Source organism: Symphodus melops (genome assembly GCF_947650265.1).
Source record: "Symphodus melops genome assembly, chromosome: 5".
Lineage (NCBI taxonomy): Eukaryota > Metazoa > Chordata > Actinopteri > Labriformes > Labridae > Symphodus > Symphodus melops.
In genome coordinates this window covers 8,579,827-8,651,915 of record NC_136695.1, presented here as the reverse complement: position 1 = coordinate 8,651,915, position 72,089 = coordinate 8,579,827, and the positions used below count along the sequence as shown (strand labels likewise).

Sequence of the window (72,089 nt, the reverse complement as noted above, 5' to 3'; positions counted from 1 at the left end):
TGAACAGCAATACCCAAAACACTCTTGTTTTACACCAAAGTCTTGAACACCCATAATGCTTTGCGGCATCAAAACCCCACGATGGGCTCTACAATCGCTACAATACTGAGCCGCAACAGGTCTCGCAACTACGGTAAGCAGCCGCCGACTCAATTTTCCCCCGTAGAAGAAGTAGTGCGCGATGCATGCTGGGATATATAAAACGGCGTTTCATTTCCATTTGTGTGTTTGTGTAAAGACCCTGAAATGGCTCCTATTAAGAGACACGCTTACAACGCAGAGTTTAAACTCAAGGCGATCAGTCACGCAGTAGAACACGGGAATAGAGCAGCAGCGAGAGAGTTTAACATTAACGAATCAATGGTGCGGAAGTGGAGGAAGCAAGAGGATGAGCTGCGCCAAGTAAAGAAGACTAAACAGAGTTTCCGCGCAGCACCGTCCAATGGATGCATAACGTAACCCAAGCCTCTACTGTAGCGCCTTATAATGCGGTGCGCCTTATATATGGAAAAAGTTTTAAAATATGCCATTCATTGAAGGTGCGCCCTATAATACGGTGCGCCTTATAGTGCGGAAAATACGGTAAACTGATCAGCAGATGTTAAATGAACAAAAACATGAGCAACAGAGACTAAAAATAAAGAATTTAGTGAAATAAAAGATCAATTTGATGCTTTAAAGGGAAGCTAGAGCTAACAAATGGTGCAGCCAATTTCTTTATGCTACGCTATTCACAAACAAGTAATGCTAACATTGATAATGTGAACATTTCACACAAACTGATTGTTTTAATACAGTGAAAGGGCATTTTAGTTATGGCCTGGAGCCAACTGAGACCTATACTTAATTCTAAATAGATTAAATGAATGTGTAATTACCTCTTGGAAGGATGAAGTGGACCTCTCACTCACGTCTCGGTCTGCAGAAGGTTGAGTCAGGATCTGAACACTTGGTGTCTGCAACAAAACAATACAGTGTCAGACATATTCTGTTCCATAAACACTGATTAATGAACAAATGATCATACTTTTTTCAGTTAAACATAATTCACAGGAGGATCGAAGCTAATTATGCTAAACTCTACAGAAACTGCTAACACTGTACAGCATCTGCTACCCAACATTGTGAGGACATGCAAGACACATATCGTCTGACCCATTGACTGTGAAGTGTGTGAGGATGCCACCTGAAACACACTCAAGTCTTTCACAGCCTAAAACAATATGAGGACATGACGACTGAACACATTCCGAGTCCATGTTCCTGACTTCTAATTTCTTCTGTTGTTGTCAAAGAAAGCTCTAAACCCCACACTGATGTGAAAGGATCTACTTCCCCTGAAATCCAATCATGTACCGTATTTTCCGCACTATAAGGCGCACCTAAAAGTCTTCAATTTTATCAAAAGCTGGCCATGCGCCTTATAATCCGGTGCGCTTTATACATGGATTAATATTGTGGCGAGCTGCACAGAAGAATGACTCAAAGACGAGCTTTTAGACTCAGTCAACACACACACACTGCCTCAAGCAGGTGCATTTATTTATAAAGAACATAAAACAACACGAACATTGCCAACAGCAGAAGGTCATGAACAGCAATACCCAAAACACTCTTGTTTTACACCAAAGTCTTGAACACCCATAATGCTTTGCGGCATCAAAACCCCACGATTGGCTCTACAATCGCTACAATACTGAGCCGCAACAGGTCTCGCAACTACGGTAAGCAGCCGCCGACTCAATTTTCCCCCGTAGAAGAAGTAGTGCGCGATGCATGCTGGGATATATAAAACGGCGTTTCATTTCCATTTGTGTGTTTGTGTAAAGACCCTGAAATGGCTCCTATTAAGAGACACGCTTACAACGCAGAGTTTAAACTCAAGGCGATCAGTCACGCAGTAGAACACGGGAATAGAGCAGCAGCGAGAGAGTTTAACATTAACGAATCAATGGTGCGGAAGTGGAGGAAGCAAGAGGATGAGCTGCGCCAAGTAAAGAAGACTAAACAGAGTTTCCGCGCAGCACCGTCCAATGGATGCATAACGTAACCCAAGCCTCTACTGTAGCGCCTTATAATGCGGTGCGCCTTATATATGGAAAAAGTTTTAAAATATGCCATTCATTGAAGGTGCGCCCTATAATACGGTGCGCCTTATAGTGCGGAAAATACGGTAAACTGATCAGCAGATGTTAAATGAACAAAAACATGAGCAACAGAGACTAAAAATAAAGAATTTAGTGAAATAAAAGATCAATTTGATGCTTTAAAGGGAAGCTAGAGCTAACAAATGGTGCAGCCAATTTCTTTATGCTACGCTATTCACAAACAAGTAATGCTAACATTGATAATGTGAACATTTCACACAAACTGATTGTTTTAATACAGTGAAAGGGCATTTTAGTTATGGCCTGGAGCCAACTGAGACCTATACTTAATTCTAAATAGATTAAATGAATGCGTAATTACCTCTTGGAAGGATGAAGTGGACCTCTCACTCACGTCTCGGTCTGCAGAAGGTTGAGTCAGGATCTGAACACTTGGTGTCTGCAACAAAACAATACAGTGTCAGACATATTCTGTTCCATAAACACTGATTAATGAACAAATGATCATACTTTTTTCAGTTAAACATAATTCACAGGAGGATCGAAGCTAATTATGCTAAACTCTACAGAAACTGCTAACACTGTACAGCATCTGCTACCCAACATTGTGAGGACATGCAAGACACATATCGTCTGACCCATTGACTGTGAAGTGTGTGAGGATGCCACCTGAAACACACTCAAGTCTTTCACAGCCTAAAACAATATGAGGACACGACGACTGAACACATTCCGAGTCCATGTTCCTGACTTCTAATTTCTTCTGTTGTTGTCAAAGAAAGCTCTAAACCCCACACTGATGTGAAAGGATCTACTTCCCCTGAAATCCAATCATGTACCGTATTTTCCGCACTATAAGGCGCACCTAAAAGTCTTCAATTTTATCAAAAGCTGGCCATGCGCCTTATAATCCGGTGCGCTTTATACATGGATTAATATTGTGGCGAGCTGCACAGAAGAATGACTCAAAGACGAGCTTTTAGACTCAGTCAACACACACACACTGCCTCAAGCAGGTGCATTTATTTACAAAGAACATAAAACAACACGAACATTGCCAACAGCAGAAGGTCATGAACAGCAATACCCAAAACACTCTTGTTTTACACCAAAGTCTTGAACACCCATAATGCTTTGCGGCATCAAAACCCCACGATGGGCTCTACAATCGCTACAATACTGAGCCGCAACAGGTCTCGCAACTACGGTAAGCAGCCGCCGACTCAATTTTCCCCCGTAGAAGAAGTAGTGCGCGATGCATGCTGGGATATATAAAACGGCGTTTCATTTCCATTTGTGTGTTTGTGTAAAGACCCTGAAATGGCTCCTATTAAGAGACACGCTTACAACGCAGAGTTTAAACTCAAGGCGATCAGTCACGCAGTAGAACACGGGAATAGAGCAGCAGCGAGAGAGTTTAACATTAACGAATCAATGGTGCGGAAGTGGAGGAAGCAAGAGGATGAGCTGCGCCAAGTAAAGAAGACTAAACAGAGTTTCCGCGCAGCACCGTCCAATGGATGCATAACGTAACCCAAGCCTCTACTGTAGCGCCTTATAATGCGGTGCGCCTTATATATGGAAAAAGTTTTAAAATATGCCATTCATTGAAGGTGCGCCCTATAATACGGTGCGCCTTATAGTGCGGAAAATACGGTAAACTGATCAGCAGATGTTAAATGAACAAAAACATGAGCAACAGAGACTAAAAATAAAGAATTTAGTGAAATAAAAGATCAATTTGATGCTTTAAAGGGAAGCTAGAGCTAACAAATGGTGCAGCCAATTTCTTTATGCTACGCTATTCACAAACAAGTAATGCTAACATTGATAATGTGAACATTTCACACAAACTGATTGTTTTAATACAGTGAAAGGGCATTTTAGTTATGGCCTGGAGCCAACTGAGACCTATACTTAATTCTAAATAGATTAAATGAATGTGTAATTACCTCTTGGAAGGATGAAGTGGACCTCTCACTCACGTCTCGGTCTGCAGAAGGTTGAGTCAGGATCTGAACACTTGGTGTCTGCAACAAAACAATACAGTGTCAGACATATTCTGTTCCATAAACACTGATTAATGAACAAATGATCATACTTTTTTCAGTTAAACATAATTCACAGGAGGATCGAAGCTAATTATGCTAAACTCTACAGAAACTGCTAACACTGTACAGCATCTGCTACCCAACATTGTGAGGACATGCAAGACACATATCGTCTGACCCATTGACTGTGAAGTGTGTGAGGATGCCACCTGAAACACACTCAAGTCTTTCACAGCCTAAAACAATATGAGGACATGACGACTGAACACATTCCGAGTCCATGTTCCTGACTTCTAATTTCTTCTGTTGTTGTCAAAGAAAGCTCTAAACCCCACACTGATGTGAAAGGATCTACTTCCCCTGAAATCCAATCATGTACCGTATTTTCCGCACTATAAGGCGCACCTAAAAGTCTTCAATTTTATCAAAAGCTGGCCATGCGCCTTATAATCCGGTGCGCTTTATACATGGATTAATATTGTGGCGAGCTGCACAGAAGAATGACTCAAAGACGAGCTTTTAGACTCAGTCAACACACACACACTGCCTCAAGCAGGTGCATTTATTTATAAAGAACATAAAACAACACGAACATTGCCAACAGCAGAAGGTCATGAACAGCAATACCCAAAACACTCTTGTTTTACACCAAAGTCTTGAACACCCATAATGCTTTGCGGCATCAAAACCCCACGATTGGCTCTACAATCGCTACAATACTGAGCCGCAACAGGTCTCGCAACTACGGTAAGCAGCCGCCGACTCAATTTTCCCCCGTAGAAGAAGTAGTGCGCGATGCATGCTGGGATATATAAAACGGCGTTTCATTTCCATTTGTGTGTTTGTGTAAAGACCCTGAAATGGCTCCTATTAAGAGACACGCTTACAACGCAGAGTTTAAACTCAAGGCGATCAGTCACGCAGTAGAACACGGGAATAGAGCAGCAGCGAGAGAGTTTAACATTAACGAATCAATGGTGCGGAAGTGGAGGAAGCAAGAGGATGAGCTGCGCCAAGTAAAGAAGACTAAACAGAGTTTCCGCGCAGCACCGTCCAATGGATGCATAACGTAACCCAAGCCTCTACTGTAGCGCCTTATAATGCGGTGCGCCTTATATATGGAAAAAGTTTTAAAATATGCCATTCATTGAAGGTGCGCCCTATAATACGGTGCGCCTTATAGTGCGGAAAATACGGTAAACTGATCAGCAGATGTTAAATGAACAAAAACATGAGCAACAGAGACTAAAAATAAAGAATTTAGTGAAATAAAAGATCAATTTGATGCTTTAAAGGGAAGCTAGAGCTAACAAATGGTGCAGCCAATTTCTTTATGCTACGCTATTCACAAACAAGTAATGCTAACATTGATAATGTGAACATTTCACACAAACTGATTGTTTTAATACAGTGAAAGGGCATTTTAGTTATGGCCTGGAGCCAACTGAGACCTATACTTAATTCTAAATAGATTAAATGAATGCGTAATTACCTCTTGGAAGGATGAAGTGGACCTCTCACTCACGTCTCGGTCTGCAGAAGGTTGAGTCAGGATCTGAACACTTGGTGTCTGCAACAAAACAATACAGTGTCAGACATATTCTGTTCCATAAACACTGATTAATGAACAAATGATCATACTTTTTTCAGTTAAACATAATTCACAGGAGGATCGAAGCTAATTATGCTAAACTCTACAGAAACTGCTAACACTGTACAGCATCTGCTACCCAACATTGTGAGGACATGCAAGACACATATCGTCTGACCCATTGACTGTGAAGTGTGTGAGGATGCCACCTGAAACACACTCAAGTCTTTCACAGCCTAAAACAATATGAGGACACGACGACTGAACACATTCCGAGTCCATGTTCCTGACTTCTAATTTCTTCTGTTGTTGTCAAAGAAAGCTCTAAACCCCACACTGATGTGAAAGGATCTACTTCCCCTGAAATCCAATCATGTACCGTATTTTCCGCACTATAAGGCGCACCTAAAAGTCTTCAATTTTATCAAAAGCTGGCCATGCGCCTTATAATCCGGTGCGCTTTATACATGGATTAATATTGTGGCGAGCTGCACAGAAGAATGACTCAAAGACGAGCTTTTAGACTCAGTCAACACACACACACTGCCTCAAGCAGGTGCATTTATTTACAAAGAACATAAAACAACACGAACATTGCCAACAGCAGAAGGTCATGAACAGCAATACCCAAAACACTCTTGTTTTACACCAAAGTCTTGAACACCCATAATGCTTTGCGGCATCAAAACCCCACGATGGGCTCTACAATCGCTACAATACTGAGCCGCAACAGGTCTCGCAACTACGGTAAGCAGCCGCCGACTCAATTTTCCCCCGTAGAAGAAGTAGTGCGCGATGCATGCTGGGATATATAAAACGGCGTTTCATTTCCATTTGTGTGTTTGTGTAAAGACCCTGAAATGGCTCCTATTAAGAGACACGCTTACAACGCAGAGTTTAAACTCAAGGCGATCAGTCACGCAGTAGAACACGGGAATAGAGCAGCAGCGAGAGAGTTTAACATTAACGAATCAATGGTGCGGAAGTGGAGGAAGCAAGAGGATGAGCTGCGCCAAGTAAAGAAGACTAAACAGAGTTTCCGCGCAGCACCGTCCAATGGATGCATAACGTAACCCAAGCCTCTACTGTAGCGCCTTATAATGCGGTGCGCCTTATATATGGAAAAAGTTTTAAAATATGCCATTCATTGAAGGTGCGCCCTATAATACGGTGCGCCTTATAGTGCGGAAAATACGGTAAACTGATCAGCAGATGTTAAATGAACAAAAACATGAGCAACAGAGACTAAAAATAAAGAATTTAGTGAAATAAAAGATCAATTTGATGCTTTAAAGGGAAGCTAGAGCTAACAAATGGTGCAGCCAATTTCTTTATGCTACGCTATTCACAAACAAGTAATGCTAACATTGATAATGTGAACATTTCACACAAACTGATTGTTTTAATACAGTGAAAGGGCATTTTAGTTATGGCCTGGAGCCAACTGAGACCTATACTTAATTCTAAATAGATTAAATGAATGTGTAATTACCTCTTGGAAGGATGAAGTGGACCTCTCACTCACGTCTCGGTCTGCAGAAGGTTGAGTCAGGATCTGAACACTTGGTGTCTGCAACAAAACAATACAGTGTCAGACATATTCTGTTCCATAAACACTGATTAATGAACAAATGATCATACTTTTTTCAGTTAAACATAATTCACAGGAGGATCGAAGCTAATTATGCTAAACTCTACAGAAACTGCTAACACTGTACAGCATCTGCTACCCAACATTGTGAGGACATGCAAGACACATATCGTCTGACCCATTGACTGTGAAGTGTGTGAGGATGCCACCTGAAACACACTCAAGTCTTTCACAGCCTAAAACAATATGAGGACACGACGACTGAACACATTCCGAGTCCATGTTCCTGACTTCTAATTTCTTCTGTTGTTGTCAAAGAAAGCTCTAAACCCCACACTGATGTGAAAGGATCTACTTCCCCTGAAATCCAATCATGTACCGTATTTTCCGCACTATAAGGCGCACCTAAAAGTCTTCAATTTTATCAAAAGCTGGCCATGCGCCTTATAATCCGGTGCGCTTTATACATGGATTAATATTGTGGCGAGCTGCACAGAAGAATGACTCAAAGACGAGCTTTTAGACTCAGTCAACACACACACACTGCCTCAAGCAGGTGCATTTATTTATAAAGAACATAAAACAACACGAACATTGCCAACAGCAGAAGGTCATGAACAGCAATACCCAAAACACTCTTGTTTTACACCAAAGTCTTGAACACCCATAATGCTTTGCGGCATCAAAACCCCACGATTGGCTCTACAATCGCTACAATACTGAGCCGCAACAGGTCTCGCAACTACGGTAAGCAGCCGCCGACTCAATTTTCCCCCGTAGAAGAAGTAGTGCGCGATGCATGCTGGGATATATAAAACGGCGTTTCATTTCCATTTGTGTGTTTGTGTAAAGACCCTGAAATGGCTCCTATTAAGAGACACGCTTACAACGCAGAGTTTAAACTCAAGGCGATCAGTCACGCAGTAGAACACGGGAATAGAGCAGCAGCGAGAGAGTTTAACATTAACGAATCAATGGTGCGGAAGTGGAGGAAGCAAGAGGATGAGCTGCGCCAAGTAAAGAAGACTAAACAAGAGTTTCCGCGCAGCACCGTCCAATGGATGCATAACGTAACCCAAGCCTCTACTGTAGCGCCTTATAATGCGGTGCGCCTTATATATGGAAAAAGTTTTAAAATATGCCATTCATTGAAGGTGCGCCCTATAATACGGTGCGCCTTATAGTGCGGAAAATACGGTAAACTGATCAGCAGATGTTAAATGAACAAAAACATGAGCAACAGAGACTAAAAATAAAGAATTTAGTGAAATAAAAGATCAATTTGATGCTTTAAAGGGAAGCTAGAGCTAACAAATGGTGCAGCCAATTTCTTTATGCTACGCTATTCACAAACAAGTAATGCTAACATTGATAATGTGAACATTTCACACAAACTGATTGTTTTAATACAGTGAAAGGGCATTTTAGTTATGGCCTGGAGCCAACTGAGACCTATACTTAATTCTAAATAGATTAAATGAATGCGTAATTACCTCTTGGAAGGATGAAGTGGACCTCTCACTCACGTCTCGGTCTGCAGAAGGTTGAGTCAGGATCTGAACACTTGGTGTCTGCAACAAAACAATACAGTGTCAGACATATTCTGTTCCATAAACACTGATTAATGAACAAATGATCATACTTTTTTCAGTTAAACATAATTCACAGGAGGATCGAAGCTAATTATGCTAAACTCTACAGAAACTGCTAACACTGTACAGCATCTGCTACCCAACATTGTGAGGACATGCAAGACACATATCGTCTGACCCATTGACTGTGAAGTGTGTGAGGATGCCACCTGAAACACACTCAAGTCTTTCACAGCCTAAAACAATATGAGGACACGACGACTGAACACATTCCGAGTCCATGTTCCTGACTTCTAATTTCTTCTGTTGTTGTCAAAGAAAGCTCTAAACCCCACACTGATGTGAAAGGATCTACTTCCCCTGAAATCCAATCATGTACCGTATTTTCCGCACTATAAGGCGCACCTAAAAGTCTTCAATTTTATCAAAAGCTGGCCATGCGCCTTATAATCCGGTGCGCTTTATACATGGATTAATATTGTGGCGAGCTGCACAGAAGAATGACTCAAAGACGAGCTTTTAGACTCAGTCAACACACACACACTGCCTCAAGCAGGTGCATTTATTTACAAAGAACATAAAACAACACGAACATTGCCAACAGCAGAAGGTCATGAACAGCAATACCCAAAACACTCTTGTTTTACACCAAAGTCTTGAACACCCATAATGCTTTGCGGCATCAAAACCCCACGATGGGCTCTACAATCGCTACAATACTGAGCCGCAACAGGTCTCGCAACTACGGTAAGCAGCCGCCGACTCAATTTTCCCCCGTAGAAGAAGTAGTGCGCGATGCATGCTGGGATATATAAAACGGCGTTTCATTTCCATTTGTGTGTTTGTGTAAAGACCCTGAAATGGCTCCTATTAAGAGACACGCTTACAACGCAGAGTTTAAACTCAAGGCGATCAGTCACGCAGTAGAACACGGGAATAGAGCAGCAGCGAGAGAGTTTAACATTAACGAATCAATGGTGCGGAAGTGGAGGAAGCAAGAGGATGAGCTGCGCCAAGTAAAGAAGACTAAACAGAGTTTCCGCGCAGCACCGTCCAATGGATGCATAACGTAACCCAAGCCTCTACTGTAGCGCCTTATAATGCGGTGCGCCTTATATATGGAAAAAGTTTTAAAATATGCCATTCATTGAAGGTGCGCCCTATAATACGGTGCGCCTTATAGTGCGGAAAATACGGTAAACTGATCAGCAGATGTTAAATGAACAAAAACATGAGCAACAGAGACTAAAAATAAAGAATTTAGTGAAATAAAAGATCAATTTGATGCTTTAAAGGGAAGCTAGAGCTAACAAATGGTGCAGCCAATTTCTTTATGCTACGCTATTCACAAACAAGTAATGCTAACATTGATAATGTGAACATTTCACACAAACTGATTGTTTTAATACAGTGAAAGGGCATTTTAGTTATGGCCTGGAGCCAACTGAGACCTATACTTAATTCTAAATAGATTAAATGAATGTGTAATTACCTCTTGGAAGGATGAAGTGGACCTCTCACTCACGTCTCGGTCTGCAGAAGGTTGAGTCAGGATCTGAACACTTGGTGTCTGCAACAAAACAATACAGTGTCAGACATATTCTGTTCCATAAACACTGATTAATGAACAAATGATCATACTTTTTTCAGTTAAACATAATTCACAGGAGGATCGAAGCTAATTATGCTAAACTCTACAGAAACTGCTAACACTGTACAGCATCTGCTACCCAACATTGTGAGGACATGCAAGACACATATCGTCTGACCCATTGACTGTGAAGTGTGTGAGGATGCCACCTGAAACACACTCAAGTCTTTCACAGCCTAAAACAATATGAGGACATGACGACTGAACACATTCCGAGTCCATGTTCCTGACTTCTAATTTCTTCTGTTGTTGTCAAAGAAAGCTCTAAACCCCACACTGATGTGAAAGGATCTACTTCCCCTGAAATCCAATCATGTACCGTATTTTCCGCACTATAAGGCGCACCTAAAAGTCTTCAATTTTATCAAAAGCTGGCCATGCGCCTTATAATCCGGTGCGCTTTATACATGGATTAATATTGTGGCGAGCTGCACAGAAGAATGACTCAAAGACGAGCTTTTAGACTCAGTCAACACACACACACTGCCTCAAGCAGGTGCATTTATTTATAAAGAACATAAAACAACACGAACATTGCCAACAGCAGAAGGTCATGAACAGCAATACCCAAAACACTCTTGTTTTACACCAAAGTCTTGAACACCCATAATGCTTTGCGGCATCAAAACCCCACGATGGGCTCTACAATCGCTACAATACTGAGCCGCAACAGGTCTCGCAACTACGGTAAGCAGCCGCCGACTCAATTTTCCCCCGTAGAAGAAGTAGTGCGCGATGCATGCTGGGATATATAAAACGGCGTTTCATTTCCATTTGTGTGTTTGTGTAAAGACCCTGAAATGGCTCCTATTAAGAGACACGCTTACAACGCAGAGTTTAAACTCAAGGCGATCAGTCACGCAGTAGAACACGGGAATAGAGCAGCAGCGAGAGAGTTTAACATTAACGAATCAATGGTGCGGAAGTGGAGGAAGCAAGAGGATGAGCTGCGCCAAGTAAAGAAGACTAAACAAGAGTTTCCGCGCAGCACCATCCAATGGATGCATAACGTAACCCAAGCCTCTACTGTAGCGCCTTATAATGCGGTGCGCCTTATATATGGAAAAAGTTTTAAAATATGCCATTCATTGAAGGTGCGCCCTATAATACGGTGCGCCTTATAGTGCGGAAAATACGGTAAACTGATCAGCAGATGTTAAATGAACAAAAACATGAGCAACAGAGACTAAAAATAAAGAATTTAGTGAAATAAAAGATCAATTTGATGCTTTAAAGGGAAGCTAGAGCTAACAAATGGTGCAGCCAATTTCTTTATGCTACGCTATTCACAAACAAGTAATGCTAACATTGATAATGTGAACATTTCACACAAACTGATTGTTTTAATACAGTGAAAGGGCATTTTAGTTATGGCCTGGAGCCAACTGAGACCTATACTTAATTCTAAATAGATTAAATGAATGTGTAATTACCTCTTGGAAGGATGAAGTGGACCTCTCACTCACGTCTCGGTCTGCAGAAGGTTGAGTCAGGATCTGAACACTTGGTGTCTGCAACAAAACAATACAGTGTCAGACATATTCTGTTCCATAAACACTGATTAATGAACAAATGATCATACTTTTTTCAGTTAAACATAATTCACAGGAGGATCGAAGCTAATTATGCTAAACTCTACATATTTTTGTCAGAGGAATCCTTATAATCACAGTTTCCATGCTTTGATTTCAAACAGGGCCATTAACTGTTTTGTCAATTTTTTATAAAACGGTTTTAACTCTTTTTGAATGGGTGTGTCCGGTGGAATGTGACATTAACAAATATAATGTGCTTTGAGATTGTTTTGTTGTGATTGAGATTACTTCACTCCCTCCTCCCATCCGGAGGTTTGGCGTCAGAGGCAGGAACCTATATCAAGCTATGGTGCGCACTCCGGAGGAGAAAAAACAGAGCACCCGCGGGACCAGGTGAAGGAGAAAAGACTGGCTCATTAACGTGATCAGCGCGAGTCAAAACTGACCAAACTTCCCCAAAGTCCACTGTGCAGGCGATATCCTCCAAACTGTCAAAAGACACCTGAAGAACAGCCGGTAAGCATTGCAATGGATGTTTACATTGCGGGAGTGTCGGCTCGGTGGTGCGTTCAAGTGCCCTGGGATTCCAAAGGCACGGACATGGGACTCATTTGGTTTAAAACCACTGATTGTTTATTGTGAATTCCAAATGAGATTCTTGGAACTGTATTTATCTGCATTTTGATTAATGAAATTATTATTTAAAATCTAATGAAATTTTGATTTGCTAAAATTTAGTAAAAGGAAACGTTTAAAAATTTAGTAGGCCAGTGGAAATTATGATTTTGTGATTTCATGTTCTTATTTTGTGATGGCAAAACCATAAGAGTGCTAAAAAATGTGCATTCTCTTTTTGTTTTGAACTCTCCAGAAACATGAAGGAGTCTCTACATTTAGACATGTTTGTGTTGGATGAGTCTACAGCCTGTTATGTTGAGTCAGATTACAGCTGGGTTAATATGAAACATTTTCTAAACCTACCTTTGTTACGGAGGGAGGGGATGCACAAAATTAGAACTACAGCCATGATTACAGCTCCAACAGTCAGTCCAACAGCCAGTCCTTTATGCCATCCATTGTTGTCTTTGACAGATGAGAATTTCTCTGAAATATAAAAAACAGTGTAATGTCACACTCACTGTGATACTGTTTTATGTGCAGCTCATTGGTCAGACTACAACAAAAACACAACATATGAACCAAAAACAAAACACTGAAAAACAAACTCTCACTGCTGATGTAGACAATAAGATCTCGATCTTCATGAATGCACACAAGGATTCACTTATAGATTTTGGGATTTTTATTCAAATGAATGTTTCAATGCACACACAAATATTTATCATTGTATATAAATATAAAAACAAATCCACATAAATAAGGTTCACAGATGTATTTCGGATTAGCACAATTTGAGATTTAAAAGAAAGGTGCAATCAAACAAATAAAATATATTATTTTTTTCAATAAAAAGTATTTACAGTTTTCATTAAAAACAGATTTGGATCTGGTTACGTTTCATACAAACTGTGTTGTGTGAAGCTCGATTCCCAAACATTCAACAGTGTCTGTAGCCAATCAGATGTTTCTGTTCTATTCAGACAAGATCTGTGAACCTAATTGATGTGAGGTTTTTTTTATTTATATGAAATAATTAATATTGTGCAACATATTTTGTAGACAGTCATTTATATATATACCGTAAATTCCAGACTATTGAGCGCACCTGGATATAAGCCGCACCGGCTAATAATAAGTAAATAAATGTATTTGAACATATATAAGCCGCACTTGATTATAAGCCGCAGGTGTCCACATTGTAACAGAGCTATTTACACAGAAAGACGTGACACAAAAACATTGTTTTAACTTTTAATTAAATACGTAGGCTAACGGTAACATCTGCAAATACGAAGCCTACTGGAAATCCTTTATCGAACATGTCTGTAACATGGCTGATGAAAAAGATTACCTTAATACAGTACTACATTTCACAAGAAAAAGTCCATCCATTCACTGCCTCAGAATGACTTCATTACTCACTTCCTCAGTCTCTTTTTTGTTGTCGCTGTCAGTGTCAACTTTACGTGCAGCAGCTCTATTTCCTTTGACAGCCAGGTCAATCGCCTTTAACTTGAAAGCTGCATCATATGTATTTCTCCATGTGTTTTCCATGATGATGGTGCGTGCATGAAGCGCAAAATGACTGATATTAAGATCCGACGTGACGAGGTGAAATGTTTTTGCGGCAGAAGCTCATTGTCCCCCAACAAAAATCCATAAATAAGCCGCATCCTTGTAAAAGCCGCAGTGTTCAAAATGTGACAAAAAAGTAGCGACTTATAGTCCGGAATTTACGGTATATATAGATATATTCACTACAGCTCACTGGGACTTTGGTGATTTCTCAATGGTCCCAGTTCATTATCTCTCCTGTCACTGGTGATTCATCAAACAGAGTCCCAGTTTAGATTTGAGCGTTGCTCTCAGGTGGACACATTTACCTGATGGCTCAATGGGACTGAATCCCTGTATACACTGCTTTGAGCTGAATCACTCTGACCTGAGTCTGAGCACGCTAAAACAAAGACACATTTAATTATTATGAAGGAGAATCTCACCTTGGATGTACACATAGTTGCTAGAGTTGATCTGATGACAGATGGCGTCCTGTGTGACCACACAGCTGTAGGTGTCGGTCTTGGTCACAGTCGTTTGGAGGATGATGTGGTAGCTGCCATCTTCATTTTTAGTGACTTGTGGTTCTTCAGCATGAAGGATGTTTCCAGAACTGTCCCTCCACTCCACTTTAGGTTCAGGAGAAGCTCCAACGGCTCGGCTCGGCTCTCGACATGCAACTGTGAACAGGGAATAAATAAGAAATTTTTCAGGTTCTTTACAGCATCAGAAATGTAATCATGTGAATCCTCTGGTCATCACATATCTGATTAAAGAGGTTTATAAAAGGAGGAATAGAGAAGCTAAATTCATGTCTCAATGATAAATCAGATTATTTGTCCCAGCAGGCTGACATGTTGAAGGACCCTGTAGACCACCTGACCTGAACCCCCTTCATCAGAGCTGCTAGGTGTGGTGGTTATATTAACGTACAAAAAGCTTTGATTGATTCCTTTAAACTGACGTGTTGTGAGTCTTTACGTCACAAACTGAAGAATAAAGTCCACTGAAGTGAATTAGAAATACTTTAAATATTCCTGAGTGGTATCAGGTCTGTGGGGTCAACCTGAGCGCGTGACAGGCAGAGGGTGACATCATCAGGACTCACCTGGTTCCTCCGTTGTTCTGTCCTTTAATCTTTTAACACGCGGAGGATGCGCGCGACCCCAAATACAAACGTTCAGACTAATTAACTATAAAAAGACGTTTTTTCTTATGACTGTAAACATAACTACAAACACATTATATATATAGTTTGAAAGCTCAGGTTTTCGTTTTTACGGAGGAATTAAAAATGACTGTTAAAGGGTAAAATATTTTAAACAATGACGTCATACTTTACCGTTTTAAACCCTTAGCATCTCAGAAGCTCTCGCGACGAGCCGCCGTTCAAATGTATTTATGGACTGAAAACCAGACATTTTAAACAAACTCAGGCTCATTTCACTAAAAAAACATTCCGCTGATTAAAAACAGCTGCTTTGTGTTAAAGTTGAATAAAAAAATCATTAAAGAATAGTCCATCGTGTCCTCCGGTTAGTTTCACGCTTGCTTGTCACTCTACCGAAACAGCTTATTTCTGTCAACAAACTTTGGACCAATCATGTTCGGTATCTCTGCCATCAGTAAACGCCCAGCAACCAAACAAACCAATCAGCGTCTTTCTTGAACTGGAGCCTCGAGCCTGTCGGACTTTCATCTGAATCAGCCAATTAAACCATTGCATCTATACTCGTGCCTCCTTAACTTTTGATTGACAGCTAGCTTGTGCCAATGAGAAGTCAACGCTATGACAAAGCCCAAGGCAATCAATTTGACTGCCTGAGCATATCAGAGCATGTACGGAAGTTAACCGTTACGTAACGTGAGCAACAGTGGGACATAAACGAATCACAAAAACTTGATTTAAATATTTGTAGAGGTGTAAGTAATTTATAAAAACTGTATAAAATGTATTTAAATTACAAACATTTATTTTTAAAGGCAGAATCAAAGACTTTCACACATTTTAAATCACTTTTTGTTGATTCAAAGGCTGTGTCCCATTCCAGAGGTTGCAGCCTTCGTGGGCTGCATTTTTTTATTTTTACAGTCTATGTTTAAGACCGATTACGTCACACCGGCACGACAACTGCTGTCCCAATTCAGCTTCACAGGGTACGTCTCACTTTCCTTATTTGCAGTCTCCTCGGTCCTCGGTCGAACCGGAAGTAGTTCCAAAGCCGCCATGTTGAGGATCGTCCCAAAGCTCTAATAGCGAACGGAGGAGAGAGGATCGAGGAGAGCGGAGGCTGATCCGAGGAGCGATGACCGAGGAGACACGAGAGCCGACTTCACGGAAGTCTTTTCACTGACAGACCGTCAGTATATCACTCACTGATTGGACGCTGCACAGGATCAGACTTCAGTGAAACAGAGTTTAATACGGGAGAAAAGACGGACATTAAAAAGAGGCTAAACGGAGCGTGGGACATTTAAACAGATGATGAACATCAGTGAGTTTGTAAAGAGTCGCTCTGTGATGAGCTGGGATTAAAAAGAGTCTGATGAAGAGGAGTCCGTTTTATATTCTCACTTATTTATCTTCTGAACGTTTCATCATTTAGATTCTAATCAATCATTTTCAGTATCCTGACACATAAACATCTGTTTATAAAATACAGAGTTCGTTGTCTAAATACAGGCTAGGTTAAGTCAAAACTGTTTAATAATGATCAATAATTATAGACAATTTAAAATGAAAACTTTTAGTCAGTAGAAACTGTCCTTTTGGTTTGAAACAGACTGCAGGTTGTTCTTCAGGTGTTTTTTTATCAGGTAAAGACACTAAACACTGTAACTGTGTTTAATTAGAAATAATACAGTGTGTGTTTTTGATTAGAAATAATACAGTGCGTGTGTTTGATGAGAAATAATACAGTGTGTGTTTGTGTGGACATAAACAGCTGTTCGGCTGATTGACAGCTGAACGTGATCAGCTGATGTCGCGTCATGTGACGCTGTCGAGGAAACGACGTCTCATGTGTGTTAAAGCTGATTTCCTCGGTCCTCTCTCCTCGGCTTCGTTTCCTCCGTGCATCTCTGGTGGGCGGGACTAAGACGCAAGTGGAGGAGACAACTCGGGAGGACACTCGGTGCAAATAAGGGAACTGAGAAAGGCCCACTCTGACCTGAGTCTGAGCACGCTAAAACAAAGACACATTTAATTATTATGAAGGAGAATCTCACCTTGGATGTACACATAGTTGCTAGAGTTGATCTGATGACAGATGGCGTCCTGTGTGACCACACAGCTGTAGGTGTCGGTCTTGGTCACAGTCGTTTGGAGGATGATGTGGTAGCTGCCATCTTCATTTTTAGTGACTTGTGGTTCTTCAGCATGAAGGATGTTTCCAGAACTGTCCCTCCACTCCACTTTAGGTTCAGGAGAAGCTCCTGAACGGCTCGGCTCTCAACATGCAACTGTGAACAGGGAATAAATAAGAAATTATTCAGGTTCTTTACAGCATCAGAAATGTAATCATGTGAATCCTCTGGTCATCACATATCTGATTAAAGAGGTTTATAAAAGGAGGAATAGAGAAGCTAAATTCATGTCTCAATGATAAATCAGATTATTTGTCCCAGCAGGCTGACATGTTGAAGGACCCTGTAGACCACCTGACCTGAACCCCCTTCATCAGAGCTGCTAGGTGTGGTGGTTATATTAACGTACAAAAAGCTTTGATTGATTCCTTTAAACTGACGTATTGTGAGTCTTTACGTCACAAACTGAAGAATAAAGTCCACTGAAGTGAATTAGAAATACTTTAAATATTCCTGAGTGGTATCAGGTCTGTGGGGTCAACCTGAGCGCGTGACAGGCAGAGGGTGACATCATCAGGACTCACCTGGTTCCTCCGTTGTTCTGTCCTTTAATCTTTTAACACGCGGAGGATGCGCGCGACCCCAAATACAAACGTTCAGACTAATTAACTATAAAAAGACGTTTTTTCTTATGACTGTAAACATAACTACAAACACATTATATATATAGTTTCAAAGCTCAGGTTTTCGTTTTTACGGAGGAATTAAAAATGACTGTTAAAGGGTAAAATATTTTAAACAATGACTTTACCGTTTTAAACCCTTAGCATCTCAGAAGCTCTCGCGACGAGCCGCCGTTCAAATGTATTTATAGACTGAAAACCAGACATTTTAAACAAACTCAGGCTCATTTCACTAAAAAAACATTCCGCTGATTAAAAACAGCTGCTTTGTGTTAAAGTTGAATAACAAATTCATTAAAGAATAGTCCTCCGGTTAGTTTCACGCTCGCTTGTCAATCTACCGAAACAGCTTATTTCTGTCAACAAACTTTGGACCAATCATGTTCGGTATCTCTGCCATCAACGCCCAGCAACCAAACAAAGTAGTTCCAAAGCCGCCATGTTGAGGATCGTCCCAAAGCTCTAATAGCGAACGGAGGAGAGAGGATCGAGGAGAGCGGAGGCTGATCCGAGGAGCGATGACCGAGGAGACACGAGAGCCGACTTCACGGAAGTCTTTTCACTGACAGACCGTCAGTATATCACTCACTGATTGGACGCTGCACAGGATCAGACTTCAGTGAAACAGAGTTTAATACGGGAGAAAAGACGGACATTAAAAAGAGGCTAAACGGAGCGTGGGACATTTAAACAGATGATGAACATCAGTGAGTTTGTAAAGAGTCGCTCTGTGATGAGCTGGGATTAAAAAGAGTCTGATGAAGAGGAGTCCGTTTTATATTCTCACTTATTTATCTTCTGAACGTTTCATCATTTAGATTCAAATCAATCATTTTCAGTATCCTGACACATAAACATCTGTTTATAAAATACAGAGTTCGTTGTCTAAATACAGGCTAGGTTAAGTCAAAACTGTTTAATAATGATCAATAATTATAGACAATTCAAAATGAAAACTTTTAGTCAGTAGAAACTGTCCTTTTGGTTTGAAACAGACTGCAGGTTGTTCTTCAGGTGTTTTTTTATCAGGTAAAGACACTAAACACTGTAACTGTGTTTAATTAGAAATAATACAGTGTGTGTTTTTGATTAGAAATAATACAGTGCGTGTTTGATGAGAGATAATACAGTGTGTGTTTGTGTGGACATAAACAGCTGTTCGGCTGATTGACAGCTGAACGTGATCAGCTGATGTCGCGTCATGTGACGCTGTCGAGGAAACGACGTCTCATGTGTGTTAAAGCTGATTTCCTCGGTCCTCTCTCCTCGGCTTCGTTTCCTCCGTGCATCTCTGGTGGGCGGGACTAAGACGCAAGTGGAGGAGACAACTCGGGAGGACACTCGGTGCAAATAAGGGAACTGAGAAAGGCCCACTCTGACCTGAGTCTGAGCACGCTAAAACAAAGACACATTTAATTATGATGAAGGAGAATCTCACCTTGGATGTACACATAGTTGCTAGAGTTGATCTGATGACAGATGGCGTCCTGTGTGACCACACAGCTGTAGGTGTCGGTCTTGGTCACAGTCGTTTGGAGGATGATGTGGTAACTGCCATCTTCATTTTTAGTGACTTGTGGTTCTTCAGCATGAAGGATGTTTCCAGAACTGTCCCTCCACTCCACTTTAGGTTCAGGAGAAGCTCCTGAACGGCTCGGCTCGGCTCTCGACATGCAACTGTGAACAGGGAATAAATAAGAAATTATTCAGGTTCTTTACAGCATCAGAAATGTAATCATGTGAATCCTCTGGTCATCACATATCTGATTAAAGAGGTTTATAAAAGGAGGAATAGAGAAGCTAAATTCATGTCTCAATGATAAATCAGATTATTTGTCCCAGCAGGCTGACATGTTGAAGGACCCTGTAGACCACCTGACCTGAACCCCCTTCATCAGAGCTGCTAGGTGTGGTGGTTATATTAACGTACAAAAAGCTTTGATTGATTCCTTTAAACTGACGTATTGTGAGTCTTTACGTCACAAACTGAAGAATAAAGTCCACTGAAGTGAATTAGAAATACTTTAAATATTCCTGAGTGGTATCAGGTCTGTGGGGTCAACCTGAGCGCGTGACAGGCAGAGGGTGACATCATCAGGACTCACCTGGTTCCTCCGTTGTTCTGTCCTTTAATCTTTTAACACGCGGAGGATGCGCGCGACCCCAAATACAAACGTTCAGACTAATTAACTATAAAAAGACGTTTTTTCTTATGACTGTAAACATAACTACAAACACATTATATATATAGTTTCAAAGCTCAGGTTTTCGTTTTTACGGAGGAATTAAAAATGACTGTTAAAGGGTAAAATATTTTAAACAATGACTTTACCGTTTTAAACCCTTAGCATCTCAGAAGCTCTCGCGACGAGCCGCCGTTCAAATGTATTTATAGACTGAAAACCAGACATTTTAAACAAACTCAGGCTCATTTCACTAAAAAAACATTCCGCTGATTAAAAACAGCTGCTTTGTGTTAAAGTTGAATAACAAATTCATTAAAGAATAGTCCATCGTGTCCTCCGGTTAGTTTCACGCTCGCTTGTCAATCTACCGAAACAGCTTATTTCTGTCAACAAACTTTGGACCAATCATGTTCGGTATCTCTGCCATCAACGCCCAGCAACCAAACAAAGTAGTTCCAAAGCCGCCATGTTGAGGATCGTCCCAAAGCTCTAATAGCGAACGGAGGAGAGAGGATCGAGGAGAGCGGAGGCTGATCCGAGGAGCGATGACCGAGGAGACACGAGAGCCGACTTCACGGAAGTCTTTTCACTGACAGACCGTCAGTATATCACTCACTGATTGGACGCTGCACAGGATCAGACTTCAGTGAAACAGAGTTTAATACGGGAGAAAAGACGGACATTAAAAAGAGGCTAAACGGAGCGTGGGACATTTAAACAGATGATGAACATCAGTGAGTTTGTAAAGAGTCGCTCTGTGATGAGCTGGGATTAAAAAGAGTCTGATGAAGAGGAGTCCGTTTTATATTCTCACTTATTTATCTTCTGAACGTTTCATCATTTAGATTCAAATCAATCATTTTCAGTATCCTGACACATAAACATCTGTTTATAAAATACAGAGTTCGTTGTCTAAATACAGGCTAGGTTAAGTCAAAACTGTTTAATAATGATCAATAATTATAGACAATTCAAAATGAAAACTTTTAGTCAGTAGAAACTGTCCTTTTGGTTTGAAACAGACTGCAGGTTGTTCTTCAGGTGTTTTTTTATCAGGTAAAGACACTAAACACTGTAACTGTGTTTAATTAGAAATAATACAGTGTGTGTTTTTGATTAGAAATAATACAGTGCGTGTTTGATGAGAGATAATACAGTGTGTGTTTGTGTGGACATAAACAGCTGTTCGGCTGATTGACAGCTGAACGTGATCAGCTGATGTCGCGTCATGTGACGCTGTCGAGGAAACGACGTCTCATGTGTGTTAAAGCTGATTTCCTCGGTCCTCTCTCCTCGGCTTCGTTTCCTCCGTGCATCTCTGGTGGGCGGGACTAAGACGCAAGTGGAGGAGACAACTCGGGAGGACACTCGGTGCAAATAAGGGAACTGAGAAAGGCCCACTCTGACCTGAGTCTGAGCACGCTAAAACAAAGACACATTTAATTATGATGAAGGAGAATCTCACCTTGGATGTACACATAGTTGCTAGAGTTGATCTGATGACAGATGGCGTCCTGTGTGACCACACAGCTGTAGGTGTCGGTCTTGGTCACAGTCGTTTGGAGGATGATGTGGTAACTGCCATCTTCATTTTTAGTGACTTGTGGTTCTTCAGCATGAAGGATGTTTCCAGAACTGTCCCTCCACTCCACTTTAGGTTCAGGAGAAGCTCCTGAACGGCTCGGCTCGGCTCTCGACATGCAACTGTGAACAGGGAATAAATAAGAAATTATTCAGGTTCTTTACAGCATCAGAAATGTAATCATGTGAATCCTCTGGTCATCACATATCTGATTAAAGAGGTTTATAAAAGGAGGAATAGAGAAGCTAAATTCATGTCTCAATGATAAATCAGATTATTTGTCCCAGCAGGCTGACATGTTGAAGGACCCTGTAGACCACCTGACCTGAACCCCCTTCATCAGAGCTGCTAGGTGTGGTGGTTATATTAACGTACAAAAAGCTTTGATTGATTCCTTTAAACTGACGTGTTGTGAGTCTTTACGTCACAAACTGAAGAATAAAGTCCACTGAAGTGAATTAGAAATACTTTAAATATTCCTGAGTGGTATCAGGTCTGTGGGGTCAACCTGAGCGCGTGACAGGCAGAGGGTGACATCATCAGGACTCACCTGGTTCCTCCGTTGTTCTGTCCTTTAATCTTTTAACACGCGGAGGATGCGCGCGACCCCAAATACAAACGTTCAGACTAATTAACTATAAAAAGACGTTTTTTCTTATGACTGTAAACATAACTACAAACACATTATATATATAGTTTGAAAGCTCAGGTTTTCGTTTTTACGGAGGAATTAAAAATGACTGTTAAAGGGTAAAATATTTTAAACAATGACGTCATACTTTACCGTTTTAAACCCTTAGCATCTCAGAAGCTCTCGCGACGAGCCGCCGTTCAAATGTATTTATGGACTGAAAACCAGACATTTTAAACAAACTCAGGCTCATTTCACTAAAAAAACATTCCGCTGATTAAAAACAGCTGCTTTGTGTTAAAGTTGAATAAAAAAATCATTAAAGAATAGTCCATCGTGTCCTCCGGTTAGTTTCACGCTTGCTTGTCACTCTACCGAAACAGCTTATTTCTGTCAACAAACTTTGGACCAATCATGTTCGGTATCTCTGCCATCAGTAAACGTCCAGCAACCAAACAAACCAATCAGCGTCTTTCTTGAACTGGAGCCGTGAGCCTGTCGGACTTTCATCTGAATCAGCCAATTAAACCATTGCATCTATACTCGTGCCTCCTTAACTTTTGATTGACAGCTAGCTTGTGCCAATGAGAAGTCAACGCTATGACAAAGCCCAAGGCAATCAATTTGACTGCCTGAGCATATCAGAGCATGTACGGAAGTTAACCGTTACGTAACGTGAGCAACAGTGGAACATAAACAAATCACAAAAACTTGATTTAAATATTTGTAGAGGTGTAAGTAATTTATAAAAACTGTATAAAATGTATTTAAATTACAAACATTTATTTTTAAAGGCAGAATCAAAGACTTTCAAACATTTTAAATCACTTTTTGTTGATTCAAAGGCTGTGTCCCATTCCAGAGGTTGCAGCCTTCGTGGGCTGCATTTTTTTATTTTTACAGTCTATGTTTAAGACCGATTACGTCACACCGGCACGACAACTGCTGTCCCAATTCAGCTTCACAGGGTACGTCTCACTTTCCTTATTTGCAGTCTCCTCGGTCCTCGGTCGAACCGGAAGTAGTTCCAAAGCCGCCATGTTGAGGATCGTCCCAAAGCTCTAATAGCGAACGGAGGAGAGAGGATCGAGGAGAGCGGAGGCTGATCGAGGAGAGCGGAGGCTGATCCGAGGAGCGATGACCGAGGAGACACGAGAGCCGACTTCACGGAAGTCTTTTCACTGACAGACCGTCAGTATATCACTCACTGATTGGACGCTGCACAGGATCAGACTTCAGTGAAACAGAGTTTAATACGGGAGAAAAGACGGACATTAAAAAGAGGCTAAACGGAGCGTGGGACATTTAAACAGATGATGAACATCAGTGAGTTTGTAAAGAGTCGCTCTGTGATGAGCTGGGATTAAAAAGAGTCTGATGAAGAGGAGTCCGTTTTATATTCTCACTTATTTATCTTCTGAACGTTTCATCATTTAGATTCTAATCAATCATTTTCAGTATCCTGACACATAAACATCTGTTTATAAAATACAGAGTTCGTTGTCTAAATACAGGCTAGGTTAAGTCAAAACTGTTTAATAATGATCAATAATTATAGACAATTCAAAATGAAAACTTTTAGTCAGTAGAAACTGTCCTTTTGGTTTGAAACAGACTGCAGGTTGTTCTTCAGGTGTTTTTTTATCAGGTAAAGACACTAAACACTGTAACTGTGTTTAATTAGAAATAATACAGTGTGTGTTTTTGATTAGAAATAATACAGTGCGTGTGTTTGATGAGAAATAATACAGTGTGTGTTTGTGTGGACATAAACAGCTGTTCGGCTGATTGACAGCTGAACGTGATCAGCTGATGTCGCGTCATGTGACGCTGTCGAGGAAACGACGTCTCATGTGTGTTAAAGCTGATTTCCTCGGTCCTCTCTCCTCGGCTTCGTTTCCTCCGTGCATCTCTGGTGGGCGGGACTAAGACGCAAGTGGAGGAGACAACTCGGGAGGACACTCGGTGCAAATAAGGGAACTGAGAAAGGCCCACTCTGACCTGAGTCTGAGCACACTAAAACAAAGACACATTTAATTATTATGAAGGAGAATCTCACCTTGGATGTACACATAGTTGCTAGAGTTGATCTGATGACAGATGGCGTCCTGTGTGACCACACAGCTGTAGGTGTCGGTCTTGGTCACAGTCGTTTGGAGGATGATGTGGTAACTGCCATCTTCATTTTTAGTGACTTGTGGTTCTTCAGCATGAAGGATGTTTCCAGAACTGTCCCTCCACTCCACTTTAGGTTCAGGAGAAGCTCCTGAACGGCTCGGCTCTCGACATGCAACTGTGAACAGGGAATAAATAAGAAATTATTCAGGTTCTTTACAGCATCAGAAATGTAATCATGTGAATCCTCTGGTCATCACATATCTGATTAAAGAGGTTTATAAAAGGAGGAATAGAGAAGCTAAATTCATGTCTCAATGATAAATCAGATTATTTGTCCCAGCAGGCTGACATGTTGAAGGACCCTGTAGACCACCTGACCTGAACCCCCTTCATCAGAGCTGCTAGGTGTGGTGGTTATATTAACGTACAAAAAGCTTTGATTGATTCCTTTAAACTGACGTGTTGTGAGTCTTTACGTCACAAACTGAAGAATAAAGTCCACTGAAGTGAATTAGAAATACTTTAAATATTCCTGAGTGGTATCAGGTCTGTGGGGTCAACCTGAGCGCGTGACAGGCAGAGGGTGACATCATCAGGACTCACCTGGTTCCTCCGTTGTTCTGTCCTTTAATCTTTTAACACACGGAGGATGCGCGCGACCCCAAATACAAACGTTCAGACTAATTAACTATAAAAAGACGTTTTTTCTTATGACTGTAAACATAACTACAAACACATTATATATATAGTTTCAAAGCTCAGGTTTTCGTTTTTACGGAGGAATTAAAAATGACTGTTAAAGGGTAAAATATTTTAAACAATGACGTCATACTTTACCGTTTTAAACCCTTAGCATCTCAGAAGCTCTCGCGACGAGCCGCCGTTCAAATGTATTTATGGACTGAAAACCAGACATTTTAAACAAACTCAGGCTCATTTCACTAAAAAAACATTCCGCTGATTAAAAACAGCTGCTTTGTGTTAAAGTTGAATAAAAAAATCATTAAAGAATAGTCCATCGTGTCCTCCGGTTAGTTTCACGCTTGCTTGTCACTCTACCGAAACAGCTTATTTCTGTCAACAAACTTTGGACCAATCATGTTCGGTATCTCTGCCATCAGTAAACGCCCAGCAACCAAACAAACCAATCAGCGTCTTTCTTGAACTGGAGCCGTGAGCCTGTCGGACTTTCATCTGAATCAGCCAATTAAACCATTGCATCTATACTCGTGCCTCCTTAACTTTTGATTGACAGCTAGCTTGTGCCAATGAGAAGTCAACGCTATGACAAAGCCCAAGGCAATCAATTTGACTGCCTGAGCATATCAGAGCATGTACGGAAGTTAACCGTTACGTAACGTGAGCAACAGTGGAACATAAACAAATCACAAAAACTTGATTTAAATATTTGTAGAGGTGTAAGTAATTTATAAAAACTGTATAAAATGTATTTAAATTACAAACATTTATTTTTAAAGGCAGAATCAAAGACTTTCAAACATTTTAAATCACTTTTTGTTGATTCAAAGGCTGTGTCCCATTCCAGAGGTTGCAGCCTTCGTGGGCTGCATTTTTTTATTTTTACAGTCTATGTTTAAGACCGATTACGTCACACCGGCACGACAACTGCTGTCCCAATTCAGCTTCACAGGGTACGTCTCACTTTCCTTATTTGCAGTCTCCTCGGTCCTCGGTCGAACCGGAAGTAGTTCCAAAGCCGCCATGTTGAGGATCGTCCCAAAGCTCTAATAGCGAACGGAGGAGAGAGGATCGAGGAGAGCGGAGGCTGATCCGAGGAGCGATGACCGAGGAGACACGAGAGCCGACTTCACGGAAGTCTTTTCACTGACAGACCGTCAGTATATCACTCACTGATTGGACGCTGCACAGGATCAGACTTCAGTGAAACAGAGTTTAATACGGGAAAAAAGACGGACATTAAAAAGAGGCTAAACGGAGCGTGGGACATTTAAACAGATGATGAACATCAGTGAGTTTGTAAAGAGTCGCTCTGTGATGAGCTGGGATTAAAAAGAGTCTGATGAAGAGGAGTCCGTTTTATATTCTCACTTATTTATCTTCTGAACATTTCATCATTTAGATTCTAATCAATCATTTTCAGTATCCTGACACATAAACATCTGTTTATAAAATACAGAGTTCGTTGTCTAAATACAGGCTAGGTTAAGTCAAAACTGTTTAATAATGATCAATAATTATAGACAATTCAAAATGAAAACTTTTAGTCAGTAGAAACTGTCCTTTTGGTTTGAAACAGACTGCAGGTTGTTCTTCAGGTGTTTTTTTATCAGGTAAAGACACTAAACACTGTAACTGTGTTTAATTAGAAATAATACAGTGTGTGTTTTTGATTAGAAATAATACAGTGCGTGTGTTTGATGAGAAATAATACAGTGTGTGTTTGTGTGGACATAAACAGCTGTTCGGCTGATTGACAGCTGAACGTGATCAGCTGATGTCGCGTCATGTGACGCTGTCGAGGAAACGACGTCTCATGTGTGTTAAAGCTGATTTCCTCGGTCCTCTCTCCTCGGCTTCGTTTCCTCCGTGCATCTCTGGTGGGCGGGACTAAGACGCAAGTGGAGGAGACAACTCGGGAGGACACTCGGTGCAAATAAGGGAACTGAGAAAGGCCCACTCTGACCTGAGTCTGAGCACGCTAAAACAAAGACACATTTAATTATTATGAAGGAGAATCTCACCTTGGATGTACACATAGTTGCTAGAGTTGATCTGATGACAGATGGCGTCCTGTGTGACCACACAGCTGTAGGTGTCGGTCTTGGTCACAGTCGTTTGGAGGATGATGTGGTAACTGCCATCTTCATTTTTAGTGACTTGTGGTTCTTCAGCATGAAGGATGTTTCCAGAACTGTCCCTCCACTCCACTTTAGGTTCAGGAGAAGCTCCTGAACGGCTCGGCTCTCGACATGCAACTGTGAACAGGGAATAAATAAGAAATTATTCAGGTTCTTTACAGCATCAGAAATGTAATCATGTGAATCCTCTGGTCATCACATATCTGATTAAAGAGGTTTATAAAAGGAGGAATAGAGAAGCTAAATTCATGTCTCAATGATAAATCAGATTATTTGTCCCAGCAGGCTGACATGTTGAAGGACCCTGTAGACCACCTGACCTGAACCCCCTTCATCAGAGCTGCTAGGTGTGGTGGTTATATTAACGTACAAAAAGCTTTGATTGATTCCTTTAAACTGACGTGTTGTGAGTCTTTACGTCACAAACTGAAGAATAAAGTCCACTGAAGTGAATTAGAAATACTTTAAATATTCCTGAGTGGTATCAGGTCTGTGGGGTCAACCTGAGCGCGTGACAGGCAGAGGGTGACATCATCAGGACTCACCTGGTTCCTCCGTTGTTCTGTCCTTTAATCTTTTAACACGCGGAGGATGCGCGCGACCCCAAATACAAACGTTCAGACTAATTAACTATAAAAAGACGTTTTTTCTTATGACTGTAAACATAACTACAAACACATTATATATATAGTTTCAAAGCTCAGGTTTTCGTTTTTACGGAGGAATTAAAAATGACTGTTAAAGGGTAAAATATTTTAAACAATGACTTTACCGTTTTAAACCCTTAGCATCTCAGAAGCTCTCGCGACGAGCCGCCGTTCAAATGTATTTATAGACTGAAAACCAGACATTTTAAACAAACTCAGGCTCATTTCACTAAAAAAACATTCCGCTGATTAAAAACAGCTGCTTTGTGTTAAAGTTGAATAACAAATTCATTAAAGAATAGTCCATCGTGTCCTCCGGTTAGTTTCACGCTCGCTTGTCAATCTACCGAAACAGCTTATTTCTGTCAACAAACTTTGGACCAATCATGTTCGGTATCTCTGCCATCAACGCCCAGCAACCAAACAAAGTAGTTCCAAAGCCGCCATGTTGAGGATCGTCCCAAAGCTCTAATAGCGAACGGAGGAGAGAGGATCGAGGAGAGCGGAGGCTGATCCGAGGAGCGATGACCGAGGAGACACGAGAGCCGACTTCACGGAAGTCTTTTCACTGACAGACCGTCAGTATATCACTCACTGATTGGACGCTGCACAGGATCAGACTTCAGTGAAACAGAGTTTAATACGGGAGAAAAGACGGACATTAAAAAGAGGCTAAACGGAGCGTGGGACATTTAAACAGATGATGAACATCAGTGAGTTTGTAAAGAGTCGCTCTGTGATGAGCTGGGATTAAAAAGAGTCTGATGAAGAGGAGTCCGTTTTATATTCTCACTTATTTATCTTCTGAACGTTTCATCATTTAGATTCTAATCAATCATTTTCAGTATCCTGACACATAAACATCTGTTTATAAAATACAGAGTTCGTTGTCTAAATACAGGCTAGGTTAAGTCAAAACTGTTTAATAATGATCAATAATTATAGACAATTCAAAATGAAAACTTTTAGTCAGTAGAAACTGTCCTTTTGGTTTGAAACAGACTGCAGGTTGTTCTTCAGGTGTTTTTTTATCAGGTAAAGACACTAAACACTGTAACTGTGTTTAATTAGAAATAATACAGTGTGTGTTTTTGATTAGAAATAATACAGTGCGTGTGTTTGATGAGAAATAATACAGTGTGTGTTTGTGTGGACATAAACAGCTGTTCGGCTGATTGACAGCTGAACGTGATCAGCTGATGTCGCGTCATGTGACGCTGTCGAGGAAACAACGTCTCATGTGTGTTAAAGCTGATTTCCTCGGTCCTCTCTCCTCGGCTTCGTTTCCTCCGTGCATCTCTGGTGGGCGGGACTAAGACGCAAGTGGAGGAGACAACTCGGGAGGACACTCGGTGCAAATAAGGGAACTGAGAAAGGCCCACTCTGACCTGAGTCTGAGCACACTAAAACAAAGACACATTTAATTATTATGAAGGAGAATCTCACCTTGGATGTACACATAGTTGCTAGAGTTGATCTGATGACAGATGGCGTCCTGTGTGACCACACAGCTGTAGGTGTCGGTCTTGGTCACAGTCGTTTGGAGGATGATGTGGTAACTGCCATCTTCATTTTTAGTGACTTGTGGTTCTTCAGCATGAAGGATGTTTCCAGAACTGTCCCTCCACTCCACTTTAGGTTCAGGAGAAGCTCCTGAACGGCTCGGCTCTCGACATGCAACTGTGAACAGGGAATAAATAAGAAATTATTCAGGTTCTTTACAGCATCAGAAATGTAATCATGTGAATCCTCTGGTCATCACATATCTGATTAAAGAGGTTTATAAAAGGAGGAATAGAGAAGCTAAATTCATGTCTCAATGATAAATCAGATTATTTGTCCCAGCAGGCTGACATGTTGAAGGACCCTGTAGACCACCTGACCTGAACCCCCTTCATCAGAGCTGCTAGGTGTGGTGGTTATATTAACGTACAAAAAGCTTTGATTGATTCCTTTAAACTGACGTGTTGTGAGTCTTTACGTCACAAACTGAAGAATAAAGTCCACTGAAGTGAATTAGAAATACTTTAAATATTCCTGAGTGGTATCAGGTCTGTGGGGTCAACCTGAGCGCGTGACAGGCAGAGGGTGACATCATCAGGACTCACCTGGTTCCTCCGTTGTTCTGTCCTTTAATCTTTTAACACACGGAGGATGCGCGCGACCCCAAATACAAACGTTCAGACTAATTAACTATAAAAAGACGTTTTTTCTTATGACTGTAAACATAACTACAAACACATTATATATATAGTTTCAAAGCTCAGGTTTTCGTTTTTACGGAGGAATTAAAAATGACTGTTAAAGGGTAAAATATTTTAAACAATGACGTCATACTTTACCGTTTTAAACCCTTAGCATCTCAGAAGCTCTCGCGACGAGCCGCCGTTCAAATGTATTTATGGACTGAAAACCAGACATTTTAAACAAACTCAGGCTCATTTCACTAAAAAAACATTCCGCTGATTAAAAACAGCTGCTTTGTGTTAAAGTTGAATAAAAAAATCATTAAAGAATAGTCCATCGTGTCCTCCGGTTAGTTTCACGCTTGCTTGTCACTCTACCGAAACAGCTTATTTCTGTCAACAAACTTTGGACCAATCATGTTCGGTATCTCTGCCATCAGTAAACGCCCAGCAACCAAACAAACCAATCAGCGTCTTTCTTGAACTGGAGCCGTGAGCCTGTCGGACTTTCATCTGAATCAGCCAATTAAACCATTGCATCTATACTCGTGCCTCCTTAACTTTTGATTGACAGCTAGCTTGTGCCAATGAGAAGTCAACGCTATGACAAAGCCCAAGGCAATCAATTTGACTGCCTGAGCATATCAGAGCATGTACGGAAGTTAACCGTTACGTAACGTGAGCAACAGTGGAACATAAACAAATCACAAAAACTTGATTTAAATATTTGTAGAGGTGTAAGTAATTTATAAAAACTGTATAAAATGTATTTAAATTACAAACATTTATTTTTAAAGGCAGAATCAAAGACTTTCAAACATTTTAAATCACTTTTTGTTGATTCAAAGGCTGTGTCCCATTCCAGAGGTTGCAGCCTTCGTGGGCTGCATTTTTTTATTTTTACAGTCTATGTTTAAGACCGATTACGTCACACCGGCACGACAACTGCTGTCCCAATTCAGCTTCACAGGGTACGTCTCACTTTCCTTATTTGCAGTCTCCTCGGTCCTCGGTCGAACCGGAAGTAGTTCCAAAGCCGCCATGTTGAGGATCGTCCCAAAGCTCTAATAGCGAACGGAGGAGAGAGGATCGAGGAGAGCGGAGGCTGATCCGAGGAGCGATGACCGAGGAGACACGAGAGCCGACTTCACGGAAGTCTTTTCACTGACAGACCGTCAGTATATCACTCACTGATTGGACGCTGCACAGGATCAGACTTCAGTGAAACAGAGTTTAATACGGGAAAAAAGACGGACATTAAAAAGAGGCTAAACGGAGCGTGGGACATTTAAACAGATGATGAACATCAGTGAGTTTGTAAAGAGTCGCTCTGTGATGAGCTGGGATTAAAAAGAGTCTGATGAAGAGGAGTCCGTTTTATATTCTCACTTATTTATCTTCTGAACATTTCATCATTTAGATTCTAATCAATCATTTTCAGTATCCTGACACATAAACATCTGTTTATAAAATACAGAGTTCGTTGTCTAAATACAGGCTAGGTTAAGTCAAAACTGTTTAATAATGATCAATAATTATAGACAATTCAAAATGAAAACTTTTAGTCAGTAGAAACTGTCCTTTTGGTTTGAAACAGACTGCAGGTTGTTCTTCAGGTGTTTTTTTATCAGGTAAAGACACTAAACACTGTAACTGTGTTTAATTAGAAATAATACAGTGTGTGTTTTTGATTAGAAATAATACAGTGCGTGTGTTTGATGAGAAATAATACAGTGTGTGTTTGTGTGGACATAAACAGCTGTTCGGCTGATTGACAGCTGAACGTGATCAGCTGATGTCGCGTCATGTGACGCTGTCGAGGAAACGACGTCTCATGTGTGTTAAAGCTGATTTCCTCGGTCCTCTCTCCTCGGCTTCGTTTCCTCCGTGCATCTCTGGTGGGCGGGACTAAGACGCAAGTGGAGGAGACAACTCGGGAGGACACTCGGTGCAAATAAGGGAACTGAGAAAGGCCCACTCTGACCTGAGTCTGAGCACGCTAAAACAAAGACACATTTAATTATTATGAAGGAGAATCTCACCTTGGATGTACACATAGTTGCTAGAGTTGATCTGATGACAGATGGCGTCCTGTGTGACCACACAGCTGTAGGTGTCGGTCTTGGTCACAGTCGTTTGGAGGATGATGTGGTAACTGCCATCTTCATTTTTAGTGACTTGTGGTTCTTCAGCATGAAGGATGTTTCCAGAACTGTCCCTCCACTCCACTTTAGGTTCAGGAGAAGCTCCTGAACGGCTCGGCTCTCGACATGCAACTGTGAACAGGGAATAAATAAGAAATTATTCAGGTTCTTTACAGCATCAGAAATGTAATCATGTGAATCCTCTGGTCATCACATATCTGATTAAAGAGGTTTATAAAAGGAGGAATAGAGAAGCTAAATTCATGTCTCAATGATAAATCAGATTATTTGTCCCAGCAGGCTGACATGTTGAAGGACCCTGTAGACCACCTGACCTGAACCCCCTTCATCAGAGCTGCTAGGTGTGGTGGTTATATTAACGTACAAAAAGCTTTGATTGATTCCTTTAAACTGACGTGTTGTGAGTCTTTACGTCACAAACTGAAGAATAAAGTCCACTGAAGTGAATTAGAAATACTTTAAATATTCCTGAGTGGTATCAGGTCTGTGGGGTCAACCTGAGCGCGTGACAGGCAGAGGGTGACATCATCAGGACTCACCTGGTTCCTCCGTTGTTCTGTCCTTTAATCTTTTAACACGCGGAGGATGCGCGCGACCCCAAATACAAACGTTCAGACTAATTAACTATAAAAAGACGTTTTTTCTTATGACTGTAAACATAACTACAAACACATTATATATATAGTTTCAAAGCTCAGGTTTTCGTTTTTACGGAGGAATTAAAAATGACTGTTAAAGGGTAAAATATTTTAAACAATGACTTTACCGTTTTAAACCCTTAGCATCTCAGAAGCTCTCGCGACGAGCCGCCGTTCAAATGTATTTATAGACTGAAAACCAGACATTTTAAACAAACTCAGGCTCATTTCACTAAAAAAACATTCCGCTGATTAAAAACAGCTGCTTTGTGTTAAAGTTGAATAACAAATTCATTAAAGAATAGTCCATCGTGTCCTCCGGTTAGTTTCACGCTCGCTTGTCAATCTACCGAAACAGCTTATTTCTGTCAACAAACTTTGGACCAATCATGTTCGGTATCTCTGCCATCAACGCCCAGCAACCAAACAAAGTAGTTCCAAAGCCGCCATGTTGAGGATCGTCCCAAAGCTCTAATAGCGAACGGAGGAGAGAGGATCGAGGAGAGCGGAGGCTGATCCGAGGAGCGATGACCGAGGAGACACGAGAGCCGACTTCACGGAAGTCTTTTCACTGACAGACCGTCAGTATATCACTCACTGATTGGACGCTGCACAGGATCAGACTTCAGTGAAACAGAGTTTAATACGGGAGAAAAGACGGACATTAAAAAGAGGCTAAACGGAGCGTGGGACATTTAAACAGATGATGAACATCAGTGAGTTTGTAAAGAGTCGCTCTGTGATGAGCTGGGATTAAAAAGAGTCTGATGAAGAGGAGTCCGTTTTATATTCTCACTTATTTATCTTCTGAACGTTTCATCATTTAGATTCAAATCAATCATTTTCAGTATCCTGACACATAAACATCTGTTTATAAAATACAGAGTTCGTTGTCTAAATACAGGCTAGGTTAAGTCAAAACTGTTTAATAATGATCAATAATTATAGACAATTCAAAATGAAAACTTTTAGTCAGTAGAAACTGTCCTTTTGGTTTGAAACAGACTGCAGGTTGTTCTTCAGGTGTTTTTTTATCAGGTAAAGACACTAAACACTGTAACTGTGTTTAATTAGAAATAATACAGTGTGTGTTTTTGATTAGAAATAATACAGTGCGTGTGTTTGATGAGAGATAATACAGTGTGTGTTTGTGTGGACATAAACAGCTGTTCGGCTGATTGACAGCTGAACGTGATCAGCTGATGTCGCGTCATGTGACGCTGTCGAGGAAACGACGTCTCATGTGTGTTAAAGCTGATTTCCTCGGTCCTCTCTCCTCGGCTTCGTTTCCTCCGTGCATCTCTGGTGGGCGGGACTAAGACGCAAGTGGAGGAGACAACTCGGGAGGACACTCGGTGCAAATAAGGGAACTGAGAAAGGCCCACTCTGACCTGAGTCTGAGCACGCTAAAACAAAGACACATTTAATTATTATGAAGGAGAATCTCACCTTGGATGTACACATAGTTGCTAGAGTTGATCTGATGACAGATGGCGTCCTGTGTGACCACACAGCTGTAGGTGTCGGTCTTGGTCACAGTCGTTTGGAGGATGATGTGGTAACTGCCATCTTCATTTTTAGTGACTTGTGGTTCTTCAGCATGAAGGATGTTTCCAGAACTGTCCCTCCACTCCACTTTAGGTTCAGGAGAAGCTCCTGAACGGCTCGGCTCTCGACATGCAACTGTGAACAGGGAATAAATAAGAAATTATTCAGGTTCTTTACAGCATCAGAAATGTAATCATGTGAATCCTCTGGTCATCACATATCTGATTAAAGAGGTTTATAAAAGGAGGAATAGAGAAGCTAAATTCATGTCTCAATGATAAATCAGATTATTTGTCCCAGCAGGCTGACATGTTGAAGGACCCTGTAGACCACCTGACCTGAACCCCCTTCATCAGAGCTGCTAGGTGTGGTGGTTATATTAACGTACAAAAAGCTTTGATTGATTCCTTTAAACTGACGTGTTGTGAGTCTTTACGTCACAAACTGAAGAATAAAGTCCACTGAAGTGAATTAGAAATACTTTAAATATTCCTGAGTGGTATCAGGTCTGTGGGGTCAACCTGAGCGCGTGACAGGCAGAGGGTGACATCATCAGGACTCACCTGGTTCCTCCGTTGTTCTGTCCTTTAATCTTTTAACACGCGGAGGATGCGCGCGACCCCAAATACAAACGTTCAGACTAATTAACTATAAAAAGACGTTTTTTCTTATGACTGTAAACATAACTACAAACACATTATATATATAGTTTCAAAGCTCAGGTTTTCGTTTTTACGGAGGAATTAAAAATGACTGTTAAAGGGTAAAATATTTTAAACAATGACTTTACCGTTTTAAACCCTTAGCATCTCAGAAGCTCTCGCGACGAGCCGCCGTTCAAATGTATTTATAGACTGAAAACCAGACATTTTAAACAAACTCAGGCTCATTTCACTAAAAAAACATTCCGCTGATTAAAAACAGCTGCTTTGTGTTAAAGTTGAATAACAAATTCATTAAAGAATAGTCCATCGTGTCCTCCGGTTAGTTTCACGCTCGCTTGTCAATCTACCGAAACAGCTTATTTCTGTCAACAAACTTTGGACCAATCATGTTCGGTATCTCTGCCATCAACGCCCAGCAACCAAACAAAGTAGTTCCAAAGCCGCCATGTTGAGGATCGTCCCAAAGCTCTAATAGCGAACGGAGGAGAGAGGATCGAGGAGAGCGGAGGCTGATCCGAGGAGCGATGACCGAGGAGACACGAGAGCCGACTTCACGGAAGTCTTTTCACTGACAGACCGTCAGTATATCACTCACTGATTGGACGCTGCACAGGATCAGACTTCAGTGAAACAGAGTTTAATACGGGAGAAAAGACGGACATTAAAAAGAGGCTAAACGGAGCGTGGGACATTTAAACAGATGATGAACATCAGTGAGTTTGTAAAGAGTCGCTCTGTGATGAGCTGGGATTAAAAAGAGTCTGATGAAGAGGAGTCCGTTTTATATTCTCACTTATTTATCTTCTGAACGTTTCATCATTTAGATTCAAATCAATCATTTTCAGTATCCTGACACATAAACATCTGTTTATAAAATACAGAGTTCGTTGTCTAAATACAGGCTAGGTTAAGTCAAAACTGTTTAATAATGATCAATAATTATAGACAATTCAAAATGAAAACTTTTAGTCAGTAGAAACTGTCCTTTTGGTTTGAAACAGACTGCAGGTTGTTCTTCAGGTGTTTTTTTATCAGGTAAAGACACTAAACACTGTAACTGTGTTTAATTAGAAATAATACAGTGTGTGTTTTTGATTAGAAATAATACAGTGCGTGTGTTTGATGAGAGATAATACAGTGTGTGTTTGTGTGGACATAAACAGCTGTTCGGCTGATTGACAGCTGAACGTGATCAGCTGATGTCGCGTCATGTGACGCTGTCGAGGAAACGACGTCTCATGTGTGTTAAAGCTGATTTCCTCGGTCCTCTCTTCTCGGCTTCGTTTCCTCCGTGCATCTCTGGTGGGCGGGACTAAGACGCAAGTGGAGGAGACAACTCGGGAGGACACTCGGTGCAAATAAGGGAACTGAGAAAGGCCCACTCTGACCTGAGTCTGAGCACGCTAAAACAAAGACACATTTAATTATTATGAAGGAGAATCTCACCTTGGATGTACACATAGTTGCTAGAGTTGATCTGATGACAGATGGCGTCCTGTGTGACCACACAGCTGTAGGTGTCGGTCTTGGTCACAGTCGTTTGGAGGATGATGTGGTAACTGCCATCTTCATTTTTAGTGACTTGTGGTTCTTCAGCATGAAGGATGTTTCCAGAACTGTCCCTCCACTCCACTTTAGGTTCAGGAGAAGCTCCTGAACGGCTCGGCTCTCGACATGCAACTGTGAACAGGGAATAAATAAGAAATTATTCAGGTTCTTTACAGCATCAGAAATGTAATCATGTGAATCCTCTGGTCATCACATATCTGATTAAAGAGGTTTATAAAAGGAGGAATAGAGAAGCTAAATTCATGTCTCAATGATAAATCAGATTATTTGTCCCAGCAGGCTGACATGTTGAAGGACCCTGTAGACCACCTGACCTGAACCCCCTTCATCAGAGCTGCTAGGTGTGGTGGTTATATTAACGTACAAAAAGCTTTGATTGATTCCTTTAAACTGACGTGTTGTGAGTCTTTACGTCACAAACTGAAGAATAAAGTCCACTGAAGTGAATTAGAAATACTTTAAATATTCCTGAGTGGTATCAGGTCTGTGGGGTCAACCTGAGCGCGTGACAGGCAGAGGGTGACATCATCAGGACTCACCTGGTTCCTCCGTTGTTCTGTCCTTTAATCTTTTAACACACGGAGGATGCGCGCGACCCCAAATACAAACGTTCAGACTAATTAACTATAAAAAGACGTTTTTTCTTATGACTGTAAACATAACTACAAACACATTATATATATAGTTTCAAAGCTCAGGTTTTCGTTTTTACGGAGGAATTAAAAATGACTGTTAAAGGGTAAAATATTTTAAACAATGACGTCATACTTTACCGTTTTAAACCCTTAGCATCTCAGAAGCTCTCGCGACGAGCCGCCGTTCAAATGTATTTATGGACTGAAAACCAGACATTTTAAACAAACTCAGGCTCATTTCACTAAAAAAACATTCCGCTGATTAAAAACAGCTGCTTTGTGTTAAAGTTGAATAAAAAAATCATTAAAGAATAGTCCATCGTGTCCTCCGGTTAGTTTCACGCTTGCTTGTCACTCTACCGAAACAGCTTATTTCTGTCAACAAACTTTGGACCAATCATGTTCGGTATCTCTGCCATCAGTAAACGCCCAGCAACCAAACAAACCAATCAGCGTCTTTCTTGAACTGGAGCCGTGAGCCTGTCGGACTTTCATCTGAATCAGCCAATTAAACCATTGCATCTATACTCGTGCCTCCTTAACTTTTGATTGACAGCTAGCTTGTGCCAATGAGAAGTCAACGCTATGACAAAGCCCAAGGCAATCAATTTGACTGCCTGAGCATATCAGAGCATGTACGGAAGTTAACCGTTACGTAACGTGAGCAACAGTGGAACATAAACAAATCACAAAAACTTGATTTAAATATTTGTAGAGGTGTAAGTAATTTATAAAAACTGTATAAAATGTATTTAAATTACAAACATTTATTTTTAAAGGCAGAATCAAAGACTTTCAAACATTTTAAATCACTTTTTGTTGATTCAAAGGCTGTGTCCCATTCCAGAGGTTGCAGCCTTCGTGGGCTGCATTTTTTTTATTTTTACAGTCTATGTTTAAGACCGATTACGTCACACCGGCACGACAACTGCTGTCCCAATTCAGCTTCACAGGGTACGTCTCACTTTCCTTATTTGCAGTCTCCTCGGTCCTCGGTCGAACCGGAAGTAGTTCCAAAGCCGCCATGTTGAGGATCGTCCCAAAGCTCTAATAGCGAACGGAGGAGAGAGGATCGAGGAGAGCGGAGGCTGATCCGAGGAGCGATGACCGAGGAGACACGAGAGCCGACTTCACGGAAGTCTTTTCACTGACAGACCGTCAGTATATCACTCACTGATTGGACGCTGCACAGGATCAGACTTCAGTGAAACAGAGTTTAATACGGGAGAAAAGACGGACATTAAAAAGAGGCTAAACGGAGCGTGGGACATTTAAACAGATGATGAACATCAGTGAGTTTGTAAAGAGTCGCTCTGTGATGAGCTGGGATTAAAAAGAGTCTGATGAAGAGGAGTCCGTTTTATATTCTCACTTATTTATCTTCTGAACATTTCATCATTTAGATTCTAATCAATCATTTTCAGTATCCTGACACATAAACATCTGTTTATAAAATACAGAGTTCGTTGTCTAAATACAGGCTAGGTTAAGTCAAAACTGTTTAATAATGATCAATAATTATAGACAATTCAAAATGAAAACTTTTAGTCAGTAGAAACTGTCCTTTTGGTTTGAAACAGACTGCAGGTTGTTCTTCAGGTGTTTTTTTATCAGGTAAAGACACTAAACACTGTAACTGTGTTTAATTAGAAATAATACAGTGTGTGTTTTTGATTAGAAATAATACAGTGCGTGTGTTTGATGAGAAATAATACAGTGTGTGTTTGTGTGGACATAAACAGCTGTTCGGCTGATTGACAGCTGAACGTGATCAGCTGATGTCGCGTCATGTGACGCTGTCGAGGAAACGACGTCTCATGTGTGTTAAAGCTGATTTCCTCGGTCCTCTCTCCTCGGCTTCGTTTCCTCCGTGCATCTCTGGTGGGCGGGACTAAGACGCAAGTGGAGGAGACAACTCGGGAGGACACTCGGTGCAAATAAGGGAACTGAGAAAGGCCCACTCTGACCTGAGTCTGAGCACACTAAAACAAAGACACATTTAATTATTATGAAGGAGAATCTCACCTTGGATGTACACATAGTTGCTAGAGTTGATCTGATGACAGATATGGCGTCCTGTGTGACCACACAGCTGTAGGTGTCGGTCTTGGTCAGTCGTTTGGAGGATGATGTGGTAGCTGCCATCTTCATTTTTAGTGACTTGTGGTTCTTCAGCATGAAGGATGTTTCCAGAACTGTCCCTCCACTCCACTTTAGGTTCAGGAGAAGCTCCTGAACGGCTCGGCTCTCGACATGCAACTGTGAACAGGGAATAAATAAGAAATTATTCAGGTTCTTTACAGCATCAGAAATGTAATCATGTGAATCCTCTGGTCATCACATATCTGATTAAAGAGGTTTATAAAAGGAGGAATAGAGAAGATAAATTCATGTCTCAATGATAAATCAGATTATTTGTCCCAGCAGGCTGACATGTTGAAGGACCCTGTAGGCCACCTGACCTGAACCCCCTTCATCAGAGCTGCTAGGTGTGGTGGTTATATTAACGTACAAAAAGCTTTGATTGATTCCTTTAAACTGACGTATTGTGAGTCTTTACGTCACAAACTGAAGAATAAAGTCCACTGAAGTGAATTAGAAATACTTTAAATATTCCTGAGTGGTATCAGGTCTGTGCGGTCAACCTGAGCGCGTGACAGGCAGAGGGTGACATCATCAGGACTCACCTGGTTCCTCCGATGTTCTGTCCTTTAAGATGCACTCTGAAAGAAAAAAGAAAATATATAAAGTTAGAGAATGTGTGTGATGTTATTAACATGACATATAGAGCAGATATGCTTCATGTTCAGACTATGAAAGTAACATTTTATCCAGTTATATTAAATCATCTAAAATCTGAATACAAAGCTTCAGTCTCTGACTTTATAAACCAGCTGAAGCTGCAGCAGGAGAGAGGAGACTTGTTTGTAATAAGAGTCAAAGAGCCGGATGCTGGTGGACAAGTGGTTAGTTTGAACTCCACATGTACACAGGCTTTAGTCCTTGAAGCAGGTGGACCAGATTCAAACCCGACCTGTGGCATCTTTCCTCTCTCTCTGTCTGTCTGTCTGTCTGTCTGTCTGCCTGCCTGTCTGTCTCTCTCTCTCTCTCCCCAATGTTCCCTTAAAAACTCCCTGAATCACGTCACATCTCGTTTGTGCAGAAAATAAATAAAGTTCATCAGTGACTATTAAACCTGTCATCTTACTAACAATGCTTTTAAATATAATAAAAAAAAAAATAAAAAAAAACTCACCAACAACCAGCTCAATGGTGAACTGCTGAGGAGGATGAGATGAGATCAGATGACGAAAAATACAGGTGTAGACTCCACTGTCGGCCACCTTCGTCTTCCTGATCTTTATGGAGGGGTTACCGTTCTTCAGCTCCTCGTTAAAATGTGACACTCGACCTTCAAGCTGACTGTTAAAATCTCTTCCATTGTAAAAGAACACATCCTGACCGCCTTTCTTCCAGTCAAAGACCGTGGTCTGGATGTTCTCCTTGGTGCTGAGGGAACACGGTAACACCGCATAACTGTCTTCTTTCACCGTCACTTGAACTGAAACACAAACATGAGAGTGAATCAGTTCGTTTCCATGAAAACAGTAAAGTCAGTGAATGGAGCATCAACATGTTGTAGTGCTGGGTATACAGTCTTGATATGCGTTTAGTTGAGAGAGCTGTCCTCCACAGTGAGTAGAAGCTGAAAGTAGTCCAGGTTTGATGAGGAGCTGATGTTTCTAAAGACCCTTTTCCATCAAAGATCCCCAGAACTAAAAGGTTCAGGGACTTCTCTTCATAGAACTAAAAGGTTCAGGGACGTGATGGAGAGCATTTTGTCCAGAGTCCTCCTCTCTACCACTGTCACCAGTGAGTCCAGCTCTGTACCCACCACAGAGCCGGCCCTCCTCACCAGTCTGTCCAGGCGTGCTGCGTCCCTCTTCTTGCAGCTTCCTCCCCAGCACACCACGGCGTAGAAGAGGACGCTGGACACCACAGACTGGTAGAACATCTGCAGCAGCTTTTTGCAGATGTTGAAGGACCCCAGCCTTCTCAGGAAGTACAGACGACTCTGTCCCTTCCTGCAGGTAGTGTCCATGTTAGGCGACCAGTCCAGCTTGTCATCCAGTTGCAGCCCCAGATACCCGTAGGTCCTGACCACCTCCACGTCGACCCCCCCGATGGAAACAGGTTCTAGATGTGGTTTGTTCCTTCGGAAGTCCACCACCATCTCTTTGGTCTTGGAGGTGTTTAGTTGCAGATGGTTGGCACTGCACCACGTCACAAAGTCCTCGATCAGGCTCCTGTACTCCTCCTCCTGTCCATTCCTGACACAACCAACTATCGCAGTGTCGTCCGAGTATTTCTGCATGTGGCAGAGCTCAGAGTTATACTGGAAGTCAGAGGTATACAGGGTGAACAGGACAGGGGAGGGAAAGGCGCCATCAAACAAATAAAATATATTATTTTTTTCTATAAAAAGTATTTACAGTTTTCATTAAAAACAGATTTGGATCTGGTTACGTTTCATACAAACTGTCTTGTGTGAAGCTCGATTCTCAAACATTCAGCAGTGAATCGTCTGTAGCCAATCACACGTTTCTGTTCTATTCAGACAAGATCTGTGAACCTAATTGGTGCGAGTTTTTTTTTTATTGATATGAAATAATTAATATTGTGCAACATATTTTGTAGACAGTCATTTATATATATACCGTAAATTCCGGACTATTGAGCGCACCTGGATATAAGCCGCACCGGCTAATAAGTAAATAAATGTATTTGAACATATATAAGCCGCACTTGATTATAAGCCGCAGGTGTCCACATTGTAACAGAGCTATTTACACAGAAAGACGTGACACAAAAACATTGTTTTAACTTTTAATTAAATACGTAGGCTAACGGTAACATCTGCAAATACGAAGCCTACTGGAAATCCTTTATCGAACATGTCTGTAACATGGCTGATGAAAAAGATTACCTTAATACAGTAATACATTTCACAAGAAAAAGTCCATCCATTCACTGCCTCAGAATGACTTCATTACTCACTTCCTCAGTCTCTTTTTTGTTGTCGCTGTCAGTGTCAACTTTACGTGCAGCAGCTCTATTTCCTTTGACAGCCAGGTCAATCGCCTTTAACTTGAAAGCTGCATCATATGTATTTCTCCATGTGTTTTCCATGATGATGGTGTGTGCATGAAGCGCAAAATGACTGATATTAAGATCCGACGTGACGAGGTGAAATGTTTTTGCGGCAGAAGCTCATTGTCCCCCAACAAAAATCCATAAAGAAGCCGCATCCTTGTAAAAGCCGCAGTGTTCAAAATGTGACAAAAAAGTAGCGACTTATAGTCCGGAATTTACGGTATATATAGATATATTCACTACAGCTCACTGGGACTTTGGTGATTTCTCAATGGTCCCAGTTCATTATCTCTCCTGTCACTGGTGATTCATCAAACAGAGTCCCAGTTTAGATTTGAGCGTTGCTCTCAGGTGGACACATTTACCTGATGGCTCAATGGGACTGAATCCCTGTATACACTGCTTTGAGCTGAATCACTCTGACCTGAGTCTGAGCACGCTAAAACAAAGACACATTTAATTATTATGAAGGAGAATCTCACCTTGGATGTACACATAGTTGCTAGAGTTGATCTGATGACAGATGGCGTCCTGTGTGACCACACAGCTGTAGGTGTCGGTCTTGGTCACAGTCGTTTGGAGGATGATGTGGTAGCTGCCATCTTCATTTTTAGTGACTTGTGGTTCTTCAGCATGAAGGATGTTTCCAGAACTGTCCCTCCACTCCACTTTAGGTTCAGGAGAAGCTCCAACGGCTCGGCTCGGCTCTCGACATGCAACTGTGAACAGGGAATAAATAAGAAATTATTCAGGTTCTTTACAGCATCAGAAATATAATCATGTGAATCCTCTGGTCATCACATATCTGATTAAAGAGGTTTATAAAAGGAGGAATAGAGAAGCTAAATTCATGTCTCAATGATAAAACAGATTATTTTTCCCAGCAGGCTGACATGTTGAAGGACCCTGTAGACCACCTGACCTGAACCCCCTTCATCAGAGCTGCTAGGTGTGGTGGTTATATTAACGTACAAAAAGCTTTGATTGATTCCTTTAAACTGACGTGTTGTGAGTCTTTACGTCACAAACTGAAGAATAAAGTCCACTGAAGTGAATTAGAAATACTTTAAATATTCCTGAGTGGTATCACTTCTGTGGGGTCAACCTGAGCGCGTGACAGGCAGAGGGTGACATCATCAGGACTCACCTGGTTCCTCCGTTGTTCTGTCCTTTAATCTTTTAACACGCGGAGGATGCGCGCGACCCCAAATACAAACGTTCAGACTAATTAACTATAAAAAGACGTTTTTTCTTATGACTGTAAACATAACTACAAACACATTATATATATAGTTTGAAAGCTCAGGTTTTCGTTTTTACGGAGGAATTAAAATATTTTAAACAATGACGTCATACTTTACCGTTTTAAACCCTTAGCATCTCAGAAGCTCTCGCGACGAGCCGCCGTTCAAATGTATTTATAGACTGAAAACCAGACATTTTAAACAAACTCAGGCTCATTTCACTAAAAAAACATTCCGCTGATTAAAAACAGCTGCTTTGTGTTAAAGTAGAATAACAGATTCATTAAAGAATAGTCCATCGTGTCCTCCGGTTAGTCAATCTACCGAAACAGCTTATTTCTGTCAACAAACTTTGGACCAATCATGTTCGGTATCTCTGCCATCAGTAAACGCCCAGCAACCAAACAAACCAATCAGCGTCTTTCTTGAACTGGAGCCGCGAGCCTGTCGGACTTTCATCTGAATCAGCCAATTAAACCATTGCATCTATACTCGTGCGCTCCTTAACTTTTGATTGACAGCTAGCTTGTGCCAATGAGAAGTCAACGCTATGACAAAGCCCAAAGCAATCAATTTGACTGCCTGAGCATATCAGAGCATATACGGAAGTTAACCGTTACGTAACGTGAGCAACAGTGGGACATAAACGAATCACAAAAACTTGATTTAAATATTTGTAGAGGTGTAAGTAATTTATAAAAACTGTATAAAATGTATTTAAATTACAAACATTTATTTTCAAAGGCAGAATCAAAGACTTTCACACATTTTAAATCACTTTTTGTTGATTCAAAGGCTGTGTCCCATTCCAGAGGTTGCAGCCTTCGTGGGCTGCATTTTTTTATTTTTACAGTCTATGTTTAAGACCGATTACGTCACACCGGCGCGACAACTGCTGTCCCAATTCAGCGGCTCCTTCGAATGCAGCCTTCCTGTCCCCGATTTTGGAGGCTTCAACGGTTGGATCCTTTGCAGCCTTCCCTTCCCAAGATGCATTGCGCGCAACGGTAAACATCAACAATGGCATCCACGGCAAACCCAACCCAGACCTGCGCATACCTGGGGTACGTCTCACTTTCCTTATTTGCAGTCTCCTCGGTCCTCGGTCCTCGGTCGAACCGGTAGTAGTTCCAAAGCCGCAATGTTGAGGATCGTCCCAAAGCTCTAATAGCGAACGGAGGAGAGAGGAGGCTGATCCGAGGAGCGATGAGGAGACACGAGAGCTGACTTCACGGAAGTCTTTTCACTGACAGACACGCCCCCTTCTCGTATATCACTCACTGATTGGACGCTGCAGCAGATCAGACTTCAGTGAAACTTCTCAACATGAGCAGAGTTTAATACGGGAGAAAAGACGGACATTAAAAAGAGGCTAAACGGAGCGTGGGACATTTAAACAGATGATGAACATCAGTGAGTTTGTAAAGAGTCGCTCTGTGATGAGCTGGGATTAAAAAGAGTCTGATGAAGAGGAGTCCGTTTTATATTCTCACTTATTTATCTTCTGAACGTTTCATCATTTAGATTCTAATCTATCAGGTAAAGACACTAAACACTGTAACTGTGTTTAATTAGAAATAATACAGTGTGTGTTTTTGATTAGAAATAATACAGTGCGTGTTTGTGTGGACATAAACAGCTGTTCGGCTGATTGACAGCTGAACGTGATCAGCTGATGTCGCGTCATGTGACGCTGTCGAGGAAACAACGTCTCGTGTGTTAAAGCTGATTTCCTCGGTCCTCTCTCCTCGGCTTCGTTTCCTCCGTGCATCTCTGGTGGGCGGGACTAAGACGCAAGTGGAGGAGACAACTCGGAGGACACTCGGTGCAAATAAGGGAACTGAGAAAGGCCCCTGGTATGCCCTGCGACCTGTTGATTCCTGCTCACTGATGATGCGGGAGCTGTAACGTTAATACTGTAAGGTTGGCTACGTTAGATAACGTTAAACTATCAACTGACCTAACGATTGTTGAGATAACATTAGTTTATTTTACTTTGCATCTCTTAACATTAGTTTAACTTACTTTGCTTTGTTTTTAGTTCAGTTAACAGACACGCACACAAATGGTCAAGTTAAAAACATTTAGACAGGTTGTGAACTCTGGTTTTCAGTTGAATATTACTCCAGTAGCCAAACGGTTTTTAAACGTTTGGCTCAAACGTTTGTTAGAGTGAAGCATAATTTAACGTTATTTTTGCTTAAACATTTTTCAACGTTTGGCTCAAACGTTTGGTAGTGTTGTATAAATGAAACATGTTTGTCCCTCAACACTTACCGTAGTCCAGGCGGAAGTAGCAATGCATGCTGGGTATTGTAGTTCGGATGACGATATACTATGGAACGTGATGGCGACAGTGAACGGTAATAAAGGGCAACGTGAATCTCCACAAAGTTGTCATTATTAATGCAACAGAGAACATTACAGGTAGAGTGAAGCATAATTTAACGTTATTTTTGATAAACATTTTTCGTTTGATTTCAGGGAGCAAGGAGCATACTGCTCAGTTCATGCAGCTGCGGGGGAAACCGATCACCTTTTCACAGGAGCCAAACACACAGCCAGCTTTGCTTGGAGGTAATTAAGAAAAACAACGGGCAGTATTATCACCATTGTACTTGTACTTAAAGCTGTAATCGGTCCTCATCATAAAGGCCACAATAATAAGGCACCCATTAAATAATGAAAACTGATGACTTTTTAAATCTAAAATAAATAATGTCAGAGGGATGTGTGTGAGTTTTCACCCCTGTGCTAACATGATTTCTCTTTTCTGTTATCTCTGTAATAAGAACTATTTTACAGACAATGGGCCTGGATGGCAGTGTGTCACCTATGCAGGCAAAAAAGAAATGGGACAACCTGGAAAAGAAATACAAAGTATGTAATCTATGCATTGAAATGTAATTTATATTAGTTCTATCCATACAAATTGACAACATTTGTGTTTACTGCTGTTATTGTTGTTGTAGTCAACTGCCATGATTGATTTTCTCTGCCTTAGGATTGCAAGTGTCCAGGGTCAGGTGAGGGCATGAGTGGGAAACCCACTGCCACAACTTGGCCCTGGTTTGTCCTCATGGATGAGGTGTTGGGACAGAAGCATTCCACTTCACCCCCAGTCCTAATCGCCTCCATCCCTGAGGACACTTCAGGGCCCAGCGCGGCAGTGGGAGACCAGGAGGAGGAGAGGTCAGAGAGAGAGAGAGAGAGAAGCCAGACAGGAGGAAAGAGGAAGCGAGAAAGTGACAACCACAAAGAGCTGATGGAGTTGATTAAGGAAAGTATAAAGTATCAAAGACAGAAGAGAAGAGGGCGCAGGAGACGAAGGCTCAGATGGCGCAGATGTTTTCCTAGCTAGATTAATTGAAAAATAATGAAAATACATTTTTTGATTTAAAACACAGTTGTTTGTTTTGTTTCATAGTTGTTAAGTTTGCTATGTTTAATGTACTTTTTATTTAATTCAAATCCTTTAAATGTAATTCAGATATGATCAGTTTCTATTATATTGCTGTTTTTATGCTCTAGCTTCCTACATTGGAGAGCAGAAAATAACCAGACGGGTCTTAATATTTTTAATTATAAATGACTAAAAGGATGTGACTAGATCTACAGAAAGTCCAGTGAGGTATCAAGGAGCCGCTGATCATAGTTTCTCACAGGACAACAAGGTAAGGATATCTTGAAGCATCTGCGTTTTCACTTAATCCAATCCTCAGAGCTTCCGTATAAAATACCACGCTTAGTCTGGCACTACAGGGAAATGGACTTTCTGATTGTGATCTTTCTGATCAAAACCATGATTCTTGTATCCGTATGAAGAGTATTATTGTAACCATGTTTCACAGTATTATACTGTCCAAAATGTAACCTCTATTGTGTCAATTATCAACATGAACTGGTATAGCTACAATGAAAACCACCAGCAGAATATAAATTAAACTTTGATTTATTAATAAATAAAAAAAACAAAAGTAAAATCAATGTAATTTAAAATCTTAATATCAATATTATGTACATTAATCTGTTATTTACATTTATTTTGATTAAAAACAAAATGTATACTACAGGATAAACCTGGCTCTGCCTGTGCTGGACAGCCGGAAACACGGCCTGATTTTAATGCTGCTGGGCCTTCTACCAGGAAATGGAGACACTCTTCTGGCTGGCAAGTGGTGGTCTCCAGAGTGTTTGGGATTCTACACTGTCCACCGCATCGTCCAATGACCGGGTTTGATTGACGGCTGCCATGTCACAAATATTGGTGGTCTGGTGGTACCTCCTCCAGGGCAGACATCTCTGCAGACAGCTGGTCCCGCCAGGGAGCACCACTGACTGCCTTCAAACCGTCCTCCCCCTCATCCTCTGCCCCATCCTCCTCAGCCTCATCCTCTGGGGCCACGATGTCACCTGCCCCGAGGCAGATGTTGTGGAGGATGGCACATGCTGTTATGACCTGAAATAGTAAATGATAAATAAAGGAAAAGATTATAGCACCTGAAAAATAAATCCTCCCGTTTGATTTATTGTTATTAACAATTGTAAAATGTCCTATTAAATGATTACTTACATGTGGTACAAAGGTGTGGTGCACCTCCAGCGCTTGCAGGAAGATGGCACGGAACCTCGTCTTCATCATCCCAAAAGCATGCTCTATAATGGAGCGTGCCCTGGAGTGACAGACGTTGAAGCGCTGGGCTCCCACACCTCGTACAGGCTGTTTGTAGGGAGTGACGAGGGGAAGTGGGTGTTGGAGGCACGGGTACCCCCCGTCTGCCAGGATGAACTGCCCTGGAGGAGGGTAGAGTCCACGCCTATAGAGTGGGCTGTGCATGAGCACTCGTGCATCATGCACAGACCCAGGCCAGCCCACATACGTGTCCTTGAAATGGCCCTGATGGTCACAAACAGCCTGCAGGATGATGGAAGGGAATAGTTTTCTGTTCCCATAGCACTGACCACCGGTGGCTTGATGCGGACATGGTAGCCGTCTATCGCTCCAGCTGCTCCTCTGAAGGCCCTGTGTCTCGCCAGCCCTGCAAACCCACGGGAAACTGCCTCCAGGTCTTGAGGAGTGGTGGGGAAGTGGATGACCTGGTGGCGAATGGCCACCACCTCCTCAGTCATCCTGTGAACGATGCGGTGGACAGTGGAACGAGGAATCCCAAAGGCTCTGGAGACCACCCTGTACGATGTTCCACTTGCCAGCCAGAAGAGGAACACCAGGGTCTCAATTGTAGCACCCCATCCGTGTCTCTGATCCTGGTAGAGAAGGCCCAGCAGCACTTGCAGAGCCTCCCTGCTAAGCCGGAAATCAGGCCGTGTGTCTTCCTGCTGGTTGAAAAACCTGTCCAGCACAGGTATGCTCAGGTTTATCCTGCAGTATGTACGAGGATTAGCCTATTGGGAAAACACAGAGAAGGAAATTCATTATAAACAATAACTTGATTAAATGTGGAAAAGCTGAGATACCTGCTTTTTGTCTTTAGATAGCGCTAGAGATAACACTTGTGAATTAATTGGCACTATACAACTAAAGGTTTATTGATTGATAAGCCATATAAACTACGTTTGTTGTTGTTGTTAACTAACTAAGCTTAAAGTTAAGGATCAAATTAAAGCTAAAGTACAAACATGTTAACCAATCTGAAGGTAAACTCACCTGTCCATGGTGCTGACTCAGCCGGAGATAAAGCACACGTCGGCGCATATAATTCTCCCTCTCTCTTTTTCAGAATCATAAAAAACTGTACTATCAAAACAAATAAATTCATTATATCTCCTGGCTCCATTGTAAATATAAAATAAATATAAAAATTAGGTGTTTGCGGTTGAGTTGTGTTGATAAAATGGTGCAATCAAAAAACGGACACTCAGGGTTGCTAGGAGACCGAACAGTTAGTGACGCAAGTAGGAAGACCAGACCGTCTCATTTCGGAGACCGCGTGGATCAGCCTTCGCGGTCCACGGAGGACGTGCCTTCGTGGACCGCGAAGGCCACGCCCTCCGAAGGCTGCAACCTCTGGAATGGGACACAGCTAAAGTGTGGTGAATTATCTTATTTTGGTAACTTTATAAAAGTTTAAGAGTGCTCTGTGGACACCTGCTGGACATGCTTCATACAGATATTATAGACAAGTTGAGTCAAATATCCTGAACATTTCAACCAAAAATGGAAATAAAGAAAAAAAAGCAAAAGAAAACTTTTTTGTCTGATAAATCATTTATCACACGTCCTGAATCGAGGATTCAAGAAAGGCTAACACACTACATGAACCCTCAGAGTCTTTACTTTCTCCTGATGATATGAACATGTGTCTGCCTCGTAACATCCAATCAGCATAAACAAACTAAAACTGTTACATCGAGAGGCAAAAATATATGGTAATGTAAAGAATGTCAACATGTTAAGATGCACTCTGAAAGAAAAAAGAAAATATATAAAGTTAGAGAATGTGTGTGATGTTATTAGCATGACATATAGAGCAGATATGCTTCATGTTCAGACTATGAAAGTAACATTTTATCCAGTTATATTAAATCATCTAAAATCTGAATACAAAGCTTCAGTCTCTGACTTTATAAACCAGCTGAAGCTGCAGCAGGAGAGAGGAGACTTGTTTGTAATAAGAGTCAAAGAGTCGGATGCTGGTGGACAAGTGGTTAGTTTGAACTCCACATGTACACAGGCTTTAGTCCTTGAAGCAGGTGGACCAGATTCAAACCCGACCTGTGGCATCTTTCCTCTCTCTCTCTCTGTCTGTCTGTCTGTCTGTCTGTCTGTCTGTCTGTCTGTCTGTCTGTCTGTCTGTCTGTCTGTCTGTCTGTCTGTCTCTCTCTCTCTCTCTCTCCCCAATGTTCCCTTAAAAACTCCCTGAATCACGTCACATCTCGTTTGTGCAGAAAATAAATAAAGTTCATCAGTGACTCTTAAACCTGTCATCTTACTAACAATGCTTTTAAATATAATTTAAAAAAAAACTTAAAAAAAACTCACCAACAACCAGCTCAATGGTGAACTGCTGAGGAGGATGAGATGAGATCAGATGACGAAAAATACAGGTGTAGACTCCACTGTCGGCCACCTTCGTCTTCCTGATCTTTATGGAGGCGTTACCGTTCTTCAGCTCCTCGTTAAAATGTGACACTCGACCTTCAAGCTGACTGTTAAAATCTCTTCCATTGTAAAAGAACACATCCTGACCGCCTTTCTTCCAGTCAAAGACCGTGGTCTGGATGTTCTCCTTGGTGCTGAGGGAACACGGTAACACCGCATAACTGTCTTCTTTCACCGTCACTTGAACTGAAACACAAACATGAGAGTGAATCAGTTCGTTTCCATGAAAACAGTAAAGTCAGTGAATGGAGCATCAACATGTTGTAGTGCTGGGTATACAGTCTTGATATGCGTTTAGTTGAGAGAGCTGTCCTCCACAGTGAGTAGAAGCTGAAAGTAGTCCAGGTTTGATGAGGAGCTGATGTTTCTAAAGACCCTTTTCCATCAAAGATCCCCAGAACTAAAAGGTTCAGGGACTTCTCTTCAGGAACTAAAAGGTTCAGGGACTTCTCTTCCAAGAACTAAAAGGTTCAGGGACTTCTCTTCCAAGAACTAAAAGGTTCAGGGACTTCTCTTCCAAGAACTAAAAGGTTCAGGGACTTCTCTTCCAAGAACTAAAAGGTTCAGGGACTTCTCTTCCAAGAACTAAAAGGTTCAGGAACTTCTCTTCATAGAACTAAAAGGTTCAGGGACTTCTCTTCATAGAACTAAAAGGTTCAGGGACGTGATGGAGAGCATTTTGTCCAGAGTCCTCCTCTCTACCACTGTCACCAGTGAGTCCAGCTCTGTACCCACCACAGAGCCGGCCCTCCTCACCAGTCTGTCCAGGCGTGCTGCATCCCCCTTCTTGCAGCTTCCTCCCCAGCACACCACGGCGTAGAAGAGGACGCTGGACACCACAGACTGGTAGAACATCTGCAGCAGCTTTTTGCAGATGTTGAAGGACCCCAGCCTTCTCAGGAAGTACAGACGACTCTGTCCCTTCCTGCAGGTAGTGTCCATGTTAGGCGACCAGTCCAGCTTGTCATCCAGTTGCAGCCCCAGATACCCGTAGGTCCTGACCACCTCCACGTCGAACCCCCCGATGGAAACAGGTTCTAGATGTGGTTTGTTCCTTCGGAAGTCCACCACCATCTCTTTGGTCTTGGAGGTGTTTAGTTGCAGATGGTTGGCACTGCACCACGTCACAAAGTCCTCGATCAGGCTCCTGTACTCCTCCTCCTGTCCATCCCTGACACAACCAACTATCGCAGTGTCGTCCGAGTATTTCTGCATGTGGCAGAGCTCAGAGTTATACTGGAAGTCAGAGGTATACAGGGTGAACAGGACAGGGGAGGGAAAGGCGCCATCAAACAAATAAAATATATTATTTTTTTCTATAAAAAGTATTTACAGTTTTCATTAAAAACAGATTTGGATCTGGTTACGTTTCATACAAACTGTCTTGTGTGAAGCTCGATTCTCAAACATTCAGCAGTGAATCGTCTGTAGCCAATCAGACGTTTCTGTTCTATTCAGACAAGATCTGTGAACCTAATTGATGTGAGTTTTTTTTTTTTTTATTGATATGAAATAATTAATATTGTGCAACATATTTTGTAGACAGTCATTTATATATATACCGTAAATTCCGGACTATTGAGCGCACCTGGATATAAGCCGCACCGGCTAATAATAAGTAAATAAATGTATTTGAACATATATAAGCCGCACTTGATTATAAGCCGCAGGTGTCCACATTGTAACAGAGCTATTTACACAGAAAGACGTGACACAAAAACATTGTTTTAACTTTTAATTAAATACGTAGGCTAACGGTAACATCTGCAAATACGAAGCCTACTGGAAATCCTTTATCGAACATGTCTGTAACATGGCTGATGAAAAAGATGACCTTAATACAGTAATACATTTCACAAGAAAAAGTCCATCCATTCACTGCCTCAGAATGACTTCATTACTCACTTCCTCAGTCTCTTTTTTGTTGTCGCTGTCAGTGTCAACTTTACGTGCAGCAACTCTATTTCCTTTGACAGCCAGGTCAATCGCCTTTAACTTGAAAGCTGCATCATATGTATTTCTCCATGTGTTTTCCATGATGATGGTGCGTGCATGAAGCGCAAAATGACTGATATTAAGATCCGACGTGACGAGGTGAAATGTTTTTGCGGCAGAAGCTCATTGTCCCCCAACAAAAATCCATAAATAAGCCGCATCCTTGTAAAAGCCGCAGTGTTCAAAATGTGACAAAAAAGTAGCGACTTATAGTCCGGAATTTACGGTATATATAGATATATTCACTACAGCTCACTGGGACTTTGGTGATTTCTCAATGGTCCCAGTTCATTATCTCTCCTGTCACTGGTGATTCATCAAACAGAGTCCCAGTTTAGATTTGAGCGTTGCTCTCAGGTGGACACATTTACCTGATGGCTCAATGGGACTGAATCCCTGTATACACTGCTTTGAGCTGAATCACTCTGACCTGAGTCTGAGCACGCTAAAACAAAGACACATTTAATTATTATGAAGGAGAATCTCACCTTGGATGTACACATAGTTGCTAGAGTTGATCTGATGACAGATGGCGTCCTGTGTGACCACACAGCTGTAGGTGTCGGTCTTGGTCAGTCGTTTGGAGGATGATGTGGTAGCTGCCATCTTCATTTTTAGTGACTTGTGGTTCTTCAGCATGAAGGATGTTTCCAGAACTGTCCCTCCACTCCACTTTAGGTTCAGGAGAAGCTCCTGAACGGCTCGGCTCTCGACATGCAACTGTGAACAGGGAATAAATAAGAAATTATTCAGGTTCTTTACAGCATCAGAAATGTAATCATGTGAATCCTCTGGTCATCACATATCTGATTAAAGAGGTTTATAAAAGGAGGAATAGAGAAGATAAATTCATGTCTCAATGATAAATCAGATTATTTGTCCCAGCAGGCTGACATGTTGAAGGACCCTGTAGGCCACCTGACCTGAACCCCCTTCATCAGAGCTGCTAGGTGTGGTGGTTATATTAACGTACAAAAAGCTTTGATTGATTCCTTTAAACTGACGTATTGTGAGTCTTTACGTCACAAACTGAAGAATAAAGTCCACTGAAGTGAATTAGAAATACTTTAAATATTCCTGAGTGGTATCAGGTCTGTGCGGTCAACCTGAGCGCGTGACAGGCAGAGGGTGACATCATCAGGACTCACCTGGTTCCTCCGATGTTCTGTCCTTTAAGATGCACTCTGAAAGAAAAAAGAAAATATATAAAGTTAGAGAATGTGTGTGATGTTATTAACATGACATATAGAGCAGATATGCTTCATGTTCAGACTATGAAAGTAACATTTTATCCAGTTATATTAAATCATCTAAAATCTGAATACAAAGCTTCAGTCTCTGACTTTATAAACCAGCTGAAGCTGCAGCAGGAGAGAGGAGACTTGTTTGTAATAAGAGTCAAAGAGCCGGATGCTGGTGGACAAGTGGTTAGTTTGAACTCCACATGTACACAGGCTTTAGTCCTTGAAGCAGGTGGACCAGATTCAAACCCGACCTGTGGCATCTTTCCTCTCTCTCTGTCTGTCTGTCTGTCTGTCTGCCTGCCTGTCTGTCTCTCTCTCTCTCTCCCCAATGTTCCCTTAAAAACTCCCTGAATCACGTCACATCTCGTTTGTGCAGAAAATAAATAAAGTTCATCAGTGACTATTAAACCTGTCATCTTACTAACAATGCTTTTAAATATAATAAAAAAATTTTTTTTAAAAAAACTCACCAACAACCAGCTCAATGGTGAACTGCTGAGGAGGATGAGATGAGATCAGATGACGAAAAATACAGGTGTAGACTCCACTGTCGGCCACCTTCGTCTTCCTGATCTTTATGGAGGCGTTACCGTTCTTCAGCTCCTCGTTAAAATGTGACACTCGACCTTCAAGCTGACTGTTAAAATCTCTTCCATTGTAAAAGAACACATCCTGACCGCCTTTCTTCCAGTCAAAGACCGTGGTCTGGATGTTCTCCTTGGTGCTGAGGGAACACGGTAACACAGCATAACTGTCTTCTTTCACCGTCACTTGAACTGAAACACAAACATGAGAGTGAATCAGTTCGTTTCCATGAAAACAGTAAAGTCAGTGAATGGAGCATCAACATGTTGTAGTGCTGGGTATACAGTCTTGATATGCGTTTAGTTGAGAGAGCTGTCCTCCACAGTGAGTAGAAGCTGAAAGTAGTCCAGGTTTGATGAGGAGCTGATGTTTCTAAAGACCCTTTTCCATCAAAGATCCCCAGAACTAAAAGGTTCAGGGACTTCTCTTCATAGAACTAAAAGGTTCAGGGACGTGATGGAGAGCATTTTGTCCAGAGTCCTCCTCTCTACCACTGTCACCAGTGAGTCCAGCTCTGTACCCACCACAGAGCCGGCCCTCCTCACCAGTCTGTCCAGGCGTGCTGCGTCCCTCTTCTTGCAGCTTCCTCCCCAGCACACCACGGCGTAGAAGAGGACGCTGGACACCACAGACTGGTAGAACATCTGCAGCAGCTTTTTGCAGATGTTGAAGGACCCCAGCCTTCTCAGGAAGTACAGACGACTCTGTCCCTTCCTGCAGGTAGTGTCCATGTTAGGCGACCAGTCCAGCTTGTCATCCAGTTGCAGCCCCAGATACCCGTAGGTCCTGACCACCTCCACGTCGACCCCCCCGATGGAAACAGGTTCTAGATGTGGTTTGTTCCTTCGGAAGTCCACCACCATCTCTTTGGTCTTGGAGGTGTTTAGTTGCAGATGGTTGGCACTGCACCACGTCACAAAGTCCTCGATCAGGCTCCTGTACTCCTCCTCCTGTCCATCCCTGACACAACCAACTATCGCAGTGTCGTCCGAGTATTTCTGCATGTGGCAGAGCTCAGAGTTATACTGGAAGTCAGAGGTATACAGGGTGAACAGGACAGGGGAGGGAAAGGCGCCATCAAACAAATAAAATATATTATTTTTTTCTATAAAAAGTATTTACAGTTTTCATTAAAAACAGATTTGGATCTGGTTACGTTTCATACAAACTGTCTTGTGTGAAGCTCGATTCTCAAACATTCAGCAGTGAATCGTCTGTAGCCAATCACACGTTTCTGTTCTATTCAGACAAGATCTGTGAACCTAATTGGTGCGAGTTTTTTTTTTAATGATATGAAATAATTAATATTGTGCAACATATTTTGTAGACAGTCATTTATATATATACCGTAAATTCCGGACTATTGAGCGCACCTGGATATAAGCCGCACCGGCTAATAAGTAAATAAATGTATTTGAACATATATAAGCCGCACTTGATTATAAGCCGCAGGTGTCCACATTGTAACAGAGCTATTTACACAGAAAGACGTGACACAAAAACATTGTTTTAACTTTTAATTAAATACGTAGGCTAACGGTAACATCTGCAAATACGAAGCCTACTGGAAATCCTTTATCGAACATGTCTGTAACATGGCTGATGAAAAAGATTACCTTAATACAGTAATACATTTCACAAGAAAAAGTCCATCCATTCACTGCCTCAGAATGACTTCATTACTCACTTCCTCAGTCTCTTTTTTGTTGTCGCTGTCAGTGTCAACTTTACGTGCAGCAGCTCTATTTCCTTTGACAGCCAGGTCAATCGCCTTTAACTTGAAAGCTGCATCATATGTATTTCTCCATGTGTTTTCCATGATGATGGTGTGTGCATGAAGCGCAAAATGACTGATATTAAGATCCGACGTGACGAGGTGAAATGTTTTTGCGGCAGAAGCTCATTGTCCCCCAACAAAAATCCATAAATAAGCCGCATCCTTGTAAAAGCCGCAGTGTTCAAAATGTGACAAAAAAGTAGCGACTTATAGTCCGGAATTTACGGTATATATAGATATATTCACTACAGCTCACTGGGACTTTGGTGATTTCTCAATGGTCCCAGTTCATTATCTCTCCTGTCACTTTTGATTCATCAAACAGAGTCCCAGTTTAGATTTGAGCGTTGCTCTCAGGTGGACACATTTACCTGATGGCTCAATGGGACTGAATCCCTGTATACACTGCTTTGAGCTGAATCACTCTGACCTGAGTCTGAGCACGCTAAAACAAAGACACATTTAATTATTATGAAGGAGAATCTCACCTTGGATGTACACATAGTTGCTAGAGTTGATCTGATGACAGATGGCGTCCTGTGTGACCACACAGCTGTAGGTGTCGGTCTTGGTCACAGTCGTTTGGAGGATGATGTGGTAGCTGCCATCTTCATTTTTAGTGACTTGTGGTTCTTCAGCATGAAGGATGTTTCCAGAACTGTCCCTCCACTCCACTTTAGGTTCAGGAGAAGCTCCAACGGCTCGGCTCGGCTCTCGACATGCAACTGTGAACAGGGAATAAATAAGAAATTATTCAGGTTCTTTACAGCATCAGAAATATAATCATGTGAATCCTCTGGTCATCACATATCTGATTAAAGAGGTTTATAAAAGGAGGAATAGAGAAGCTAAATTCATGTCTCAATGATAAAACAGATTATTTTTCCCAGCAGGCTGACATGTTGAAGGACCCTGTAGACCACCTGACCTGAACCCCCTTCATCAGAGCTGCTAGGTGTGGTGGTTATATTAACGTACAAAAAGCTTTGATTGATTCCTTTAAACTGACGTGTTGTGAGTCTTTACGTCACAAACTGAAGAATAAAGTCCACTGAAGTGAATTAGAAATACTTTAAATATTCCTGAGTGGTATCACTTCTGTGGGGTCAACCTGAGCGCGTGACAGGCAGAGGGTGACATCATCAGGACTCACCTGGTTCCTCCGTTGTTCTGTCCTTTAATCTTTTAACACGCGGAGGATGCGCGCGACCCCAAATACAAACGTTCAGACTAATTAACTATAAAAAGACGTTTTTTCTTATGACTGTAAACATAACTACAAACACATTATATATATAGTTTGAAAGCTCAGGTTTTCGTTTTTACGGAGGAATTAAAATATTTTAAACAATGACGTCATACTTTACCGTTTTAAACCCTTAGCATCTCAGAAGCTCTCGCGACGAGCCGCCGTTCAAATGTATTTATAGACTGAAAACCAGACATTTTAAACAAACTCAGGCTCATTTCACTAAAAAAACATTCCGCTGATTAAAAACAGCTGCTTTGTGTTAAAGTAGAATAACAGATTCATTAAAGAATAGTCCATCGTGTCCTCCGGTTAGTCAATCTACCGAAACAGCTTATTTCTGTCAACAAACTTTGGACCAATCATGTTCGGTATCTCTGCCATCAGTAAACGCCCAGCAACCAAACAAACCAATCAGCGTCTTTCTTGAACTGGAGCCGCGAGCCTGTCGGACTTTCATCTGAATCAGCCAATTAAACCATTGCATCTATACTCGTGCGCTCCTTAACTTTTGATTGACAGCTAGCTTGTGCCAATGAGAAGTCAACGCTATGACAAAGCCCAAAGCAATCAATTTGACTGCCTGAGCATATCAGAGCATATACGGAAGTTAACCGTTACGTAACGTGAGCAACAGTGGGACATAAACGAATCACAAAAACTTGATTTAAATATTTGTAGAGGTGTAAGTAATTTATAAAAACTGTATAAAATGTATTTAAATTACAAACATTTATTTTCAAAGGCAGAATCAAAGACTTTCACACATTTTAAATCACTTTTTGTTGATTCAAAGGCTGTGTCCCATTCCAGAGGTTGCAGCCTTCGTGGGCTGCATTTTTTTATTTTTACAGTCTATGTTTAAGACCGATTACGTCACACCGGCGCGACAACTGCTGTCCCAATTCAGCGGCTCCTTCGAATGCAGCCTTCCTGTCCCCGATTTTGGAGGCTTCAACGGTTGGATCCTTTGCAGCCTTCCCTTCCCAAGATGCATTGCGCGCAACGGTAAACATCAACAATGGCATCCACGGCAAACCCAACCCAGACCTGCGCATACCTGGGGTACGTCTCACTTTCCTTATTTGCAGTCTCCTCGGTCCTCGGTCCTCGGTCGAACCGGTAGTAGTTCCAAAGCCGCAATGTTGAGGATCGTCCCAAAGCTCTAATAGCGAACGGAGGAGAGAGGAGGCTGATCCGAGGAGCGATGAGGAGACACGAGAGCTGACTTCACGGAAGTCTTTTCACTGACAGACACGCCCCCTTCTCGTATATCACTCACTGATTGGACGCTGCAGCAGATCAGACTTCAGTGAAACTTCTCAACATGAGCAGAGTTTAATACGGGAGAAAAGACGGACATTAAAAAGAGGCTAAACGGAGCGTGGGACATTTAGACAGATGATGAACATCAGTGAGTTTGTAAAGAGTCGCTCTGTGATGAGCTGGGATTAAAAAGAGTCTGATGAAGAGGAGTCCGTTTTATATTCTCACTTATTTATCTTCTGAACGTTTCATCATTTAGATTCTAATCTATCAGGTAAAGACACTAAACACTGTAACTGTGTTTAATTAGAAATAATACAGTGTGTGTTTTTGATTAGAAATAATACAGTGCGTGTTTGTGTGGACATAAACAGCTGTTCGGCTGATTGACAGCTGAACGTGATCAGCTGATGTCGCGTCATGTGACGCTGTCGAGGAAACAACGTCTCGTGTGTTAAAGCTGATTTCCTCGGTCCTCTCTCCTCGGCTTCGTTTCCTCCGTGCATCTCTGGTGGGCGGGACTAAGACGCAAGTGGAGGAGACAACTCGGAGGACACTCGGTGCAAATAAGGGAACTGAGAAAGGCCCCTGGTATGCCCTGCGACCTGTTGATTCCTGCTCACTGATGATGCGGGAGCTGTAACGTTAATACTGTAAGGTTGGCTACGTTAGATAACGTTAAACTATCAACTGACCTAACGATTGTTCAAACGTTTGGTAGTGTTGTATAAATGAAACATGTTTGTCCCTCAACACTTACCGTAGTCCAGGCGGAAGTAGCAATGCATGCTGGGTATTGTAGTTCGGATGACGATATACTATGGAACGTGATGGCGACAGTGAACGGTAATAAAGGGCAACGTGAATCTCCACAAAGTTGTCATTATTAATGCAACAGAGAACATTACAGGTAGAGTGAAGCATAATTTAACGTTATTTTTGATAAACATTTTTCGTTTGATTTCAGGGAGCAAGGAGCATACTGCTCAGTTCATGCAGCTGCGGGGGAAACCGATCACCTTTTCACAGGAGCCAAACACACAGCCAGCTTTGCTTGGAGGTAATTAAGAAAAACAACGGGCAGTATTATCACCATTGTACTTGTACTTAAAGCTGTAATCGGTCCTCATCATAAAGGCCACAATAATAAGGCACCCATTAAATAATGAAAACTGATGACTTTTTAAATCTAAAATAAATAATGTCAGAGGGATGTGTGTGAGTTTTCACCCCTGTGCTAACATGATTTCTCTTTTCTGTTATCTCTGTAATAAGAACTATTTTACAGACAATGGGCCTGGATGGCAGTGTGTCACCTATGCAGGCAAAAAAGAAATGGGACAACCTGGAAAAGAAATACAAAGTATGTAATCTATGCATTGAAATGTAATTTATATTAGTTCTATCCATACAAATTGACAACATTTGTGTTTACTGCTGTTATTGTTGTTGTAGTCAACTGCCATGATTGATTTTCTCTGCCTTAGGATTGCAAGTGTCCAGGGTCAGGTGAGGGCATGAGTGGGAAACCCACTGCCACAACTTGGCCCTGGTTTGTCCTCATGGATGAGGTGTTGGGACAGAAGCATTCCACTTCACCCCCAGTCCTAATCGCCTCCATCCCTGAGGACACTTCAGGGCCCAGCGCGGCAGTGGGAGACCAGGAGGAGGAGAGGTCAGAGAGAGAGAGAGAGAGAAGCCAGACAGGAGGAAAGAGGAAGCGAGAAAGTGACAACCACAAAGAGCTGATGGAGTTGATTAAGGAAAGTATAAAGTATCAAAGACAGAAGAGAAGAGGGCGCAGGAGACGAAGGCTCAGATGGCGCAGATGTTTTCCTAGCTAGATTAATTGAAAAATAATGAAAATACATTTTTTGATTTAAAACACAGTTGTTTGTTTTGTTTCATAGTTGTTAAGTTTGCTATGTTTAATGTACTTTTTATTTAATTCAAATCCTTTAAATGTAATTCAGATATGATCAGTTTCTATTATATTGCTGTTTTTATGCTCTAGCTTCCTACATTGGAGAGCAGAAAATAACCAGACGGGTCTTAATATTTTTAATTATAAATGACTAAAAGGATGTGACTAGATCTACAGAAAGTCCAGTGAGGTATCAAGGAGCCGCTGATCATAGTTTCTCACAGGACAACAAGGTAAGGATATCTTGAAGCATCTGCGTTTTCACTTAATCCAATCCTCAGAGCTTCCGTATAAAATACCACGCTTAGTCTGGCACTACAGGGAAATGGACTTTCTGATTGTGATCTTTCTGATCAAAACCATGATTCTTGTATCCGTATGAAGAGTATTATTGTAACCATGTTTCACAGTATTATACTGTCCAAAATGTAACCTCTATTGTGTCAATTATCAACATGAACTGGTATAGCTACAATGAAAACCACCAGCAGAATATAAATTAAACTTTGATTTATTAATTAATAAAAAAAACAAAAGTAAAATCAATGTAATTTAAAATCTTAATATCAATATTATGTACATTAATCTGTTATTTACATTTATTTTGATTAAAAACAAAATGTATACTACAGGATAAACCTGGCTCTGCCTGTGCTGGACAGCCGGAAACACGGCCTGATTTTAATGCTGCTGGGCCTTCTACCAGGAAATGGAGACACTCTTCTGGCTGGCAAGTGGTGGTCTCCAGAGTGTTTGGGATTCTACACTGTCCACCGCATCGTCCAATGACCGGGTTTGATTGACGGCTGCCATGTCACAAATATTGGTGGTCTGGTGGTACCTCCTCCAGGGCAGACATCTCTGCAGACAGCTGGTCCCGCCAGGGAGCACCACTGACTGCCTTCAAACCGTCCTCCCCCTCATCCTCTGCCCCATCCTCCTCAGCCTCATCCTCTGGGGCCACGATGTCACCTGCCCCGAGGCAGATGTTGTGGAGGATGGCACATGCTGTTATGACCTGAAATAGTAAATGATAAATAAAGGAAAAGATTATAGCACCTGAAAAATAAATCCTCCCGTTTGATTTATTGTTATTAACAATTGTAAAATGTCCTATTAAATGATTACTTACATGTGGTACAAAGGTGTGGTGCACCTCCAGCGCTTGCAGGAAGATGGCACGGAACCTCGTCTTCATCATCCCAAAAGCATGCTCTATAATGGAGCGTGCCCTGGAGTGACAGACGTTGAAGCGCTGGGCTCCCACACCTCGTACAGGCTGTTTGTAGGGAGTGACGAGGGGAAGTGGGTGTTGGAGGCACGGGTACCCCCCGTCTGCCAGGATGAACTGCCCTGGAGGAGGGTAGAGTCCACGCCTATAGAGTGGGCTGTGCATGAGCACTCGTGCATCATGCACAGACCCAGGCCAGCCCACATACGTGTCCTTGAAATGGCCCTGATGGTCACAAACAGCCTGCAGGATGATGGAAGGGAATAGTTTTCTGTTCCCATAGCACTGACCACCGGTGGCTTGATGCGGACATGGTAGCCGTCTATCGCTCCAGCTGCTCCTCTGAAGGCCCTGTGTCTCGCCAGCCCTGCAAACCCACGGGAAACTGCCTCCAGGTCTTGAGGAGTGGTGGGGAAGTGGATGACCTGGTGGCGAATGGCCACCACCTCCTCAGTCATCCTGTGAACGATGCGGTGGACAGTGGAACGAGGAATCCCAAAGGCTCTGGAGACCACCCTGTACGATGTTCCACTTGCCAGCCAGAAGAGGAACACCAGGGTCTCAATTGTAGCACCCCATCCGTGTCTCTGATCCTGGTAGAGAAGGCCCAGCAGCACTTGCAGAGCCTCCCTGCTAAGCCGGAAATCAGGCCGTGTGTCTTCCTGCTGGTTGAAAAACCTGTCCAGCACAGGTATGCTCAGGTTTATCCTGCAGTATGTACGAGGATTAGCCTATTGGGAAAACACAGAGAAGGAAATTCATTATAAACAATAACTTGATTAAATGTGGAAAAGCTGAGATACCTGCTTTTTGTCTTTAGATAGCGCTAGAGATAACACTTGTGAATTAATTGGCACTATACAACTAAAGGTTTATTGATTGCTAAGCCATATAAACTACGTTTGTTGTTGTTGTTAACTAACTAAGCTTAAAGTTAAGGATCAAATTAAAGCTAAAGTACAAACATGTTAACCAATCTGAAGGTAAACTCACCTGTCCATGGTGCTGACTCAGCCGGAGATAAAGCACACGTCGGCGCATATAATTCTCCCTCTCTCTTTTTCAGAATCATAAAAAACTGTACTATCAAAACAAATAAATTCATTATATCTCCTGGCTCCATTGTAAATATAAAATAAATATAAAAATTAGGTGTTTGCGGTTGAGTTGTGTTGATAAAATGGTGCAATCAAAAAACGGACACTCAGGGTTGCTAGGAGACCGAACAGTTAGTGACGCAAGTAGGAAGACCAGACCGTCTCATTTCGGAGACCGCGTGGATCAGCCTTCGCGGTCCACGGAGGACGTGCCTTCGTGGACCGCGAAGGCCACGCCCTCCGAAGGCTGCAACCTCTGGAATGGGACACAGCTAAAGTGTGGTGAATTATCTTATTTTGGTAACTTTATAAAAGTTTAAGAGTGCTCTGTGGACACCTGCTGGACATGCTTCATACAGATATTATAGACAAGTTGAGTCAAATATCCTGAACATTTCAACCAAAAATGGAAATAAAGAAAAAAAAGCAAAAGAAAACTTTTTTGTCTGATAAATCATTTATCACACGTCCTGAATCGAGGATTCAAGAAAGGCTAACACACTACATGAACCCTCAGAGTCTTTACTTTCTCCTGATGATATGAACATGTGTCTGCCTCGTAACATCCAATCAGCATAAACAAACTAAAACTGTTACATCGAGAGGCAAAAATATATGGTAATGTAAAGAATGTCAACATGTTAAGATGCACTCTGAAAGAAAAAAGAAAATATATAAAGTTAGAGAATGTGTGTGATGTTATTAGCATGACATATAGAGCAGATATGCTTCATGTTCAGACTATGAAAGTAACATTTTATCCAGTTATATTAAATCATCTAAAATCTGAATACAAAGCTTCAGTCTCTGACTTTATAAACCAGCTGAAGCTGCAGCAGGAGAGAGGAGACTTGTTTGTAATAAGAGTCAAAGAGTCGGATGCTGGTGGACAAGTGGTTAGTTTGAACTCCACATGTACACAGGCTTTAGTCCTTGAAGCAGGTGGACCAGATTCAAACCCGACCTGTGGCATCTTTCCTCTCTCTCTGTCTGTCTGTCTGTCTGTCTGTCTGTCTGTCTGTCTGTCTGTCTGTCTGTCTGTCTGTCTGTCTGTCTCTCTCTCTCTCTCTCTCTCTCCCCAATGTTCCCTTAAAAACTCCCTGAATCACGTCACATCTCGTTTGTGCAGAAAATAAATAAAGTTCATCAGTGACTCTTAAACCTGTCATCTTACTAACAATGCTTTTAAATATAATTAAAAAAAAAACTTTAAAAAAACTCACCAACAACCAGCTCAATGGTGAACTGCTGAGGAGGATGAGATGAGATCAGATGACGAAAAATACAGGTGTAGACTCCACTGTCGGCCACCTTCGTCTTCCTGATCTTTATGGAGGCGTTACCGTTCTTCAGCTCCTCGTTAAAATGTGACACTCGACCTTCAAGCTGACTGTTAAAATCTCTTCCATTGTAAAAGAACACATCCTGACCGCCTTTCTTCCAGTCAAAGACCGTGGTCTGGATGTTCTCCTTGGTGCTGAGGGAACACGGTAACACAGCATAACTGTCTTCTTTCACCGTCACTTGAACTGAAACACAAACATGAGAGTGAATCAGTTCGTTTCCATGAAAACAGTAAAGTCAGTGAATGGAGCATCAACATGTTGTAGTGCTGGGTATACAGTCTTGATATGCGTTTAGTTGAGAGAGCTGTCCTCCACAGTGAGTAGAAGCTGAAAGTAGTCCAGGTTTGATGAGGAGCTGATGTTTCTAAAGACCCTTTTCCATCAAAGATCCCCAGAACTAAAAGGTTCAGGGACTTCTCTTCAGGAACTAAAAGGTTCAGGGACTTCTCTTCCAAGAACTAAAAGGTTCAGGGACTTCTCTTCCAAGAACTAAAAGGTTCAGGGACTTCTCTTCCAAGAACTAAAAGGTTCAGGGACTTCTCTTCCAAGAACTAAAAGGTTCAGGGACTTCTCTTCCAAGAACTAAAAGGTTCAGGGACTTCTCTTCCAAGAACTAAAAGGTTCAGGAACTTCTCTTCATAGAACTAAAAGGTTCAGGGACTTCTCTTCATAGAACTAAAAGGTTCAGGGACGTGATGGAGAGCATTTTGTCCAGAGTCCTCCTCTCTACCACTGTCACCAGTGAGTCCAGCTCTGTACCCACCACAGAGCCGGCCCTCCTCACCAGTCTGTCCAGGCGTGCTGCATCCCCCTTCTTGCAGCTTCCTCCCCAGCACACCACGGCGTAGAAGAGGACGCTGGACACCACAGACTGGTAGAACATCTGCAGCAGCTTTTTGCAGATGTTGAAGGACCCCAGCCTTCTCAGGAAGTACAGACGACTCTGTCCCTTCCTGCAGGTAGTGTCCATGTTAGGCGACCAGTCCAGCTTGTCATCCAGTTGCAGCCCCAGATACCCGTAGGTCCTGACCACCTCCACGTCGAACCCCCCGATGGAAACAGGTTCTAGATGTGGTTTGTTCCTTCGGAAGTCCACCACCATCTCTTTGGTCTTGGAGGTGTTTAGTTGCAGATGGTTGGCACTGCACCACGTCACAAAGTCCTCGATCAGGCTCCTGTACTCCTCCTCCTGTCCATCCCTGACACAACCAACTATCGCAGTGTCGTCCGAGTATTTCTGCATGTGGCAGAGCTCAGAGTTATACTGGAAGTCAGAGGTATACAGGGTGAACAGGACAGGGGAGGGAAAGGCGCCATCAAACAAATAAAATATATTATTTTTTTCTATAAAAAGTATTTACAGTTTTCATTAAAAACAGATTTGGATCTGGTTACGTTTCATACAAACTGTCTTGTGTGAAGCTCGATTCTCAAACATTCAGCAGTGAATCGTCTGTAGCCAATCGGACGTTTCTGTTCTATTCAGACAAGATCTGTGAACCTAATTGATGTGAGTTTTTTTTTTTTTATTGATATGAAATAATTAATATTGTGCAACATATTTTGTAGACAGTCATTTATATATATACCGTAAATTCCGGACTATTGAGCGCACCTGGATATAAGCCGCACCGGCTAATAATAAGTAAATAAATGTATTTGAACATATATAAGCCGCACTTGATTATAAGCCGCAGGTGTCCACATTGTAACAGAGCTATTTACACAGAAAGACGTGACACAAAAACATTGTTTTAACTTTTAATTAAATACGTAGGCTAACGGTAACATCTGCAAATACGAAGCCTACTGGAAATCCTTTATCGAACATGTCTGTAACATGGCTGATGAAAAAGATGACCTTAATACAGTAATACATTTCACAAGAAAAAGTCCATCCATTCACTGCCTCAGAATGACTTCATTACTCACTTCCTCAGTCTCTTTTTTGTTGTCGCTGTCAGTGTCAACTTTACGTGCAGCAACTCTATTTCCTTTGACAGCCAGGTCAATCGCCTTTAACTTGAAAGCTGCATCATATGTATTTCTCCATGTGTTTTCCATGATGATGGTGCGTGCATGAAGCGCAAAATGACTGATATTAAGATCCGACGTGACGAGGTGAAATGTTTTTGCGGCAGAAGCTCATTGTCCCCCAACAAAAATCCATAAATAAGCCGCATCCTTGTAAAAGCCGCAGTGTTCAAAATGTGACAAAAAAGTAGCGACTTATAGTCCGGAATTTACGGTATATATAGATATATTCACTACAGCTCACTGGGACTTTGGTGATTTCTCAATGGTCCCAGTTCATTATCTCTCCTGTCACTGGTGATTCATCAAACAGAGTCCCAGTTTAGATTTGAGCGTTGCTCTCAGGTGGACACATTTACCTGATGGCTCAATGGGACTGAATCCCTGTATACACTGCTTTGAGCTGAATCACTCTGACCTGAGTCTGAGCACGCTAAAACAAAGACACATTTAATTATTATGAAGGAGAATCTCACCTTGGATGTACACATAGTTGCTAGAGTTGATCTGATGACAGATGGCGTCCTGTGTGACCACACAGCTGTAGGTGTCGGTCTTGGTCACAGTCGTTTGGAGGATGATGTGGTAGCTGCCATCTTCATTTTTAGTGACTTGTGGTTCTTCAGCATGAAGGATGTTTCCAGAACTGTCCCTCCACTCCACTTTAGGTTCAGGAGAAGCTCCTGAACGGCTCGGCTCTCGACATGCAACTGTGAACAGGGAATAAATAAGAAATTATTCAGGTTCTTTACAGCGTCAGAAATGTAATCATGTGAATCCTCTGGTCATCACATATCTGATTAAAGAGGTTTATAAAAGGAGGAATAGAGAAGCTAAATTCATGTCTCAATGATAAATCAGATTATTTTTCCCAGCAGGCTGACATGTTGAAGGACCCTGTAGACCACCTGACCTGAACCCCCTTCATCAGAGCTGCTAGGTGTGGTGGTTATATTAACGTACAAAAAGCTTTGATTGATTCCTTTAAACTGACGTGTTGTGAGTCTTTACGTCACAAACTGAAGAATAAAGTCCACTGAAGTGAATTAGAAATACTTTAAATATTCCTGAGTGGTATCAGGTCTGTGGGGTCAACCTGAGCGCGTGACAGGCAGAGGGTGACATCATCAGGACTCACCTGGTTCCTCCGATGTTCTGTCCTTTAAGATGCACTCTGAAAGAAAAAAGAAAATATATAAAGTTAGAGAATGTGTGTGAGGTTATTAACATGACATATAGAGCAGATATGCTTCATGTTCAGACTATGAAAGTAACATTTTATCCAGTTATATTAAATCATCTAAAATCTGAATACAAAGCTTCAGTCTCTGACTTTATAAACCAGCTGAAGCTGCAGCAGGAGAGAGGAGACTTGTTTGTAATAAGAGTCAAAGAGCCGGATGATGGTGGACAAGTGGTTAGTTTGAACTCCACATGTACACAGGCTTTAGTCCTTGAAGCAGGTGGACCAGATTCAAACCCGACCTGTGGCATCTTTCCTCTCTCTCTGTCTGTCTGTCTGTCTGTCTGTCTGTCTGTCTGTCTCTCTCTCTCCCCAATGTTCCCTTAAAAACTCCCTGAATCACGTCACATCTCGTTTGTGCAGAAAATAAATAAAGTTCATCAGTGACTCTTAAACCTGTCATCTTACTAACAATGCTTTTAAATATAATAAAAAAATAAAAATAAAAAAAACTCACCAACAACCAGCTCAATGGTGAACTGCTGAGGAGGATGAGATGAGATCAGATGACGAAAAATACAGGTGTAGACTCCACTGTCGGCCACCTTCGTCTTCCTGATCTTTATGGAGGCGTTACCGTTCTTCAGCTCCTCGTTGAAATGTGACACTCGACCTTCAAGCTGACTGTTAAAATCTCTTCCATTGTAAAAGAACACATCCTGACCGCCTTTCTTCCAGTCAAAGACCGTGGTCTGGATGTTCTCCTTGGTGCTGAGGGAACACGGTAACACAGCATAACTGTCTTCTTTCACTGTCACTTGAACTGAAACACAAACATGAGAGTGAATCAGTTCGTTTCCATGAAAACAGTAAAGTCAGTGAATGGAGCATCAACATGTTGTAGTGCTGGGTATACAGTCTTGATATGTGTTTAGTTGAGAGAGCTGTCCTCCACAGTGAGTAGAAGCTGAAAGTAGTCCAGGTTTGATGAGGAGCTGATGTTTCTAAAGACCCTTTTCCATCAAAGATCCCCAGAACTAAAAGGTTCAGGGACTTCTCTTCAGGAACTAAAAGGTTCAGGGACATCTCTTCAGGAACTAAAAGGTTCAGGGACTTCTCTTCCAAGAACTAAAAGGTTCAGGGACTTCTCTTCCAAGAACTAAAAGGTTCAGGGACTTCTCTTCCAAGAACTAAAAGGTTCAGGGACTTCTCTTCCAAGAACTAAAAGGTTCAGGGACGTGATGGAGAGCATTTTGTCCAGAGTCCTCCTCTCTACCACTGTCACCAGTGAGTCCAGCTCTGTACCCACCACAGAGCCGGCCCTCCTCACCAGTCTGTCCAGGCGTGCTGCGTCCCTCTTCTTGCAGCTTCCTCCCCAGCACACCACGGCGTAGAAGAGGACGCTGGACACCACAGACTGGTAGAACATCTGCAGCAGCTTTTTGCAGATGTTGAAGGACCCCAGCCTTCTCAGGAAGTACAGACGACTCTGTCCCTTCCTGCAGGTAGTGTCCATGTTAGGCGACCAGTCCAGCTTGTCATCCAGTTGCAGCCCCAGATACCCGTAGGTCCTGACCACCTCCACGTCGACCCCCCCCGATGGAAACAGGTTCTAGATGTGGTTTGTTCCTTCGGAAGTCCACCACCATCTCTTTGGTCTTGGAGGTGTTTAGTTGCAGATGGTTGGCACTGCACCACGTCACAAAGTCCTCGATCAGGCTCCTGGACTCCTCCTCCTGTCCATCCCTGACACAACCAACTATCGCAGTGTCGTCCGAGTATTTCTGCATGTGGCAGAGCTCAGAGTTATACTGGAAGTCAGAGGTATACAGGGTGAACAGGACAGGGGAGGGAAAGGCGCCATCAAACAAATAAAATATATTATTTTTTTCTATAAAAAGTATTTACAGTTTTCATTAAAAACAGATTTGGATCTGGTTACGTTTCATACAAACTGTCTTGTGTGAAGCTCGATTCTCAAACATTCAGCAGTGAATCGTCTGTAGCCAATCAGACGTTTCTGTTCTATTCAGACAAGATCTGTGAACCTAATTGATGTGAGTTTTTTTTTATTGATATGAAATAATTAATATTGTGCAACATATTTTGTAGACAGTCATTTATATATATACCGTAAATTCCGGACTATTGAGCGCACCTGGATATAAGCCGCACCGGCTAATAATAAGTAAATAAATGTATTTGAACATATATAAGCCGCACTTGATTATAAGCCGCAGGTGTCCACATTGTAACAGAGCTATTTACACAGAAAGACGTGACACAAAAACATTGTTTTAACTTTTAATTAAATACGTAGGCTAACGGTAACATCTGCAAATACGAAGCCTACTGGAAATCCTTTATCGAACATGTCTGTAACATGGCTGATGAAAAAGATGACCTTAATACAGTAATACATTTCACAAGAAAAAGTCCATCCATTCACTGCCTCAGAATGACTTCATTACTCACTTCCTCAGTCTCTTTTTTGTTGTCGCTGTCAGTGTCAACTTTACGTGCAGCAGCTCTATTTCCTTTGACAGCCAGGTCAATCGCCTTTAACTTGAAAGCTGCATCATATGTATTTCTCCATGTGTTTTCCATGATGATGGTGCGTGCATGAAGCGCAAAATGACTGATATTAAGATCCGACGTGACGAGGTGAAATGTTTTTGCGGCAGAAGCTCATTGTCCCCCAACAAAAATCCATAAAGAAGCCGCATCCTTGTAAAAGCCGCAGTGTTCAAAATGTGACAAAAAAGTAGCGACTTATAGTCCGGAATTTACGGTATATATAGATATATTCACTACAGCTCACTGGGACTTTGGTGATTTCTCAATGGTCCCAGTTCATTATCTCTCCTGTCACTGGTGATTCATCAAACAGAGTCCCAGTTTAGATTTGAGCGTTGCTCTCAGGTGGACACATTTACCTGATGGCTCAATGGGACTGAATCCCTGTATACACTGCTTTGAGCTGAATCACTCTGACCTGAGTCTGAGCACGCTAAAACAAAGACACATTTAATTATTATGAAGGAGAATCTCACCTTGGATGTACACATAGTTGCTAGAGTTGATCTGATGACAGATGGCGTCCTGTGTGACCACACAGCTGTAGGTGTCGGTCTTGGTCACAGTCGTTTGGAGGATGATGTGGTAGCTGCCATCTTCATTTTTAGTGACTTGTGGTTCTTCAGCATGAAGGATGTTTCCAGAACTGTCCCTCCACTCCACTTTAGGTTCAGGAGAAGCTCCTGAACGGCTCGGCTCTCGACATGCAACTGTGAACAGGGAATAAATAAGAAATTATTCAGGTTCTTTACAGCGTCAGAAATGTAATCATGTGAATCCTCTGGTCATCACATATCTGATTAAAGAGGTTTATAAAAGGAGGAATAGAGAAGCTAAATTCATGTCTCAATGATAAATCAGATTATTTTTCCCAGCAGGCTGACATGTTGAAGGACCCTGTAGACCACCTGACCTGAACCCCCTTCATCAGAGCTGCTAGGTGTGGTGGTTATATTAACGTACAAAAAGCTTTGATTGATTCCTTTAAACTGACGTGTTGTGAGTCTTTACGTCACAAACTGAAGAATAAAGTCCACTGAAGTGAATTAGAAATACTTTAAATATTCCTGAGTGGTATCAGGTCTGTGGGGTCAACCTGAGCGCGTGACAGGCAGAGGGTGACATCATCAGGACTCACCTGGTTCCTCCGATGTTCTGTCCTTTAAGATGCACTCTGAAAGAAAAAAGAAAATATATAAAGTTAGAGAATGTGTGTGAGGTTATTAACATGACATATAGAGCAGATATGCTTCATGTTCAGACTATGAAAGTAACATTTTATCCAGTTATATTAAATCATCTAAAATCTGAATACAAAGCTTCAGTCTCTGACTTTATAAACCAGCTGAAGCTGCAGCAGGAGAGAG

At 41.7% G+C, this 72,089-nt stretch overlaps 2 protein-coding genes across 2 annotated transcripts; both read right to left on the bottom strand.

Moving 5' to 3' along the window:
- Positions 1-48,911: 48,911 nt before the first annotated feature.
- On the bottom strand, positions 48,912-50,143 carry LOC306823314 (putative nuclease HARBI1; the record flags this gene model as incomplete). Its single annotated transcript, XM_079342771.1, has 3 exons — positions 49,760-50,143; positions 49,057-49,497; positions 48,912-48,923 (listed from the first exon to the last, which is right to left on the bottom strand). Exons 1-3 carry the CDS (start codon positions 49,805-49,807, stop codon positions 48,912-48,914), a joined length of 501 nt encoding a protein of 166 aa, XP_079198897.1. The 5' UTR covers positions 49,808-50,143.
- Positions 50,144-62,630: 12,487 nt separating this feature from the next.
- LOC306823313 (putative nuclease HARBI1) lies at positions 62,631-63,862 on the bottom strand (the record flags this gene model as incomplete). The annotated part of the gene is made up of 3 exons (XM_079342770.1): positions 63,479-63,862; positions 62,776-63,216; positions 62,631-62,642 (listed from the first exon to the last, which is right to left on the bottom strand). Exons 1-3 carry the CDS (start codon positions 63,524-63,526, stop codon positions 62,631-62,633), a joined length of 501 nt encoding a protein of 166 aa, XP_079198896.1. The 5' UTR covers positions 63,527-63,862.
- Between the last annotated feature and the right edge of the window lie 8,227 nt (positions 63,863-72,089).